The 72,089-nt window shown below is 38.3% G+C and overlaps 2 protein-coding genes and 1 pseudogene across 3 annotated transcripts; 1 reads left to right on the plus strand and 2 right to left on the minus strand.

Moving 5' to 3' along the window:
- Positions 1-2,459: 2,459 nt before the first annotated feature.
- On the minus strand, positions 2,460-12,254 carry LOC140691785 (tRNA wybutosine-synthesizing protein 2 homolog; annotated as a pseudogene).
- A 137-nt stretch (positions 12,255-12,391) lies between these two features.
- CSTF2 (cleavage stimulation factor subunit 2) lies at positions 12,392-34,181 on the plus strand. Of its 2 annotated transcripts, XM_072956690.1 has the most exons (15): positions 12,392-12,572; positions 13,670-13,748; positions 14,095-14,264; positions 15,118-15,254; positions 15,732-15,851; positions 15,945-16,082; positions 18,605-18,728; positions 22,712-22,774; positions 25,171-25,230; positions 25,856-25,997; positions 26,778-26,953; positions 27,244-27,536; positions 30,944-31,054; positions 31,767-31,892; positions 33,974-34,181. In XM_072956690.1, exons 1-14 carry the CDS (start codon positions 12,515-12,517, stop codon positions 31,887-31,889), a joined length of 1,794 nt encoding a protein of 597 aa, XP_072812791.1. In that variant the 5' UTR covers positions 12,392-12,514; the 3' UTR covers positions 31,890-31,892; positions 33,974-34,181. The 2 variants fall into 2 exon arrangements, with proteins under 2 accessions (XP_072812791.1, XP_072812792.1); XM_072956691.1 differs by lacking the exon at positions 25,171-25,230 and having other exon boundaries at positions 12,394-12,572.
- A 2,370-nt stretch (positions 34,182-36,551) lies between these two features.
- NOX1 (NADPH oxidase 1) lies at positions 36,552-57,949 on the minus strand. The gene is made up of 12 exons (XM_015244414.3): positions 57,860-57,949; positions 53,011-53,121; positions 52,698-52,782; positions 52,163-52,314; positions 51,886-52,067; positions 51,661-51,793; positions 41,634-41,726; positions 40,679-40,914; positions 40,301-40,463; positions 39,726-39,872; positions 39,401-39,525; positions 36,552-37,292 (listed from the first exon to the last, which is right to left on the minus strand). Exons 2-12 carry the CDS (start codon positions 53,068-53,070, stop codon positions 37,166-37,168), a joined length of 1,503 nt encoding a protein of 500 aa, XP_015099900.1. The 5' UTR covers positions 53,071-53,121; positions 57,860-57,949; the 3' UTR covers positions 36,552-37,165.
- Between the last annotated feature and the right edge of the window lie 14,140 nt (positions 57,950-72,089).

Consider the following 72,089-nt stretch of genomic DNA (forward strand, 5'->3'; position numbering starts at 1 on the left):
AAAAATTTTGAACCACTATGTTGTACACCTGAAACTTATATAGTATTGTAAATCAACTATACCTCAATAAAAAAAGAAATAATGTTAAGAGCCAATGCTTTTGTAACTGAGCTCTATCTAATTATTAAAAAATGAATGATTGGGGGGAAGGTATAGCTCAAGTGACAGAGTGCATGCTTAGCATGCATGAGGTCCTGGGTTCAATCCCCAGTACCTCCTGTAAAAATAAATAAACCTAACTGCCTCCCCCCAAAATATAAAATAAGTAAATAATATAATAATAAGTAAATAAAATTTTTTAAAAATCAAAAAAAATTTAATTTTAAAAATTAAAAATGAATGATTAAAATAAAAACAATAAAACAAACACCTTAACTAAAAAATGGACGTAAAATCTTAACAGACACCTCACTGAAGAAGATATACAGATGGCAGATAAATATATGAAAGAAGCTCCATACCATATGTCATCAGGAAATTGGAAATTAAACAAGGAGAGAACACTATACACCTATCAGAATGACCAAAATCCAAAACATTGACAACACTAAATGCTGACGAAGATGTTGAACAGCAGGAACTCTCTCATTTATTATTATTAGAAATATAAAATTGTATAGCCACTCTGAAAGACAGTTTGGTGGTTTCTTACAAAACTAAACATATTCTTACAATACAATCCAGCAATCACATTCCTTGGTATTTACCTATAGGAGGAGAAAACTTATGTCCACATGAAAATGTGCAGACAATTATGTATAGCAGTTTTATTTGTAACTGCCAAAACCTTGGAAGCTAATAAGATGCCCCTCAGTAGGTAAATAGATAACTCAATTGTGGTGCACCTGGACAATAGAATATTACTCAGTGCTAAAAAGAAATAAGCTATTAAGCCATGAAAAGACATTTAGGAACCTTAAATTCTTATTACTCAAAGAACACAAACTGAAAAAGCTACATACTATATGATTCCAACTATATGACATTCTGGAAAAGGCAAAACTAGAGACAGAAAGATCAGTGGTATCCAGGGGTTGCCGGGCAGGGAGTGGGGGGTGGTATTAAGCATACAGGATTTTTCGGGCAGTGGAAATATTCTGTATGATACTTCATTGATGGATACAAGTAATTATATGTTTGCCCAAACCCATAGAATGTACAGCATCAAGAGTAAACCCTAAGGCAAACTATGATCTTTGGGTGACTATGATGTGTTGATACAAATTCATCAATTGTAATAAAAGTACCACTCTGGTGGGAGATGTTGAAAATGGGTAAGGTTATGCGTGTATAGACAGGGAGCATATGGGAAATCTCTGTACCTTTCTCTCAAATTTGCTATGAACCTACAAGTGCTCTGAAAAAAATTAAGTCTTTCAAAAGACATACCAAATGGAAGGAAACATTTGCAAATCATACATCTAATAAGGTTTCAATATCTTGAATATATAAAGAGCTCTTACAATTCAACATCAAACTGACAGCCCAAATAAGAAGTGGACAAAAGACCTGAATAGACATTTTCCAAAGAAGTTATACAAATGGCCAACAAGCACATGAAGATGTTCAACAGCATTATTAGAGAAATGCAAAACAAAACCACAAGGAGATACCAATTCACACCCACTAGGCTGGCCATAATCAAAAAAACAAAGTAACAAGTGTTGGTGAGGATATGGAGAAACTGGAACCTTTTGTACATTGTGGGACTGGAAAATGGTACAGCCACTCTGGGAAGCTTGGCATTTTCTCGAAAAGCTAAACATAGAATTACCATATGACCCGGCAAGTCCACTCCTAGGTATATGCCCCTATAAGAATTGAAAATAGATATTCTAAATTAATCTAAAATGACTGACAATTGCATACCCCTGGGATTACACTAAATACAATTGAACTATTCACTTTAAATGTGTGAACTGTACATCATATGAATAATGTCCCAAAATAGCTGTTAAGCGCACTTGCACACATGTAAACACACACATTTTCTCACACATACATGTGGAATGAAGTACTGATATATGCTACTCTATGAATGAACACTGTGCTAAGCAAAGGGAGCCAGTCACAAAGGATTATATTATTCCATTTACATGAAATGTCCAGAATAGGCAATTAAAGACAAAATATACATTAGTGGCTGCCCAGGGCTTGAGGGACTAGGGGATTGGGGTAATTATAGCTAAAAGTTATATGGTTTCTTTTTGAGATGACAAAAATATTCTAAAATGACTGTGGTGATGGTTCCAGAACTCTGTGTATATACTAGAAACCACTGAATTATATATTTTAAGTGTGAATTACATCTTAATAAACCTGTTTGTTCTTTAAAAAAAATTAAAAGAGATCACTAGGAGACGAGAGAATTACAACTTGGGTTGAACTAATAAGTTAAGGGAATCAACTAGGGAAGCTTACTCACACACGGAACCCTTATGCCCCAGGATTCACCTCCTCTAGTCTATGAGAGAACAGGAGTGATGGTTCACATCGAGGACCATGTGATCCACATGGGCAGCACAGGATTTCACTGGCTGAACATGCAAGACTTGTGTCTGTGTCTTCCACAGTTTACTGTGCACTTGGTGGAGAATGGCAATGTGTGTTTCTACAGGTTGAGCCCACCTTTGCCACTCCGGTTTCGTGACTGCTGCCAGCATTTCCCTCACAGAAACCCTAGTAGCTTTATATTTCCACTCCTCATTGATAATTTACTGAGGATAATGACAGTGCTGCTTCTCCTCTATGTCCCTGCTTCCAAGTAGCTAGAGATTCTCCCCCAGGAAAGATTCCACATTTTGGCTGACATGCAAAATGCCTCCAGTGTCCTGATGTAACATCTGGCAGGCAATGAACCAACCTTCTTCAGGGCTAAGGGCCAGCCAGAGAATTGCCCTGTCAGCCATGCGCAACAGTTTCAGCTACAACAGGTGTAAAGAAAACGAAGTAAGGAACAGCAGCAATACTATCAAATGCTACCTAGCCATAGCGCAGTAAGAGGGGAAATGACTATGTAGATTCTTCCAAGTCTCTTTTCCAATTGTGTATTTTGAAAAGAAAAGGAGAAAAACAAAGAAACAAATTCTTCCCTACTTTATTCTGCAGGAAATGAGGATGACTCATTCTTCATGAGTTTCACTCCATCTTAACATTTCTCCCATCATTCTCGTCTCCAATTTCTTTTACAGCAGGCAATCTACATCTCTAAAACCGCATTAAAAATCTAAAGCCCTACAGTTGTATTTTAATCAATTTATTATCTTTCTGTACTAGTGTCAGACTTTGGCTGCTTACCAAATCCCTCCTCCACCCAATCACATGCAATTAACTTTCTACAGTGTATCACCCAAATTCTCTGAGTGAAATCATTCAATATATAAAGAATAGTACTTTGTATAGTGAGATGAAGGCAAGCAATACAGTTGGTCTTATTTTGTTTTTGGAGAAAACGGTATTTTCTGAAAGTCACCGCCTGGTGGTATATGTGGAATGTCACTCTGAATTGTCACAAGATATATTTCCCCTGCACTCACCTTCCTGTTATCCTCAAATTATATTTGGCACCAATCAGCTACTCCATTCATCTCTAGATTTTCTTTCTCAGAGCAGCTACAGAATGAGGATTCCATTCACAGGCATGGATGAAGGCAGCATCAGCAGAAACTAGGAAAGGCAATGTAAAATAGTCAATCTCTACAGAGAGATCAGACGCTGCTTGAGATTATGGGCCCCAAGTGGTCAACCATAAATAAAGGTTCCAAGCTCTGAGATTCAGAAACAGCAATCTCCTTGAGGGACCACTCAGCTGTGGACTGAGTTGGGAGTTAATTTCCTGTAATCACAGCCAAGGGACTAAAGAAGGCTGTGAAGCAACCTTAGATGTAAGAAGTCATCCCCTTCTCATTCAAATTTATAGATGACTATACTCTAGACCAATTAGAGTCTTCATCTTCCTTCTCATTATTAATAAGCAGATACTTAGTACTATATTGACTGGGGCTCTTACATACATGTTCTTTAGGGAGAAAACAACATTAATACAAATATTTAAAAGATACATAGAAACACAACCAAATGTCGAATACTTTGAGTACTCACACCAAACACATATCAAGGGTCAGTGCACTCTAGGGAATAACTGAACAGTAGTGTTCAAAAGACAGTACATAAGGAGGTATTATCATTCCTTAAATTACTCCAGGTGGAGTTTAAAAAGTTCTTTGAATGACAGTCTCATGAAGGAAAATATGAAAAAACATGTCAGGCATATGGGAGTCATGGGAGAAGGCTCACAGGTATTAAAAAATGTGGCAATCTAATACGTGGTGCTGACATTCAGGAGGAAGATTTTAGACTTCATCCACAGTGAAACAGGAAGGGCCTTTAAGAGGAGAATCACATGATCAAAAGGAAGACAATCTCTCCTTACACTTTAAAGAGGTCACCTAACAAGGGGACATTAAATTTGTTAGGAAGGTAATAAATAATTTTTATTTGTTAACAAAAAGAGATTTGGAGTTCACTGCACTTTAATATGAATATATCACATTTGAACAACATAATTTTCTCATGGCTTTGAAGAAAAACACTGATAAAGACTCAAGAGTGGACTGAACCTGAATAGGGGTCTGGGGAAGAGGTGGTTACTTCAAGCCCATGGTCCCTAGAATCGTCACCTGTATAGAGACCCCCTAGTGCTTCTCCAGTACAGGGCAATGATGTCACTCATAGCTTCTGTGTTGTGATATCAAAGGAGAACATATACTGGGTCGCATAGAAATTATTCCTAGGGAAAGAAATATAACAAGAGGGAAGCTGAATAACACAGGCACCAAATTTAAAAAGTGAGAACTCACAGCTGTTCATGACATTATAGAAGCTAGTTCAGACAAGTAAAGAACTGTAACTGATAACAATAGCTAACCTGTGAATGCTCACTATGTACCAGGCACTGTGCAAGAGCATGTGTTCTAAATCATTTAATTATCACCCCAACAACCTCATGATGTTACTATATTCATACCACAGATCAGGAAATTGAGGTTCACAGACACACAGGTAGAAAGTGACAGAGCTGGCATTTGAACCAAAGGTATCTCTTAGTTTGTGCTCTTAAATTACCTCCAAATGTCTAGTAAACTATCATTTGAGAGAGAATTGGATTATGACCATTATAGCTTTCCCTTTTTTCTTTTGCTCCTGTTAACCATCTTCTACACACACATATCCCTCCAAATGAGTTTCCATTCATTCTACCACAGCCATCTAGATCTCTCATATTCTGAAGACATTTTGATTTACTAAGAGGAACCAGGGCTCCTTGGAGAAATGGGTAATTCTCCAAGGGCTGTGGCAGGGAATATACAAAATGAGCAACCTATAGTGCCAGAAAGTAAGGAAGTGCTCAAAAAACAAAACAGTGGGGGCATGCCAAAGGAACATAGGAACCAATGTGAAAGGGCTTCCAATGAACAAAGCTGGAATAATTTGAGAAACAAAATAAATAATTCTTCCTTATAGAGGAATGCTAAATAATTTATGTAGATTCTCACCCTCCAGTAAGTGGAGCTTAATCTTCTCCAATCCTTCTTAAAAGTGGGCTGGATTTAGTGACCTCCTTCCAAAGAATGGAGCTTAGAAAGTGGGGAATATAACTTGAAGGAGGAGAAACCTGGCAAAGGTTGGCCAGCTGATCAAAACCTTGATATGATATGATATGATATGATGAGAATAGTATTTCACCTGTGTGGTCTTTCTCCCAAACACCCATTACCCCCCCAGTCTAATCATAAGTAAACATCATACAAATCCCAACTGAGGCACAGTCTACAAAATACCTGAGTAATACTCCTCAATAATTTCAAGATCATCTAAGCAAAGAAATTCTGAGAAACTGTCACAGTCAACAGGAACTTAAGGAGACACCAGAGCAATGTGATGTGGCATCCTGGACTGGATCCTAGAACAGAAAAAGACATTAAGTAAAAACTAAGGAAATAAAGTATAGACTTTAGTTAATCAGTATTGGTTCATTAATTATAGCAAATGTACCATACTAACCTAACATGCTGATAAAAGGGGTAACTGTGTGCAGGGCAGAGAGTGGGTGAATATGGGAACTCTCTGCACTATTTTTGCAACTTTTGGTAAATCTAAAATTATTCTAAAATACAAAATTTATTTTTTAAAAAATTCACAAAACCTGGAAGAAGAAATAGAATCAAAGCCTAGCTTTTATCCTCATTAACTGGGTAACCCTGTACAAGTCACTGGTATCCTTGTTTATAAAATAGATAGGGTACTAGCTTTTTAGTGACATTTGCAAGTTGGCAAACTAGGAAGCTCCAGGCCCTCCTTTCCCCATCCACATTAACATTTAAAAAACCAACTAGAGATTGGCTAAAATAACTTTACAGGAGGTCTGGAAAACAGTCTTTAACAACCAAGTGGAAGTTTAATCAAGAAAAAGCCACATAGGAAATGGTAGGAAATTCCATGGCATTTTTACTTATTTTAACCCCTCTTTCCCCTGTAGTGCAGTGAAGCACAGTCTGGGGAAAGCAGTGGCCCAGCTGTCAGTTCCCTCCCTCTAACTGGAGAGAGGAAGGCAGACCTTTTTTGCAGTGTTCTAATCTGCCTAGGACTACCTGAGGTATTAGTCTCCCAGAGTTCAGGAAGAGAAAAGCAGTATAGCTCGGATCTCGGGGTAGGAAAAGCCACGGGAAATGGTGGACACTGCTTGAGAAAGCTGCGGAGGGACTACAGTCTCACAACATCTGAGGCAAGAGATTAGAGGCAGAGGAACACAGTAGAATATCAATGGCCCCCCGAAGAAGCAGTGGTGGGAGTCTTTGGGAAATTAAGACACTTAAACCTGATGTGTATTTAAGGGAATTGAAAAAAGCACACACAGTGGCCCAGACAAGATGTATGCCTAGAAAAGGTCCAGGAAGACCTTTAAACCTTTACATGAGGCTGATCTCAAGGCTCAGAGCAAGCTGTCCTAACTCGTAAATGTCTTCCCCAGGACAGAGCCTATCTGCAAAGCATTTTTCAAATGCCCAACTTTCAATCAAAAAAACCACAAAGCATACAAAGAAACAGGAAAATATGCCACATCAAAGGAAGAAAATAAAGTGGTAGAGAATGTTTCTGAAAAAACACTAGGCAATGACTAAAACAATGATCTTGAATATGCTCAAAGAGCTGAAATAAAACACAAAGAACCAAAGGAATGAGGAAAAGAATACGTTTTTTAAATGAGGACATCAACAAAGAGATAAAAATTATAAAAAGGAACCAAAAAGAAATTCTAGGGCTGAAAATATAGTAACTCGATTGGAATATTCACTAGTGGGATTCAACAACAGTTTGAAATAGGAAGAAAGAATCAGTGAAGTTGAAGATATCATTTGAAATTCTTGGGTCTAAGAAGCAAAACAGAAAAAGAGGATAAAGAAAAGTGGGCAGAGATTCAGAGACTTATGGCGTACCATCAAGCAACAAATGCATTATCAGAGTTCCAGGAGGTTAGAAGAAAGAAAGGAGCAGAGAGGTTATCTAAAGAAATAATGGCCAAAAACTTCCCAAATTTGAGAAAAAACATGGATTATTCACAAGTCCAAGAATCTCAATGAACTCTAAGTATGATAAACCCAAAGAGGCTTACACAAGGATACATTATAATCAAACTGTCAACAACCAAAGTGAGAATCTAGAAAGGAGCAAGAAAAAAAAAGTGACTTATGTACAACGGATCCTCAAAAAGATGATCAGCAAATTTCTCAGTGGAAACCTCAGAGACCAGAAGTGAGATAATATATTTATAGGGCTGAAAGAACAAATGTCAACTGAGAATTCTGTATCTGGCAAAACCGTCCTTCAGAAATGAAGGAGAAATTCAGACATTCTCAGACAAACAATATTCAGCATCAAAAAGGAAGTTTTAGCCATGGAAATTAGCCAAGAAAATTAAATAAAAGGCATCCAAATTGGAAAGGAAGAAGTAAAAGTACCTCTGTTTGCAGATGAGATGATCTCATATGTAGGACACACTAAAAATTCCTCCCCAAACAAAAAATAACTCATTAGAATTAATTCAGCAAATTTGCAGGGTACAAAATCAACATAAAAAACCAGCTGTATTTCCATACACTAACAACAAACAATCTGTAAAGGATATTAAGAAAGTAATTCCATTTATCATAGCATCAAATAGAGTCAGTAAAGGCAACAAAAACGAAAATAAACAAGTGAGACTCCATCAAACCAAAAAGCTTCTGTACAGCAAAGGAAGTCATCAACAAAATAAAAAGGCAACCTACTACATGGGAAAAAATATCTATAAATCATATATCTGGTAAGGAGTTAATATCCAAAATACACAAAGAATTCCTAACATCTAATAGCGAAATGGCAAACAGTCCAATTAAAAAATAGGCAGAGGCTCTGAATAGCCTTTTTTCCAAAGAAGACACACACATGATCAACAGGTACATGAAAAGGTATTCAACATCACTAGTCTTCTGGAAAATGCAAATCAAAACCACAAGGAGGTATCACCTCACATCTGTCAGAATGGCTATTACCAAAAAGGCAAGAGGAGGGTATAGCTCAGTGGTAGAGTACAAGCTTAGAATGTGTGAGGTCTTGAGTTCATCCCCAGTACCTCCATTAAACAAACAAACAAACAAACCTAGTTACCTCCCCTGCCAAAAAAACAAACAAACAAAAAGACAAGAGATAATAAGTGCTGGTGAGGGTGTGGAGAAAGGGAACTCTTGTGGACTGCTGGTGGGAATATAAACTGGTATAGCCACTGTGGAAAATAGTATGGAGGTTCCTCAAAAAAATTAAAAATAGAACTACCACACAATCCAGCAACTCTACTTTTGGGTATTTATCTGCAGGAAACAAAAACACTAACTTGAAAAGATATATATACCCCAACATTCACTGCAGTGTTATTTATAATAGTCAAGACATGGAAGCAACCTAAGTGTCCATGGATGGACGAATGGATAAAGAAAATGTAGTATACAAATACACCGGAATATTATTCAGTCATTAAAAAGCAGGAAATATTGCCATTTGTGACAACATGGATAGACCTTGAGGGCACTATGCTAATGAAGTAAGTCAGAGAAATACTGTATCAGCTCTTATATATGGAGTCTAAAACAAACAAACAAACGAAAAACCACCCATAGAACAGATTGGTAGTTGCCAGAGGTGGGGTCTGGGGGCAGTGGGTGAAAAGGGTGAAGGTGGTCAAAAGACACAAACTTTCATTTATAAAATAAATAAGACCTGGGGATGTAACGTGCAGCATTGTGAATATAGTTAGTAATACTACACTGTGTACTTGAAAGTTGCTAACAGAGTAGATTTTAAAAGTTTTCATCACAAGAAAAAAAGTTGTAATTATGTGTGGTGATGGATGTTAACTAGACTTATTGTGGTGATCATTTTGCAGTACAAACAAATATTGAATCATTATGTTGAACACCTGAAACTAATATAAAGTTATACATCATGTACAATTGTGTAGTATATACACACAATGGAATATTATTCAGCCTTAAAAAGGAAGAAAATTCTGACACATGGTACAACATAAATGAATCTTCAAGGCACTATGCTAAGTGAAATAAACCAGTCATAAAAAGAAAAAGCGTTATGACTCCACTTATATGAGGTACCTTGAACAGTCAAATTCATAGAGACAGAAAGTAGAATGGTGGTTGCCAGGGGCTGGGGGGAGGGGAGAATGGGAAATTAGTGTTTGATCGGTATGGTGTTTCAGTTTGGGAAAACAGTTATCTCTGGAGATGGATAGTGACAGTGGTTGCACAATGTGAATATTCTTAATGCCACTGAACTATACACTTAAAATGGTTAAAATGGTAAATTTTATGTTCTGTATACTTTACCACAATAAAAAATAGATAGCATACTAAAACTTTCTCCCAGGTTTTGTGAGAATCAAGTGAGATCTATGCAAAAAAAACTTTGTAATCTATACGGCCCTTCACAAACATTAGCTTTTTTTAATCATCACCCTGTTTACCCCAACCTGATACCATTATCTACATGCTAAACCCAGCCATACTCACCTAGCAGCATACTGTTGGAAGTTTAAGTGCTGTCCAGTGACACCCATCTTCATTTTGCTAAGCTCTGGATTCCATATGTCCAGGCAATGGTCTCCCAGAGTTCTGGTTCTGAAACAAAACAAGCACCAAAATAGACATGTTTTAGACAAGCCTGGTGGATTCTAGAGAAAAAACTCAAAAGACTTCCTCCTCTTACTCTTTCCCCAATGCTTGGCTTGGAAGCAGTCCTCATTCAGCAACAAGAGGTCAGCAAGCCACTGCCAAGAACAAGGGAAATCTTCCTTCAGTTCAGCTGACCACCTAACTCCCTGGTCTGCTACCAAGCAACATATCTCATAAAACAGCCTTTGAGCAGGTGAACAGTCCTGAACCTCCTTTGAAGGAACAGGATTCTGGGAGAAGAATACAGGAAATATATTCAGTAAGAATGAATTGAGAACAGAAGTAGTTAGATAAAAAATGAAAATACTAAAATTGAAAGGCCAGAATAACCAGCTTTGATAGATTAGACATCAGTCTGCACAGCAGCCTCAGAGCTGAACCCTCAAATATTCTCAGACAGTATAAATATTGGTACAGAACCAGTGTGGTAACACAGTAGTGCAAAACCCAGGAATGATGTTTCTTTCTGGAAAGCAAGCCAGTTGGTACCTACATCCAGATGCTCTTTAAGTTTCCTTATCTCTTACAGACACTGCTCACTGAGGATTTCTCCTAACTTGGGTCAATGCTACAGTGCTATTTGGAATCTTTTTCATGCAATGATGTCTATCCAGAAGTTGCTGCCTTTCCAGATACTCTCTGGAGGGAATATCCTAATGAGGGATTTCATTCCATGACTCTCTGAGGAACTTTAAACATGAAGTAGCACCTACCTGGGCCTTGGAAGTTTGACCTATGGCCAGGAGAAAGAACCCAAGTCTCTGTGCCCTCACAATCTTGAATGTCTTTGCTTGCTTCACTCGTACCCTATCCAATATTCCTAGTGTCATCAATAAGACTGGATAAGAACTCAGGACTTTTTAACAAAACTTTCTGCCAATGCCCCACAAATCTTGCCTATGGTTTCCCAAATTCTTTGATTCTCTACTGTGTACCCTTTCTCTTCTGCTCAGAACCCCCAAATTACACTTATCCTATATATAGTCCCATCTGTGTAGAAATGCATTTTTCTGAGTTCTTCCCCTACCTGTTCATACTGTACCTATATTGTTCTGTTAACTGAAGTTCAATCATAATACCTACAACAGCATCAGATGTCCCACCTTCTGTCTTCATTTTGCTATAACCCGAGGCAAAAGAAATGTGTCACTCTGGGAGCGTGGCAATGAAGGGAGAAGATCCTCACGGACAACAGCACTGAAGCAGGGTCACTAGCACAAGGCCTGTAAGAGAAACCCAAATACAAAAAAGCAAAAGCTTAGCTAATATTCCTTGTACAACCCTATGCTTTTACAACCAGCAGGAGTGGCTGATGAAGTGATATAACCAACAGTCCACAAATGGCTGATGGCAGAACAAACCCTGGCTAAGTGCTTCAATCTATTCTTTGGTGGTTCGTCATCACGAGCCATTGATCCACCATCACCAGGTCCTACGCTCTAAGTTCTTTTCCAAAACTGGTTTAAAAAAAATTGAGCCATTCTAAATTCTCTCAGTTATACTGGGAGGCAGTAGATACAGCAGTTAAGCATCCAGTCTCTGGAGCCAAAACAACCTGAGTTCAAGTCCTGCCTTAGCTGCCTGTCGTGTACCACACAGGTCACTGCTGTTTTCGGTTCTGATGTTTTCTGCTACCCTGCCAGCCAACGCCCTCCGCTGCCCCGCCCCCTCACCACCGCCAAGCACATGGAGCCCAGAGCCTACAAGGGAGCTGACAGGGGCCTGTTCGGCGTTTACCTCCCCATCTCCTCAGCTATGTCGGCGCCTTGACGTTGAGCGCCCCTCTCTAGGATGCCGCGACTCTCTTTCCTCATCTCACTCCGTACGCTCACAGCTTTTGCAAAGGGATAAAACGCAAGCCGCTGGAGCGGGGCCAAGCACTTCCCTCCCCTAACGGGGCGGAAATAAAACGAAACTGCCACGCTTATTTATCCAATGACTTCCCTGTTACCATAGTAAAACCGCCGCCGCCATAGTTATTGCGGTGGACGGTTACTCGCGTTTAGCCAGAAAAAAAAAGCCTTCAAACTAGCCGAGCTCCACCTCGGAACGGAGTTACTCTCAGGCAGGAGCCCAGCCGGAACGGGGCTCACGCCCTCGCGGACGTAATACGCGCCGGCTGCTGACGGAATGACGCCGGAGAAGGGGCCTGCGTCCGTCTGGCCCAGGCGCTTCCAGCTCACGCGCCGTACGGAAGGGGGCTCTGGCGCACCGGAAGCCGCCAGAAGAGAACGATGGCGGGTTTGACTGTGAGAGACCCTGCGGTGGATCGTTCTCTACGTTCGGTGTTCGGTGAGAGGAATTCGGTGAAGCCAAGCATCGGGGAGGGACAGAAAAAAGACAGGGAGCAGCGGGGAATGCCCCCCTACACTTCACGAATCGCCGCGGGAGCCGGTGATGGGTCGGGCTTGCAGCTCGACCTGCCTATCCTGCGGGGCGGCCAGCCTGGTGGACTTGTGGGCAAAGTGATGCTCCGCTTCGTCCGAGGTCTCGCCCCCTTTCCACGACGTGACTGAGGAAGTTAAACTAGTGTTCAGCTTCTATGCGTTTCTCCTTTCATGAGCTTCAATTATTATCTAGAAGCGAGGACTCATGGCAAATGTCCCATAGTATTTCTCACCCCCTGTCCCAGAATATAGGTTAGGTGATGAGGGTATAGAGCCTTGTGTCCAATTCCCTGCCCTCTCATAGAGACTTTCATCCTCTGCTTTTTACCCGTTACGTTTTATTTCGTCGTTAGTGGTAGCGGCTACCTGGCGTCTTAAGGTGGATTGTAAATGAATGAATGAATGAGCGATTAAGACGACGTCAAAGAAATTTTAAAGAGGATTGAATCGATTCTGAGTAATCTTTTCAGCCGAAATAAGTTTTTTTTTTTAAGTATGTGTGGTGATTTTAAAGCACCTTCTAGAAGGGACATGACAAAACAATTAAGAATAATTTTTAAACATCCTCCACTACATTCATGGTCATTCTCTTTGAGTGTGTGTATATGTGGAAATACGGACGTATGAGGTGGTTTTTAAAATTATAATATTGACATTTTTAGTAATTGATAAGACTTGCAGACCTTCGGGTGAATACCAGTGCCTAAATATTTATTTTCAACATAATTAAGGACAATCTAACACATGTCAGATCCATCTGAGAACTAATACTTAGAAGTGCCTACACCTTTTTTGTTTAATCTCAGCGGTTTATTTCTCTTGTAATTAACGTCAGCAGACACGATTGAAATCTTGTCTAACAGAGTACCGTGGAACCAGGACTGGATGAACACTGTATTAGAACCAGTCATTACATTTTCAGTGATATATGTAGATACTTTCTCACTAAAGATCTAGATTACAAACTCAGAATTTTGGTTTGTTATCTATTTTCTTATTTAGTGGGGAACATCCCATATGAGGCTACTGAAGAGCAATTAAAGGACATCTTTTCTGAGGTTGGACCTGTTGTTAGTTTCAGGTGAGATTCCCTTTTATTACTTGGTGGAAGTTCCTTGAAAAATCACCATAAATCTGGCCCTTAGTTATAAAAGGTTTTTGCTGGTGACTTCTCACACACATTCTTTTTTCTTTCTTTGTTTATACCAGCTTTATTGAGATGTATTTCACATACCGTGCAATTCACATTAATTTTTACTAAAAGATAAATACTTTTTCATTTAAAAAGATGTGTAAAAAATATTCCAGTGAGACGGAAAGATAAGGTTATTTGTCTTAACAGTGTAACAAATTTAGAATGTGGCAATGTCGGCGGCAACCCTGTGTGTATGTAACATTTGTGCCTGATACTTAGTTTTGCTCTCTAGGTTGGTATATGATAGGGAGACAGGAAAGCCAAAGGGTTATGGCTTCTGTGAATACCAAGACCAGGAGACAGCACTTAGTGCCATGCGAAACCTAAATGGACGTGAATTCAGTGGGAGAGCACTTCGAGTGGACAATGCTGCCAGTGAAAAGAACAAAGAAGAGCTGAAGAGTGAGTATAAACCCAAGCTGTATGCAACATGAATTAGTTAAGATGTAACAATGAAGATTTCCACTTCTGAGACCTTTAGCATCTGCTAAAATGCTTATTAGCCATACAGCTTCTTTCTTTGACCCACGTGAGGTACCTACACTAGGAAAGTGTTTATCTTAGAAAAATAAGGTAAAGTTGACTTAAGTCCACCTGTTGCCAAGGAGCTGATTGCCAGTTGAAGATGAATTACAGGCTCACCAAGCCATTAGCAGTGCTAACTATGTCTGTCATTAGTGTTTGCCGTTCCTGTGATTATGTTGCCAGATGTATAACTGGTGGGAATACCAAGGCATTCTCGTGGCTTTTTTCATAAGGTAATAAATAGATCCAGGAATTCCATTTTGAAATTAGAAAAATTTTTTAAATAAAACCTTTTGCTTCTTGGGGGAAGGGTATAGTTCAAGTGGTAGAGCACATGCTTAGCAAACAGAGGTCCTGAGTTCAATCCCCAGTACCTCCTCTAAAAAGTAAAATAAACAAGCCTAATTACTTCCGGCCACCAAAAACATGGTTTAAAAAAAGTCTTTTGCTTCTGAAATGACTTATGAAAGGAAATAGATATGCCTAGTCCGTAATTTAGGTTAACATCATTCACCTGTGTGATCCTGGGTCAAGCTTTCCTCTAAGAGCAGAAAATACACTCTAATCTTCCTCCACAGAAATAAGAGACTCGCAAATCACTTATTTCTCAGCTCCAGAAAATTTAAAGTTATCAACAGGCCCTTATAGCAAACCTGGGAGAGTAGATACTTGAAATGATTTAGCTCTTTATTTTGCCTCCTTAACATTTTGGTACTTTCTTCCCCATTAGGCCTTGGCACTGGTGCCCCTGTCATCGAGTCACCTTATGGAGAGACCATCAGTCCTGAGGATGCCCCTGAGTCCATTAGCAAAGCAGTTGCCAGTCTTCCACCAGAGCAGATGTTTGAGTTGATGAAACAAATGAAGGTGGGAGGAGGCATTAGGTTATGGATAAATGAAATCACATCAGATTTTCAGAGTTCGTTGATCAGTTAATGGAAATGATTCCCTGAGCTCAGATAGAATATGTGCCTCTTGACCAACATTTCTGGCACCTTGAGTATCCATATATGCACAGTGTATTTTACATTTCGTGCAAAGAGCTTTCCATTTTCTATACACAAACACACCTATACAATCTGGCTGGGGTTTTATGGCCCATAGATACCAAATGTAGATGTTAAAATGTGGCTTTTTTCCTAAATTATGATGGTATTATGGTATTTGAAATGCCTCTTCCTTCTCTTGCCTACCGTGACTAAGATTTTATTGCTACATGAAAACTGAGAATAGCTTTAAAAGCCTCTTGAATAATACGTTTCTCAGATGGGAATGGCTCTAAATCACTATCAATTTCTAAATAATAAGTACTGAACCTAATGATGAACCTTTTTGTCTTCTCAGCTCTGTGTCCAGAATAGTCCCCAGGAAGCACGGAACATGTTGCTTCAGAACCCTCAACTGGCTTATGCTTTGCTACAAGCACAAGTAGTGATGAGAATTGTGGATCCAGAAATTGCCTTGGTGAGTGCTTCTGGTTCTTGTATGGAAATGCTGGGGTATACCTTGAGTAGGGTAGAAACAGACAACGTATAGATTCGTCTTTTCACTTTTTAGAAAATTCTACATCGCCAGACAAATATCCCAACGCTGATTGCAGGCAACCCTCAGACAGTCCACAGCACCGGACCTGGCTCGGGATCCAATGTGTCAATGAACCAGCAGAATCCTCAGGCCCCTCAGGCCCAGTCTTTGGTAGGACTTTATTATGCCTTAATATTTTTTTAATGTGTCTTAGAATGTTATTGTCATTTTAGGAGGATATATTGAAAGAAGGATGGTCAGAAGCCAGAGATGATAATTTCAATTTCCAGGCATAAAAGCAGTTAACAAGTTTGCAAAGTACATGACATCTGAATGAATACAGGTTCAATGCCACGTTTGTAAAACAAAGATCCTTCCTTTATGCCCTTTTTTATAAGCTGATTTTATGTGTATGTGCATGCATGGCACTGTGGTTGACACTTTTGTTATTCCATATATATTATCTCATTTAATACTTATAGCAGTTTTATGAGGTTGGCACTCTTTATTCCATTCTTACCGATGAAAAAAGTAAAGCTCATTTTCCAAGTATGACACAAAACCCTGAAGACATGAAAAATTGGTATATATGAAAACTGAAAATTTTCTGTATAGAGAAAAAGAAAGAAATACCAAAGACATGACAAATTGGGGAAAAGTATTTGCCACACACATGATGGACAAATGGGCAATAGACTGATGATTTAAGAGCCCTTTAGTTATGTTCAAGAATGTTTATTGCCACGTTGTAGTGGTGAAAAATTGGCAACATCCTAAATGTACAACAGTGGAAAATGGAGAAAATGTGGTATATTTATCCAATGAAATACAGCAATTAAATAAACTACATGTGTCACTGTGAATGACTTTCAAAAATATAATTCCATATAGTGGTTAAGATGAACTAGGATACATGGTATCAACACAGATAACTCAAAAACATAATGCCATACAGAAGTGAAAATAGATGAATGTGAAAGTATTCCAAAATACAGGATATATGTGTTGTACATACCTCCAAAAACATGTTGAATGAGTTGCAAAGTGTATGTTCAGTATGTAATGATTTACATACAAATTCAAAACGTCTCTTAGAGTTCTTAAGTGATTGTCTAAGAAGGGGATACAGGATGCAATTGGGAAAGACCATACAGAAGATTTCAATTGTATATATAATTTATTTTCTAAGCTGTGTGCTTATTTTATTCTCTATCCAATTTATATATCTGGAATTTTTCATAAAAAACAAAGACCTCCTATAAATTAGTAAGCAAATTACCAAAAACCCAGTAGAAAACTATGCAATGGACATAAACAGTTCATAGAAGTAGAAATACAAATATATATTAAATATATGAAAAATGTTCAACCTCAAAATAAGATAAATGTGGACAAGTACAATAAGCTACTATTTTCACCTGTTAGATTGGCAGAGGTAGACAACTTGAATAGCTCATACAAAGGTTTAATTTAAGGTAGGGGTCAGCAAACATCTTCCAAATGGCCAGACAGTATTTTTTGGCTTTGCAGGCCATAGGATCTGTCTAAACTACTCAATTCTGCCATTGGAATGTGAAGTGAGCCACAGACAATACATAAACAATTGTGCATCATTGTGTGTCAATTAAACTTTTATTTATGAAGCCATTCAATGAGCCAGATTTTGCCCATGGGTCATAGTTTGCCAACCCCTGCACTGATTCAGTGAATAATTTTTCAGAAATAGGAAGGAAATAAATTAAGGCCCAGAGAGATCAACTGCTCCAAAAATAACAATCATAAGTGGCAGATCCAGGATCTGAACCTGGTTCTGTCTGACCTTGTAGCCTGTTTTTCTCTTAATCACCTCCCTATGCATTTCCTCTTTTCTGTTTTAGAGATTTGTTTGTGTTCTCGGAGAATATATGTGATTATATATGTGTGTGTGTGTGTATAATTTAGCTTTTATTATTTATTGAGGTCTTTCTGTTCCAAGGTACTGCTCAGTTTTCTTGGGAATACACAGATGAAAATATAACATTCCCTTTCCCTCCAGGAGTTTTAATGTAGCATTAATTTTTTTTTTTACATTCCCTCAACCCAGAATTATATTTGAGGACCTGGATGAGAAAAGATTGGTCAAATGAAATAACTTTGATCTTAAAAATGTAGGCTGCCAGCAGTTCCTTTATTTAAAAAGTCCTAATCTCTCCTTGGGATCAGCACTTTTTTTTAAACATTTTTTATTGATTTATAATCAGTTTACAATGTTGTGTCAAATTCCAGTGTAGAGCACAATTTTTCAGTTATACATAAACATATATATATTCATTATCACATTTTTTTCTCTGTGAGCTACCATAAGATCTTGTATATATTTCCCTGTGCTATACAGTATAATCTTGTTTTTTTTAACTCTTAATTGCCAGGCCCTGGTCTTGAGGCTGTATATGGCCTCACTACACAAGTAAGCCTTGTCAGTCTCTGCTTTTAGAATATGGTCCATCTTAACCATGTTCTATATAACCAGGCTCATCGTGTGTATTGCAACTTCTGTTCAAAGTATGTTTAAATCTAATGCTGCAGAAGACATGCTGTAGGAAAAAGATATTTGGTAGAATATTTGGGAGTGTCAATTTGAAGAGTTCTTTAAGATCATAGACTTTGTGTACTGAGTCTCCACAGAGGCATACTCTGCTTTTTGTCTTGGTCAGAGTGGAATACATGTCAATGGCGCACCTCCTCTGATGCAAGCATCTCTGCAGGCTGGAGTTGCAGCACCAGGGCAGATACCAGCCACTGTAACAGGACCTGGCCCTGGTTCCTTAGCTCCTGGAGGTACGTTTTATTTAGAGTCTTCATCATTTTGGTATTTTGCTAAAGTTTTGTTACAGCAAATGGCATGGTGTAGCCAAATTATTATGTGGCAATGAGATCTTGATATTAAATTAATATGTAACTAGGAAGTATATATCCTAGTTGGAGGAAATAGTTGATTTTTTTTTATGTACAAATCCTATATATCTGATTATGAGAGCAGGGGAAAGGACAGTAGATTGGAAAAGTACAGTAAAATTCCAAATTACTGAGGGGAAAAATAGAATAAATGGAAACTAGACCAAGCCAGTGAATACAGAGAAAAGGAAATGACATTGTGGGGTAATAATAAACACAGTTAGGGTGGAAGGAATAGAATTTCGTATAGTCATTATTCTGCTAAATGTGAATGGCCTGAATTTTCCCATTGGAACCCAGAGACTGTCAGTTTAGGTTAAAAAGCACATGGGAGGGGGGAAAACAGAAACAAAATACCTGATCACATTTGTTGCTATATTTAACAAACATAAAATTGGATTTCATGAAATATCATTAGACCAAACAATAAAAGGAAAAAAATAATTTTAAAAACTATATATATTCAGTAAAAGTATATATATAGGTATTAATAGAGTATTTCTATTACACTTGTAGCTTTTTGTCATTCAACAGTCGTAACTAAAGAAGTTATAAGTGAGATAGTTATTCCCCATGTGAAACACCTTTATGAATGCATGATGTATATTAGTATTTAAAGTTTTTTTATGCAGCAAACGTGTTTCTTGTTAATTTATCTAATCTGGGTTAGATTGACTACAACACAACTCATGGGGAGTCATATGAGTTTAAAATGTTCTGTTTTATAGAGGAACCAGTCTAAAGGGCTAAATTGACAGGGAATAAAATTCAGCAAACTACGATTTTCACTTATCCTATAGAATTAGTTAAATTACCTTTCAATGAAAGAAAAAAGATTTTGGTTTTATACATTTTTGTGTGTTACAGGTGCCTAGCCTACCTTAAAATAGCACAAGTTGTAATATGGTCCTATTACACATGACAAGTGTGCAACCCATGACATATGCAGCTCATTACATAAGTCGAAAAACACCCAAAGTAGCCTATACCCTGTTCAGTGAGACAAGTGCACTTCATGCAATTGGATGTCATAGCAATGTCAAGTTGCTATAAGAGTTTCTAAGCATCCGCTGTCCATTTTTGTACTTAACATTGTCATAAACTGTTAACACAGAGTGTGTGGATCACTGTTGTCTGTGGACCACACTTTGAGTAGCACTGTGGTAGTAGACAAAAAATAAGGATGTTGAGAAATAAAATAATAGAATCAATAAGCTTGATTTAATATATAGAGGGAGGCTTGTATCTTTTGACTAAAGAACATACTCCCCCCATTTAAAAAAACTTGACCATGTTTTTAGCCATAAAATAAAAACAAATTTTAAAATGTAATGATTTTAGAGGCTGTATTCTCCGATTATGTCAGTAAAGTTAGAAATAAGTAATTAAAAGGTGACAAAAACCTTTACTTAAAAAATTAAGGAGAATTTGACACAACACTGTAAAATGATTATGAATCAATAAAAAATGTAAAAAAAAATTAAGGAACATGTGTAATCCTTGAATTAAAGAAGAAGTAAAAAGAAATTTATAAATTTTGTAAAAGACAACAAAAAGTAGTACACTTCATACAAAAAAAGTGCAGGAAATAGTGAAAGCAGTACTTAAAGGAAAATGAATATCCTTAGGTGCCTGTATTATTAAAGAATAAAGGAACTTACTAGTTCTAAAGTATTAGAAAAATAATTTTTTAAAAAATAAGGTATCAAGAAGAGGGAATTAATAAATACAAAAGTTGAAAGTAAGTGTAGAAGGAACTTAAGTGAATTTTCAAGTGATTTTTTTGTGAGTTTTTAGCATTTATAGTTCTGAAGTTATTAAAACTTCACAGATTTTTGAGCTACCCTGTACAAAGTTCTTTGTCAGTTGATGAGAGGTGGGGGCAATCTAGTAGAAAAGTAGACAAAGAAAATGAGTAGGCGCTTCATAGAAGAGCACATCATAGAAGAGCAAATTCAAATGGCAACAAAAACATTCATTTATAATCAGGGGATTGCATATTAAATAATGAGGTTTCACTTTATTTAAACCCATCAGCCTAGCAAAAGTTTTAGAGATGACACTTGGTATTGGTGGGGAGTGGTATATATTGCTGGTAGAAATGTGAAGTTTTTCAGCCTTTTAAGAAAGTAGCCTCACATTAAAATTAAAAATTCATATACACTTTGACCTACCAATTTCACTTCTGGAAAGCTAGCCCATACAAATAAAAGTGCCATTATGTGATAGAGTATAATATGAGCAATTATGCCCAGAATGCCTTCTGAGTGGTCTGAATAAATCATAGAATATTATGGATAGAAGAGAGCTTTGAAATCATTTGGACCTCACAGTTTAGTGTGAATTAGAATCACCTGAAGGGCTTATTAAGCCGCAGATTGATGGTCTCCACCCCTAGGCTTCCTAATTCAGGAGGTCTAGGGTAGAGCCCTGAGAATTTGCAGTTTTGACAAGTTTCTGGTGATGCTGATGCTGCTGGTCTGGGGACCACGTTCTAAGAAAACACTGGTTTAGACAAACTTACTCACTTTATAGATGAGGAAGCCTACGGATATGTTAATTTTATCAGACCAGTTCAGAATTACAAGTACTTAGTGGCATTAGTAGGCTAACACAGATTCAGGATCTTAATCCTTGCCTGGGATGTTAAATGGGATAAGAGAATGTGACATGTACTTGGGGTATTTTAGGTGAGTATTAATGAACTACAAACAGTTCAGCTTGTCTTTTGTCCCCACTCGCAGCATATATTGTTCCTTTGAAGAAAAGAGAATTAATTACTATGTAGGAAGGACCAGACAAGGACTTGTGACACATGATTAGTCTTTGTGTAGCAATCATACACCACTGGTTAGAGTAGACCTGTCACTCTCAACCCTGTTAGACCAGGTGGTCCCTTTTTGTAACAGGTATTTTGCAGTGACCATTTACTACCCTAAAATGAAATGCACAGATAACATAGCATATTTAACACAGATTCAAAAAAAAACTCAATATAGTACCCTAACTATAATACTAAAGGAGAACTAAAAGGAAATCACAGTAAAAGAATACTTTTAATATGCAAGTATTTGAGCACACCTACACTGGAAAACAAAAAATAGCAGTCAGATATCTGTACCTATACCATAAAAGTAAAAGACAGATTCACGTATGTTGTTTTGGCAACTCAGATACCACAAGGACTGTTAGCATTGATGATGTGATTTTCTAAAATGGTGAAAATAAAAACTCTTGGTAAAGTTCTTAACAAAACAAAACTCAGTACCATACTTTACTTAGTATTGGCATTTTGGGAAAATTCAGTGTATGTGTGTATATATATATACACAGATATATATCTATCTATGTGTGTATATATATTTATGTATACACACATATCAGCAAAACGTTTGAAGGTTTTGCAAGACAGTAATTCCTGATTTTTCAGGACTATCTCATACGTTGCAGGAAAACTAGTATCTTTTTTGGCTTCTCATAAAATGCCAGCCATGCCCCCATGGTCTTTGTCACAACTAAAACAGTGTACCCACACATTTATAAAATCCCCTGGGAACAGTACTGCCTCCTGAGGGAGGAGTTACGTGGGAAATTGCCATTGTTCTGTATTACAGAACTCCCTGCCAAGGTTTTGGTAACCAATGAGATTAAGAATTCTTATTGAACTCACTTCTGTCACCAAAGCCTAAAATGTACTACCAAACTCCATCTCCTGTATAACTGCATTGTTTAGTGGTAGTTCTGATCTTCCTTTGTAGGTTTTTGCTTGTTGGGCAGAAAGAGGAAATTTGTTAACTCAGCCACTGTCCATATTTTTTCCCCACTGTCCTAGTTTATGTCTTCCTTTCCTGCCCTTCATCTTCTAGGAGGAATGCAGGCCCAGGTTGGAATGCCAGGAAGTGGACCAGTGTCCATGGAGCGGGGACAAGGTAAATAAATACTAATGTCTGATTAATGTGGACTAGACTTGTGAAGGTTCTATATCTGCATTGTCTGATATGGCGGCTACTAACCCCACGTGGCTATTTAAATATTAAATTAATTGAATTAAGTTAAAATAAGGTAAAACCTAAAATGCATTTCCTCATTCACACTAGGCACAGTCTAAGTGCTCAGTAGCCACATGTGGCTAGTGGATATCATACTGGATATTGCAGATATAGAACATTTCCATCATTGCAGAAAATTCTGTCAGCCAGCACCGTCTCGATTTCTATCTAGTGATTCAGAGCGCGGCTCTACAAGAATTGATGACAAAGCAAATGGATCCTTTGTTTCTATTTAATTTATACCACCTTTTCTGATAGTTTAATGCTTCTGCTGACACGTTCTCTCTGCCTCTACGGAGATCTGAGTAAGGAATTTTACTAATGAGCATGTAATATGTGGCTGGGTAAGTGGAAGACTAAATTTAAACCCCAGAGAAAACTGGGAGGGGATCAGAAGTCTGTGAAGCCTGCTTGATAAGGGCATGTTGTACTGTGGCGGTAGCACTGGACACCACAGCGGCAGCCACTCCAAAATCTCTGCATTATTTCTCTATGTTACTGGAGTTTGAAGAAAAAATGCAGTGATTCGGTTGAAAACAACATCAGGAAGAAAAAGAGTGAGAAAAGGAACTAATAGTTAAAACTGAGTGCATCCTAGAGGCCATGCACTTTAATTTTCATAAACAGCCTCATGAGTTAGGTGGCAGCACCTCAGTTTTCAGGTGAAGAGCTGGAAGCTCAGAGTTTTGAGTTACTTCCTCAAGGGGACATGGTAAGTAAACGCTGGTGTCTGAGTAACATGGGCTGGGCTTGGTGCACTCATCATCTCTTCCTAATAAGCTAATAAGCGGCAGAACTAAGATTCTCAAGTCTCTGGCTCCAAAATCTATCCTTTTTCTGTCAATCTACAACTGCTTCTATTAACTTCCAAAAATGCTCTTTAATGTCTTCTTATTCACTGCGTCCTTGCGATGAGAATGAACTGCTTTGGACAAGCATAGGGAAGCTTAAGTTCCTTCTTATTAACATATGGTCTATAAGCAAAACCCATTTTTTTTAAAAGCACAATACTAAAAATATAGGCCTGTGCACTGTACTCCTTGTCTGTGGTTTGTACACTGGGATTCGTTGCTGAAGCGACAAAACTAATCATCTTGGCAGGCAGTTGACAGTGGAACAAGCTCTTGTCCGAACACCTCATCTGAGCAGCCCATGCTTTTGTGCTGTTGTGCCTCGCCACTGTCAGATCATGTGTGTACCCCAAACTATTTTTGCAACAGTGAGAAGGAATTAGGGTTCAGTCCTACCGTTACCTCTCCCCCAGCCATCAAATCAATCAAACTTCAGCTGTTGAATACACACTTCCGCAAGACATCTTCCTTCCTGCTATGGTTATCTTCACCTTTCCAGTCAGAAGTTAACAAAGGGAAATGACTTGAATTTTGAAGGTATATCAAGGATGTCTTCATGAAAAGACAAAATGAAATGGGTTTCCTTTTATAGTTATCCTTTAGCATCCAGCTGAAGAAGCGAGAATCTTCCCATTTGTACCCAGTCGGTCTTGCTTTTCCTGCAATCCATGCTGCTTTCGCACATTTGTAATGGTGAAAAGAGACAATGAGATGTTTAAGAAGATACTTCTTCTTGCCTTCCACCACCTTTTTTTAAGTGTTGGTGCCCTCGTCATCTTATTAGTCTTGGTTTGCTGTTGCCATGATGTTACTTATTGAAGACTTGCAGTGGCAGATTATTTCTTGAGGAGTGATATTCTCTTTCCTTGTGTAAACTTCATTTACTGCATTCCTCCGTTTGATACTTTTTGATAACAGAAACTCTTGTGCATTAAAAATACAGCAAAAATAGTTACCCTACTTTGTTATGGGCGTTTCCAGAATGAATCTTGCCTTCCAGGTTCAGTACAATCGCTTTCATTTTTTGCTTATGAAAATATGCTTGTGTTCTTTGCCTAACTAGAGATTCAGAACCATCCTTTCTATGTTTTTATTTCTTTTTTTAATAGAGTCACAAGGAGATTTAAGGGGAATTGTGGTAGCAGAGGTGAAAATTGAAAGTGGCTGGTTATTACTGTCCAAATAAAATCAGTGGCCCATAGGTTTTATGTTAGGAAGTCGTCTCATCAAAGCAAAACAGTTTCAGATCCCAAAGAAGCTAACATGGTTTCAGAAGGTTTTGTAGCCCAGGGCAAGCTAACGAACTGTTGGCTTTTTAACTTGTATGTGTAAATCTCCAGTGTCTGTCTGTGTATGCTTCTGCGTGTGTGTGCAAGCTATTTTACGTGTCTGCTCTTTCTTCTTTTGAACTTACTGCTCACCTAGGAACCCTACAGCACTCGCCCGTGGGACCCGCCGGGCCTGCATCAATTGAGCGAGTTCAAGGTACCCATTGGATCTGCGGGTTTCCTTTTGCTTGCGGTATTCAGGGTGGGACGTTGAGAGGACAGGGCTACTTGGCAGTCACCCTCACACTCAGAACCCAAAAGGGTAGTGTTTTGGGTTTTTGTTTTTTAATTTGTTCCTACTGGGGCCACAAGCCTAAGCTTGACCTCTTCACACAGGGCAGAGAGCATGGATGATACGGGCATCTGCCTCCCTACTGGTGTCAGGAGGCTTGGATGGAATAGCAGTCTGTAAGGAGACAGCAGGTTCTTGCAGAGCCATGGCAGTGTTCACATATGCCGAGACCCTACGTCTCTTTTGAGACTCCAGTCCTTGAACTAAGGTTGATGATAAGGAAAACCAGGAGCATAAGTTGAGGTTGTAGTGCTAGTCCTTGGCAGGTTGCTCCCCAGTTTGCTCTTTATATAATTCCATCCATACCTCTAACAAGGCACAGATTCTGCCTCCACCCTGCTTCCTTTCTTGAGCTGCAAGAGGAGTCTGCTGTGGTGAGGTCTCACCCACTCTAAGGTGTCTGAATGATATCGTCCACGGAATATAGAGTCATTTCTTGTGTCCTCATGTGTCCTTCACAGCAGTAACTCCCCGTTTGTTTCCCTGTCAGTGCCGATGCAAGACCCCAGAGCAGCTATGCAGCGTGGCCCCTTGCCTGCCAATGTCCCAACTCCTCGAGGTCTGTTAGGAGACGCTCCAAATGACCCACGCGGAGGCACTTTACTTTCTGTAACTGGAGAGGTAGAGCCTAGGTAAGCACTAACACAGAAGGAACAGTTTGGAGGAATCAGAGTTTTCCCTTGCTTTGAGAACAAAGTCTCTTCGTACCAGTTGGACCTGTTTGCCTGCTTCAGAAGATAAATGTTCCTGGCTGCTGTCCAAGACTAAGCACTTCCTGGGCAGAACCATGTAGCTGAGCATGTCATTTGGAACTAACCATTGCTACTCCATCTTCAGAAATTGGAACACATATCTGAACAGGAAAAACATACATTTCTTATTGGTAGTAGGAACACTGATGACAGTGATAATCATAATAATTGATATTAATAGGGATTATGCCTCTGATTCTGCTCTGAGTGCTTCACTGAGATCATCTCATTAAATCCACACAACACCCCTGGCAGATTGATACTAATATCGGTCCCATGTTACAGATGAAGAAACCAAGGCATAGAGAAGTTAAGCAAACATGCCTAAGATCAATCAGCTGTGAAGTGACAGAGCCTAGATTTGAATCCATACGGTAACCCATGTTCTTCAGCACCATACCGCGTATTCATTACATATAATGGATATCCACTACTTCCTCCTTAATTTGAGTGCCCCGACCAAATATGAAATTCTGGAATACATGGATTTACATCTCCATAGCTTTTCTTCGACCTGTTTGGTGTTATTCTCTTAGCATCTTTAGACTGATGTCTGCATCAGTTCTTTGTCTGATTTTTACTTACTGATCTTCTGGTTGACACTTTTTTCTTGTTGTTTTGTTCTGTTTTGAAATATAACATTTTTTTCTCCATCTCTAGAGGTTACCTGGGACCACCTCATCAGGGTCCGCCCATGCACCATGTCCCTGGCCATGACAGCCGTGGCCCACCCCCACATGAGATGAGGGGAGGGCCATTAGCTGAGCCCAGACCTCTAATGGCAGAGCCAAGAGGACCCATGCTAGATCAGAGGGGTCCACCCTTGGATGGCAGAGGTGAGGGGAAACCACGTCACAAGGCTGACTGGCAGTTGTGGGCTCACGATGAACCCGCTCTCTTAGGCTCTAATCTGGGATACAGAATGCTGGGGCAGTAGGGTTGGCAAGCATTTTTTAGGTTTATCTGCAAACCTGAGAAATTGAGGAGGGAAAGCAGTCTCATGTAGTTGGGGGGAGATGTGACTGGAGGAATAGATTTCTATCTTTCTTTGGTCATTGGTTCTTCTTGCAGTAAAGGTGAGTAACTACACAGTGGTTTCCTTGCCACTTTTTTTTTTTTTAAATAGGCGGAAGAGATCCCCGAGGCATGGATGCACGAGGGATGGAGGCCCGAGCCATGGAGGCAAGAGGATTAGATGCTAGAGGATTGGAGGCCCGTGCAATGGAAGCCCGTGCGATGGAGGCCCGTGCAATGGAGGCCCGCGCGATGGAGGCCCGTGCAATGGAAGTCAGAGGGATGGAGGCCAGGAGTATGGATACAAGGGGCCCAGTCCCAGGCCCTAGAGGCCCCATACCTAGTGGAATCCAGGGTCCCAATCCAATTAACATGGGTGCAGTTGGCCCCCAGGGATCCAGACAGGTATGTGTAACACTCACTTCTGGCTTCTATGTGAAATCTTGATCTATTCAGGAATTGATTATTGAGGCTGATTATTACTGCTTTCTGATTTGGGCTGTTTCTCAGCTTGTTAGGGAAGATTAGGATCTCTCTTTAGTTTATCTGTCCCTCCGGGTGGTGATTTTCTGATCACCAGGATTATAGTCCAAAAGAGTAACCTTGTCCCACAGTTTCAAATCCCATTCAGAGCAGAGTCCCTGATTTTAGGGAATAGAAAGCACATCGTAGAATCTAGGCATGGATAATTTTAAAAACCTCCCCCAGTGATTCTAATTTGTAACCCTAAGAACCACTACATTGGAGCATATGAAGAACTATCAGTGGTCATTTAGATAATATTAGGTTTGCAGAAATCTATTTTAATTTACTTTCATCCCAAAGCCTAAGTGAACAGTGGCGTATGAAAGGCACTTTACTAATGCGCACACTAAAACCTGTGCATCTGAATTCTCATCTCTTCTTTCTCTTTATTTGGCTCTCTCCAGCTTTGTGTATATGGTGGCCTATGATTGTCTTGTCACTTCCATCATTTTTACCGTCCAGTTGGTTGTGGGAAGGTGGTACGTGTGTCTCTTCCCTGTGAGGTTTTTTTGTTGTTGCTGCTGCTAGCACCTTTGTTTCCCTCTAGCCCCTCCACCTTCCTCTTTCCTCTGTGTGACTTCCTCCTTCCTCTGTGCACTTCTCTCTTCTCTCTCCCACATGCTTCTGTGCCTTACTCCCCTTTGTGTGTGTGTGTATGAGAGAGAATTGTATTGTCAGAGCTGGAATGGAATGGGTCAGTTATCCAGTTCTCTTATTTTATAGGTTTGGAAACTGAAACCCAAGAATTCAGGTGACTTGTCCAAATTCACACAGCTAAAAAGTGGCAGAGCAAAGAATAGAACCCACTGTTTTTTCCACTGTCCTAATCTGTCCTGTTCTCTGCACGTTGTGTATGTGTATATGTGTATCTGTCCCCCTTCTTTAATATGAAATATGAATATGGTTTTTGGTATGCATAGAATAACACTTTTCTATTTTTTGTTCAAGTTTTACTTTTTAAAAAATGTGTTCATGGGCTTGATTTTTATTGTGCCCTCTGGTCAGTAGCCTCATAATTAAAATATTCAACAAATATTTATTGAGCACCTACTATGTACCAGACAGAGCTGTAGGTACTGGTGATATAGCAGTGTGAAGAAAACCAAGTCTCTGCCCCCTTGGGGCTTGTATTCTAGTTGGGGAGATAAATAACCGCATGATGTGCTTATGCAATTCTATCAATAATTCTTTGGAGAAAGATGTTGAAAATAATGGTTGGAAGACCATTTCTGGTTAACATCTTGCTCCTTTATCTCTGCTAGTACTTGAACTCATTACTCCTTAGTATTAGGATTATTATAGTTTTTATTAGCAGATTCTATAAGACCAATTAGATCTCAGGTAGAGAAAACAACTTTTATCTTCAAACCTTTTCAAAATTGTTTAATATGTTCAGTTATAAATAAATATATAAAATACATTCACTCATGTATAAAAGATAGGAAGAACTCCACTATCTCCCCTCTACCTGTCTCCCCATGACCCCATCTCCTGTAGATAATCTCTTTTATTAGATTTTTTTAATGTATCTTTCTAGCAAATAATATATATATACTTATTTTTGCAAATATGAATATACATATATTCTTATTTTTCCTTCCTTTAACTGTTCTGCACCTTGTTTTTTTACTTAACAGTATATCCTTAATTCATAGTTTTAAATTAGATTTTAAATTTAACTCCAGTCCACCTCATTGGAAACTTGTTGGTAAAAGGCGTATTACTGGGGTGACTGTGGAGCTTATTGTCCAAACAGGGACACGTTTGAGAGTGAAGAGTGCTGCTAGTAATTACTGTGGGGCAAAAGCATAAACTGGGACTGTCTTGGGCAAACCTGGATGTGTGGTCACCTGTGTTACTACTTGTCTGCCCAGAACAGGCTCTTTTGGAAACTTTAAATGGCCGTTATTAAATGGTTAGATCACATTACAGTACCTCGAATTAGTATTGACTGAAGCTTCAAAAAGTTTATTCTCATAGCTGTTTCAGGTCTGTAACAGATCATTAAGGTTTAGACGGGTCTCCAGATTAAGTATTGATGAAGAGCAGAAAGTGATGATATTCCAGCAATTGTACAAAGCTGTACTAATGCTTCATGTTGCTAGTGTCTTTGGGAAGTGAGTTAATGCATGTAAATGATTGTTCCAGATAACAGAACTATTCTGTTTTAAGCTACTTTAATAAAGAATAATATATAAAATGTACTGTGCTTCCTTCTCTTCTTAAACAGGATACCAAAAAATGATTTTAATCATTTCTGATTACTCGAGGTCATGATTAAATGTACCCATGATTGTTTATGCTGTCATAGAAAGCATAGTTGTCTTCTGTTTTGGTTTCTGGTCTCCTTTGCTGTCAGGCTGTCACCTTGCTCTTCACGCTGCTGTCATGCTATCTGCTCCTAATGGTTTATCCACATTTCTTTTATGCTTTGCTGCTTTTCATCTGCTGGGGAAGCAGGTAACATGTTTGTTAACAATTTGTGTTTAATAGTAGTACCACCTAAGCTCTGGGTGAATGCTTTGAGTGTGAACACAGCTGCAGCATAGGGACCTTTTAACAATTAGTCTAGGTGCTCTGAGGCCCGTGCCTTGGATTCTGGTTATCTCTCAAAAGCTTGAACCTATCAAACAACATATTAAGTACCAATAAGCATGATGCCACTGTACTTTGTTAACTCAGGTCAGTCATGTTTCTTGGTCTGAGGTTAGCAGAAAGCTCCTGCTGCATATTCTGTGTGGAAAGTTATAAAAAGCAAATGTTGGGCTAATAGCAATCTTTTCCCCAGAGGCCTTCCCTTCTGCTTTCATCTCTGCCTTACTTGTGGGTTAAGGCCCTTTGGGACGAACCACCTATCTCTGATTGAACTAGAGGTAGGGGGTGTCCCTATGAATGTAGCTTCCCCAGAGGAGCAGCATACATTATTCTAGACTCTCAGCTTTCGTTTCTGTTTCCACTGAGTGCTAGTTTCCGGGATGCTCTCAGTTTTCCCTGTGCTTATGTGGCTGAATTCTGCTGGATTTGATGGTATCCGGTTGTGCTGTGTGATATGTGTTGATGATGCTGGAGCTGTTGTAAGCAAAAGTGTCTAACTTGCTAGTTGATCTCTGGCTGAACCCTGCCTTCTGCTGTTGCTGACAGTAGGAAATGATCTTCAGAGTCATTTATTTGCTCTCTTTACTCCTATCCATAATTAGATCATATTTTTTCACATTGTTATTACTGGATTCTGGTTATCTAAATGAGAAGTACTGAAAATCTCTCCTCATCTCTCTCTCTGCACATAGGTCCCAGTCATGCAGGGAGCAGGCATGCAAGGAGCAAGCATTCAGGGTGGAGGCCAGCCTGGTGGCTTCAGTCCTGGCCAGAACCAGGTCACTCCACAGGACCATGAGAAGGTAAGCAATGCTGTCCAGCTGCCTCCATATGCACAAATCTTTTGGCGTCCTCTTTTCGGTTACCATGCGGAGGTCCTGGGTCTTCAGTCCCTTTGGAAGTAATGTTTACACTTAGAACTCTTTATGATCTTGTTACCTGAAAACCTATGGGCCTGCTTCTAAAATTCTTAAATGGATGTATTTGAACGGCAGCTTATCTTACATTTCAGACATCTGCCAATAGATTTTTGTGTGCGCAGTCCTGATTGACTTGGAAATTCAAATCCCTTTCTTCCTGCCGCTTCTACCTTATCCCTAAAAATGATAGCAGGTCCCTGTGAGTATATCTTTGTTTCTATATTTGACCATTGTGGGGAGCTCATCATATCTGATGGAAAGGCCAAAACTTGTGAAAAGGAGACACTTTCAAAACAGAATTAAAAACTGTAGACTGCCCAGGACTCACAGATACCATCTTAGTCAGCAAGAATTTGGGGTTCATGAAGGTGTCTGTTTTGAGTCTTCTAATCTGAGGTAATGTTGTACTTTTACTTTTCATTGTGCCTTTTCTTACCAGCTGGTTTTGGTTTTTTCTTTCTTTTGTTTTATTCTGTTTTGTTTGGCCTACTGTGTTCTGTGAGTGAACTCTCCTTCCTTTTTGGACAGAAGCTGGTGGTGGTGTTTTTTAGCTGCCGTCATTAAAACTCACTACCTTTTTTTTTCCTCTGCACAGGCTGCTTTGATTATGCAAGTTCTTCAACTAACTGCAGACCAGATCGCCATGCTGCCTCCTGAGCAGAGGCAGAGTATCCTGATCTTAAAGGAACAAATTCAGAAATCTACTGGAGCGCCTTAAAAGGTGAGCAGACTTAACTCTGCCTGAGTCAGACAGGCTCCTTGTGCACTTGGTATATGCTTTCAGGCTTAACCAACAAGACTCTCTGAGGCCTGCCCTCTTGGCTAGACCCTTCACCCTTCAGTAGTTCAGCCCCTATCACAGCAGGGGAAGGCAATAGGCATTTGTTCAGTTGTTGAATTGATTGTAATCCAATGTAACCTTTCCTGGTGGCAAAAGTGACACATGGTCAATCTAATGATATTAATAAAATACAGAAATCTAGAAAGTTTAGGGTAAAAGCTCTGCTTCCTCAACCTCATTCCCCAGACATAACCCCTAAATATAGTTTGGTATGTATCCTTCCTAGAATCAGTTGTTATTTTCTTCCAAACTATCCCATCAAAGTGGAATATACAAACAAGTTCAATAGAATGTATAAACATTTGAGTTTCCAGTATTTATTTTACTTTGAGTATTTTGAGGTTAAACTGCTACAGCACACAATTTAAGGCAGTGAATGTCCACCATCCCCATCAGTCCCTGTACATTTTAGAGGTTGCTCTACACTGCTGCCCTTATTTTTCTTGCTCATCAGTTGGATAAAAAGGAACATAATCGTGTGAGACCTAACTAGATTACGTGTATTGGTGTTTCTTTTTAAAATTTTTCCCCAACATCTTATATTTTATAAACAATTCTGTTTTCTAAAAACAGTTTAAAAATCTTCATTGTACCAATATCAGCTGCAATATCACATTTTGAATTTCTACTTTTTCTCCATCTTTCTTACAGTTCCCATTTATGTATCATCATGTAACAGTGAACTCATTTACACTAACCTAGCCGTCTTTACTAAATATATTGTACTTGAATCCTTATTTGTAACATTAAAACATCCAAACTGGAAATATGCATTGTATCTGTATCTCAACTTTAAATGACTGAACTTCAATGGGAAGCAGTCATAGATGGACGGGGATAGACTTTCAGTATGACCAGTACTTTAACTTTTTAGTCCAGATACCCAAGGCATTCTATTTTCTTCAGTAAAAGTATAGACTATCTGTTATATTCATAGGAATATAGATTTTTTGAAAACTCTTCCTCTCTTTTACTTTTTCTGATTTATTTATGCCAGAGAAGGCATTCCCTACAATATGGGGAAATTGTGTTTTGGGATAGTACAGGTAGAAATGTTTCTGAAAGTTCTTTCTTTGTGTCATTGTATATTCTTGCTTATAAGATACCTCATTTCAAAACCTTGCACATAAACCAGAAAGCGAGGTTTTTTGTTTGTTTTACCTTTTATTTTGAAATATTAAAAATTCACGGCAAGTTGGAAAAATAGTACAAAGAGCCTTGTGTACCCTTCCCCTAGCTTCCCCTAATGATAACATCTTGGGAAGTTAGTAGACATAATACCTTTTTGGTTTGTAGTGAAAAATGAAGAAATTGACATTAGTATATTATTGTTAAGTAGACTACAGACCTTATTTACCTTTCACCATTATTTTAAAACCTGCATTGATATGTGTGTGTGGTGGGTATGTAGTTCTATGCAGTTTTATGCAGGCAAGGTTTTAATGTGCATTTGCTGGTATTTGTGCATACTGTAGCCAGAAGGTTGGCTCTCCCTCCATCCTATACATTGCTGGCTGTGATCCATCTCTGCTATCACTGACAAACTTATACAGCATCGCCGTTAGATCGCTGGTTCTCAACCAGAGGCAGTTTTGCCCCCTACAGGACATTTGGAAATGTCTGGAGACATTTTTGGTTATCACAGTTTTGGGGGGTATGGTGTGCTACTGGCATTCAGTGGCTAGAAACCAGAGATACTGCTAAATGTCCTATAATGCACACGACATCCCCTGATAACAAAGAGTTGTCTGGCCCCAAATGTCAGTAGTGCTGAGGTTGAGAAACTGCTGTAAGAGCTGATTACTTTGAGGAGGCAGGAGGCAGACACCTTAGAAATCTGTCCCTGGTGTTGTCCTCCTATGCACAGCCTCCCTTCCCTACCTTTAACTTTTTTCCCTGCTGTTTGGGGAAGAGAACTTTGTCTCCACTTCTAATGGCTTTCTCCCAACTTTTCCTTACAGGTTTTCAAAAATACCTGGCAACAAATCTGGAAAGTAATTCCATAACTTGGTTGAAACGTTGCAAAAAGATGACTTCTGCATCCTAACCCTTGAATGACTCAAATTGGTGCCAGGTGGAGGACTCCCATCACCTCTCAAAACAAAATCAGTTCATTCTGTTGTCTTAGTTTGTATATTTTCTGTGACTTGAAATAAACTTTGAACACAATTTTAGTATACTGCAAATTGATATACACAACCTTTTTGCTTTTAAAAAGCGGAGCACCAAGGGTGAAACCTTAGATGCGTTTTCTACCCTTACCGCAGTATTGTACTTTAATGTTATGTTGCCACAGCTCTGTTTTTTCCTTCTAAGTTAGCCATTTATTCTTCTTGATGATATTTGAGAATTTCTCAGAAGCGGTGTTTTCTGGGACTTAGTTTTTGCTTAGTTTGCTACCAACAGGAATAATACGATTTGCCCTTTGAGAACTTGCTAGAACTTCTGAGTCTACTGGGAAAAAATAGCATGTGCTTATTGCTGTAAAATGGTCAGTAGACCAACAAAGCAAAGAGCCTACCTAGCAGAGCAGTATATTTAGTTTAGAAAAATGCAAATATCAAAACGCATTTCTTTTTGTCAGTACCAGGTCTATTCACATACATAGTTCAGAGTTAAGACAAAGATGACATATGAGCACTGGTTTGAGTGTGTCAACAACACTAGAGACCGTTGACATTTACCTGTCTCTTCTAAAACACTTCAGCCTGGGTAGTCAACCATAAAAGTTAAGAAAGCCACTAATTTTTCACATGTTCAAGATGAAATAAAAACAGAAATCAAACAAACAAAATACATTTCATCCTCCCTTCTGGATAATTACTAATCTACAGCCCTACCATATAACCAAATTTATTCCAGGAAATTAAAACATGGAAACTCTAAAATTTTACATTTTTCTCCTTTAAGAGGACCAAATATAGAGCACAAGCAGTCAGACTGCCCATTAGGCCTGCCCCTGCCTGCTTCCTTCCAGATGGGTGTGAACATCATTAGTGCCACTAGCTCTAACCTATGGCTCTTCTGGCCCGGTCTTCTTTCTCTCATAGTGGCATTAAGGAGAAACATGATTTCTCTCCCATCAGGCCAACCTCAAGAGGTGAAGAGGTGCCTTAATAATTAGTAAAGTTCCACTGGAACTACTCTTGAGCCTATTTATATTCTCAGAGTCCTAGCCCCGGCGTTAGGATTATGGTCAAGTGAATTAAAAGCCTGCCATAGGCTTAGAGAATGTAATAGCATATTGCTTACATGCCAAGCAAAAGAATGCAAAGATAATCAACTTTATGAGAGGCATTAAAACTGAGGGATTTTTCTACTCTGATACATGAACATTTAATACAACAAAAATTTGCTGAGCAAAATACTTGATATTACAATTTAGGAAGAAAAACTTACTCAAAACAGCTGAGGAGCTTTCTGGGTATCCTGCTCATCCCCAGTTCGGGCTTGGGTGTTGATTATGTGTAGGATTTATTATCATTACCTTTTCTGCCTAGTCCATGAGCATTCTAGGCCTTGATGTATTGGTTTTAGCAGTAGTCATATCTTGAAGTGTCACTGTATTTAGACATTAAGACCAAGAGTGAAGCCTTTCTCATTAGGACCTTATAAGTTTCAAGGAACACTAAGATTCCAAATCAAAGTCACTGAAGATCAAATTTTCATTTGGTCAGCAGTTGTTTACTAGGAACTGTATCATCAGGGTTCCATTGTGCATTTCCTAAAGCCTTATTTAATTTAGATAGCTGAAACCCAGGAAATTGGCAACAGCAGAGGTACTCCAATCTATTCCGATGGAAATATCCATTAGGTATTTTTTTACTGATGTCCACTTAATAAATGAAATACAATTAGCTACCATGAGTTCAATACTTACCTTTATTTTGTTCAGACTAGTGACTGAAAAAATTGGTTTTATTAATCCTTCAAGTCATGTACGTTTCTGGATAATTTAAAAACAACTATTTATTCATTTTTGTTCACTTAATGGTAGAGAAATAGGTGCTATAAGGTTAATTCAGTAGACTCATTCTTATAAGTCTAATGAATTGAACTGTCTTGGGGCACAATGAAGTGTGGATTTTTCCCCTCTTTTAAGGGCCCTGGTCTTTCCTTCTACTGATTCACTGTGACTACTAACATCCCGGAGCCAGGTAGATGGGAGAAAATAAAAAGCATTTTGCTAGAAGAAAGAAAAGGCATTTTGCTTATGTCATTAGGTGAATGATTCCTTAATGAATAGGTAGATAGGAGCAAAAAACATGTCAAAATTTTAAATTTTCTTTTTTCAAGACTAAACATTAATAAACCGCTTAATAAAAATGGCAGTAAAGAGCCCTTGTTGACTAAATAATCATCCTAAGGTGGGACTTCAAGTTTTCACAATTATTTCCAACAGAACAATGCAAGCTAATGACAACATAGCTTACTCTCCATTATAATGAAATTTCAATTAAGATTAGCATACTTTCAAGATTTTCTTTCCCAAATGGACAGCCTTGATAAAGTAACAAAAGATTCATTCATTAAGCAAAGAAGAAAATCCTTCATTTTTTGACAAGCAAGAATAGGTAAAGCATAAATTGCTGTTCACACTGGATAAGACTTATGTTTATAACAGTGGTGAGAATGTACATGGTGTTATATAGGGATTGAGTTCTTGGTAATTTTATGTTTGTTGTTTTCCTATTTATGCTTATTATTGTGTTGTCATTAATTCGTTAATAAATTTTTATTTTAAAAAAATCACCCTACTTAGAAATCTTCTTTGAGGGTGGGAGGTAGGGGAGAATGTGACCCAGAGCCCGGGAAATAATAACACTTGGAATCAACAAAATCACTTGGCGTTAAGTTGTATAACTGTCAAGCACCTCTGCTACCTTGCTGCAATCAAGGCATTCCAAAAGGATTTGCAATTGTCTTCCCAAGAAAGGATCCATGGGCTTTGCAATTATTGGGACTTCTGGAGTTTTTAAGTCCATGAAGCTCAGTGATGATGAAGTTGAATCCAATCAATAAAGAATGCCAGGGAGTCAAGGCTTGAAAAACACGTATTGTCTTTAAGTGGCTGCCCAGACCTGACCAGACCAAGTAAACTGTTAAAGATACAAAGGAGAGACAATGCAGATCACCATCCTTATTCCCATAATTCAGAAATTTTCTTTGTTGAAGTGGAATTGAACCTTCCTTGGATCCAGACTGGAGTATCGTTGACAGCATTTGCTCAGGCTCTTTGCCAAGGTCTGAGGTCCACATAGGAAGACTCCCACCGCCGACCTGCAGGAATAGAAAGGTAGGCCTAGAATGCCGTGGGAATGGAGAAGCTGCCTCTGCGCGGCAGGCCGCTCCTACTCTCAACAACCTTGCGTTAAAAACTCAGCTATTGGGAGTGGGGTGAAATAGCTCAGTGTTAGAGCATGTGCTTAGCATGCATGAGGTCCTGGGTTCAATCCCCAGTATCTCCAATTTTAAAAAATAATTAATAAACCTAATTACCCCCCAAAACAAAATACTAATAAAAATAAATTTTAAAAATAAGTAAATAAAGGTTTTAAATTCAGTTGTTGACTCCCTCTCACGTTTGTTACAGTAGCTTTCTCACCTTTTCCACTTGCAAGCCCCAAATGTGCTCCCAGCCCTTAACACTCTCAGCACTCAGCCTTTCTTATTCTCTTGGTCTTGAGCACAGACGCTCAGGAGATGTAGTGCCACGTAGTGATTCAGTGCTAGGTTCTGGAGCCAGGCTGTCTAGATTTAAATCCCAGTTCTGATGTTTGTCCCAGCTGTGTGACTTTAGGCAAGTTTCTTAACCTCTCTGTGTCTCTATGTCTCCCCTCTGTAAAATGGGGATAAAAATAGTACCCACCTCCTAGGGTTGTTTTGAGGTTTAAACAAAAAACATATGTAAAGCTATTAGAAAGATGCCTAGCACATAGCAAGTGCATATGTGTCAGCTGCTATTAAAGCCATCCAGTGTGCACTTATCCCCACAACAAATTTTCTCACACTGAAGACGTGGTGGTTCTTCTTGCCAAGGATAATCTTTCTGACTAGATTCTGGGTCGCCCTCTCCTTCCTTCCCTCATACCTTCCTCTCCCCTCATTTTACTTGACACATAATTCACATATTTACCCTTTTAAAGTGTACAGGTAGTGCTTTTCAGTATAACCACAAAGTTGTACAACCATCACCACTATCTAATCCAAGAACATTTTCATCTTCCCAAAAAGAAACCCCAAACACATTAGCAGTCACTGCCCCCTCTCCCCATTTAGTTCCTTAATACTTAAGCATTCCTTAGTACTCTGTCCTCTGCCACTCTCTCTCCTAATAATCTCATCCCTTCTCACAACTTCAACTATGGTCAGCTTGACACAATAATTAACATAATCTCTTTTGCTTATATGCTGCTTTACAGTTTACAGAGCATTTTTCATATATGGCATAATATTCATGACAATCCTGCAAGTGAGTAGAGCCAGCACTTACTAATAATACAACCCCCGTTTTACAGATGAGGAATCTAAAGATCAGAGGGTTTTCGAGCTCAAGGTCCCAGACCCGGAAAGTGTCAGAACTAGCAGCAGAAACCAGGATCATCCAAATCTGAGTCAGTACGTGTTCTCCCCACTGCCTTCATGAAGCCTTTCCTGACCACCCCATGTGGGCATGGACATTCTTTTCCTTCATGTCCATGTGCGTGTTTCATGGAGTGCATCATTTTGCTTTGAGCTGATTGTATGCATCACTTATTAAAATCTGTATTCCTTGAAGGCAAGAATCATATCCTATTTCTCTTTCAACCTCCAAAAGTTTTAGAAAGTGTATGCTGAGCCTACAGAAGGCAACCAGTAATGTTGGTGGAATTGAACCGATCTTACCTGCCAACCTGTTCCAGGAATTTATGTAACACCATCGGCTTAATCTCCTTGCCATTGGAGTGGCTGATTTTGTGGTACCAGACTTTTATGTATGCTCTAGTATGTCTCAAAACCCCTCAGAAAACCAAGGTCAGGTCATTGGTTAATCAGTTAATACACTCCAAACCCTTTTTAGTTTAAGTTCGGGTCATTAAGGCCCAAGATAATGCATCTGAATTGTTTCATTCTCTATTTTAGTTGGTAAAACCACCAGAACTGAGTTTCTTTGCCTTACTGTTTGAATGCGGACTTTAAGGAGCAGCAAACGTCTTCTCATCAGTTACGAGATCATGGCCCTTACTGGGTGAAACCTTAGATGAAATTTCCTCATTTTTAAGCAAGAATCTAAGATTCATGCAAATAGTTTCAGCCTCAGAGGTCTTTCGCCAAGAATGTTCAATGTACTGTAATACCTTTCCTAAATCTTAATTTTGGAAGCTCAACCAACTAGAGAACACACTTACTTGGGGTGGGCAGCAGCTATTGCAGAAAACTCATTGTCCCACATAGGTCTCCCAAAGAAGGTTTTCTGTTTCAGACCTGTCAGGATGTCAGTGGCCCTGTCAAAGTTTAATGTTGCATGACCAGCCTGGAGTCAGAGAAATAAGAAGTTAGAAAAAGCAGGTCCTGATAGCTGTCTCTTCCTTCAGCCACTTTTAAATTTGGGTGTGAAGGTGAGAGCAGGTGGGAAATCTTAAGAAATAATTACTTCTAATCAGCATAAACTACCTTTCTTCTAGCATTCATCTTGCATCTATAACATGGAAATTAGTATGTTATTGAACTCACAATGTTGCTGTCCCATCCAGTGAGGAAGAGACGGTAGTTTAGAAAACCCACTTTGCCTAATTCCTCCATCTCCTGTTCCAGGGAAGCCAATAGGTCATTGAACCAGGCGAAGGCACCCGTCTCCCTGCAGATCCAGTAGAAATAGATCTGGAAGCAGCAAAAGAGAACGTAACCTTATTAAGTGTCCTTTACGATGTGCACTAGGATGACACGCTTATGTACATATACACTGTATTTATTGATCAAGTCTAAGAGTGACATGAAAAATCACATCTACAGAGCAGCAGAACCTAGGTGGCATCCATATCCATTTCCAGAGTCTGACAACTACCCACATGGAAAGAGAACTCCAACATTCTCTTTGGTTCAAGGTGACTTTAAACTCCAAATTGAAAATGAAGACCCAGTTCTTATGGTAAGTCTGTAGAGTGGATGCCTTGGCAGAGAGAAGTGATCATTTACTGTCATAACTCCTGGGAGAGGTTACTCTATTATCAACTGTAAAGTGCTTAGCCCAAGAAAGCAATGGACCTATCAGGCCCAGACCAGATAAAAAGTGGTATTCAAGAGTGTACCGTTTGTGTTTTGAGGTTGTGATCTGCATGCCGGAATTTGTACCAGATGGATTTCAAGATGGAAGCGAAGGGGGTAACCCCAATTCCTGCTCCAACCAACACAGCCACTTCATAATGGAAAACATCCTCACTGGCAGTGCCAAAGGGACCGTCCACCTCAATCCTGGTGGAAGGCAAAAGACAATGGGCAAGTGAAGTCTCATTTCCATCCCCAACCTCAAACATCCTCCCAGAAACGTAGTTGTTCCACAGCTGATTGCTGCCTGCTTGTTTTAATCATACTCTATTGTACCAGACTTAAGGTTCAATGAGGAATTGCTTTCTCTTTTCTGACTGTCTGCATTCTGGTCTGGGTCTCTGCTGCTCTCAGGGACCTACCTGGGAACCGGTGAATCCTGTTGTTCAAAAGCCCTAATGAGATTTTCTGTCCAGTCCCCTGCTGCTCGGATATGAATGGAGAAGAAGTCTTCCTCCGGAGCAGATGTCAGGGTAAAAGGATGCCATTCCAGGTAAGAGATTGAGGGGCAATTAACAAAAATATACTGGCCCACTTCCATGCTGAAGCCACACTTATTCATCTGCAATTCCACAACTTTGGATGGGTGCATGACAACCTATGAATGAAGCAGAGGGCAAAGGAGGCAAATTCAAATGGTGACAGGGGCAGGCAGATAAAGTAAATGAGTAAAGCTGGAGGGCTAATGATGGCAGTGAATTGTAAGCTTAAGTCCTTTCTAAAGGGGGCAGCAGTTACTAAGCCCAGACAATGGTTACACTGTGGAACTGAGACAGCATTATCAGGTTGCCTGATTCTTGAAGAGAAGCCAGAAATGCCATCTTTAGAAATGGAAGTATAGTTGATTTACAATATTGTGTTAGTTCCAGGCGTACAGCACAGTGATTCATCTTTTTTTCAGATTATATTCCAGTATAGGTTATTCCAAGATATTGAATATCATTCTCTATGCTGTAACTGGGTAGGAAGGAAAAGCAACAAGAAATGCCATGTTTTTTTAAATGTGAAAGCCTCCATCCAGATTTCTAAATGTTAGCAACCAATTCGGCTTTCTAAACAATCAGTGTGTGAGGCGAACAAAATCTTTCTGTGGGCTACAGCTGGCGCAGGCTGCCTGTTTGCAGCTTCGGACATAGACCCACGCTGATGACTTCTGCCAAACCTCTCTTTCCAGTTCTATCCAACACTGGAGGAACTAAGTATATTGCCCTCAAGTTCTTTTTTATTCCCTTCAAGATGACAACGTGACAACTTATTTCTATAATCAGGAAGAACCAGAACTCCTTGCATAGCAAGAAGGAAATGCATATTCTTTACCTTGGTAATCACAACCTTCTGCTGGGAGCGATAAAATCGAAGGATCCTTTCAAAGAGATAAAGAATGCTTGGTGCAAGGATCCACTTCCAAGACTGCACACAGAGACAATAAAAAATGAGGTTACACATTAAGCTCTTCTTTAGGATTTATTTGTGTAGCAGTTCATTCCTTCATTCAATAAATATTTATTGAGTTCTCTGATGTGTATCATTATTAAGCCACTAATTTCACCAATATTTGAAGACACAAACAGAAACAAATAATCTACAAAGGTTTTGTTTGCTAAACTGTTACTCATAAAGCAGATCATTTCCTGAAATGTTACCGGTCTCACCAGGACACAAGAGAAAAGCAAAGGAATAAAATACATGGTAATAATATATATTATATACATTCTTAAAATTTTTTTAAAAGTTTAATTTTAAGAATCTGAGACCATCTTTCAGGACAACTTGTCCAATCTGAAAAATCAACAGAGAAGGTAGATGTGAAATAGAAGCAGATGACTGAAAACCAAACGAACAAAAAAAAGAAAGTATGTAGCTGACACACTATTAGTAACAATATATTAAACTCGGTATTTATCCGTCACCTCTTTTCTCAAGTGCTCAAAACATCTAACATAGTAATATACTTTATCTTGTCTATATTTAAAAAAAAAACAGCCTTTCCATCCCTGAGATCTTCTCAAAGGTAGCAGGTTGCTTCCATATGCGCAAGAGCTACTAACAATGTATTTCCTAGTAATGCTAAGTCATGTTCTTTTTTACACAATTGCTTAAGCATGATACATCGGAACTGTGCAGAATGAGGTTTCTTATGCCATTTCAGGCAAATAACTTCCTTGGGTATCTCTGGGGAAGAAAGGGGCATAGACTGGATAGTGAACCTGAGAGTGGACATAATACAGTTTGATGCTACTTCTTATTGGGAAAGAAAATCCCCAGCTGAATTCAGAAGATATGAAAAAAATATATTTATGAAGTGGCTAATAACAACGTGGGAAAAAAATGTTAGCTTCGAAAGTAATCAGAGAAATGAATACTAAAACAAAATAGCATCTTGGCCTCTCAAATTGGAAAACAGCTTTCAACAATAATGCCCACCGTTAACTGGGGTGCAGGGAAATAAGCATATTCACATGTGCACCTGGGGGAAGTACAAATAAGTAGCATCTTCCCAGAGAGCAATTTGGCAACACATTTCAATGGCCTTGAACATTCCTTCTCTTTGACCCAGGAATTTTACTTCTAGGAGATGGAGTATAAAGCAATAATTAAGTTGTGTGTGCACAAAGTATGTGCGTATACTAATGGCCCATTATTTACTAAGAAAAAGAAGACAAATTGGCATATCATACAGATTTTTTTGACCAGTACCAAACTATCTTTTCTTAATATATTTTTTTTGTATTGGGATATAATTGACATATAACATTTTAGTTTCATGTGCACAACATAATGATTTAATATTTGTATATATTGCAAAATGATCACCACAATAAGTCCAGTTAACCCTTCTCACCATGAATGGTCACAAAAATTTTTTTTTCTTGTGATGAGCAGTTTTAAGATCTACTCTCTTAGCAACTTTCAAATAAGCAGCACAGTGTTATTGTAGTCATCAGGCTGTACATGACATCCTTGGGACTTATTTATTTTATAACTGGACATTTACACCTTTTGACTACCTTCACCCATTTGCCTTATCTCCCCTACAACCCCTGTCTCTGGGAACCATCAATCTGTCCTCTGTATCTGTGAACTCATTTTTTTTAAGTAGATTCCACATATAAGTGAGATCATACATCATTTGTCTTTTTCTGTCTGACTTATGTCACTTAGCATAATACCCTCAAGGCCATTAAAAATGACCACGTAGGAAAAAGTGGCAAAAATGGGATACCATTAGGCTTTTTTAAAACAAATGTTTCAGAAGAATATTTGACAATAGACTGAAGCATCCATGATATAGATTAAGGGGAAACAGTTATTACATCTAGGTGGTAAAACTGTGAAATTTTAACTTTCTTCTAAATATTTTTCTGTGTTTTCCAAACTTTCTACAATAAACATATTCTTTTTATCATTTTTAAATGGGGAGAATGCAAACAGATTATTTTTGTGTGTGTTTATGGAAGAAGGAAACCAATGCATTCACACAGATGGCAAAACTGGTGTTCTCTCCCTTGGGGTATTACATGACCAATCAAAGCAACCCCTGAGTTCTAAGTGTACCTCCAAATAGGCCAAACGTACCTTATCTCAGGTAATAGAGGGGAAAGAGATAGAAGTTAATGTGTAAGGTAAGACAGGGGATTTATTGCCTTAACTAGTAAGGGGCTAGTCAAGCTTTACAACTTCTTGTATTTAAGGACTGCCTGTCTACTGGTCAAATAATACAGAAGGTGTCTGGTCGTAGCCTGCAAGTTCCTCCGACTTTAGAAATGAAATGTGCTGTTAACATGCACCAGGTATTTCCTTTTAAAATTATTTTAAAAAATAGGTAATACATGTACATGTCACAAAATTCAAAAGTACAACAGGGTACATAATAAAAAGGAAATCTCCCTTCCATTCCCATCCGTCAGCTCCCCAAGGAAATCAATGCTATTATTTTGTGAATCCTTTTTGGAGAATATGAATTTAAGTATAATATTGGATTAAGTACAAATGGTAGCAGACTATACACACTGCCCCGCCTTTTTTTTCATGTAACATCTTAGAGACTGGTCCATATTAATAGGTGTAGAGCTACCTTTTTCTTTTCAGTGGCTACAGAGTATGCCATTGTAGGAAAGTTCTGTGATTTAACTAGTCCCCCATTAATGGGCACTTATTTCCAATCTTTTGTTCTATAAAGCAATGCTACAATGAACAACCTAATATGTGTAATTTAATACAAAGACAAAAATATTTTAGAGTAAACTCCTGGAAGTAGAATTTTAAAGTTTGATAATATTGCCAAATCACCTTTACAAGCAGTTGTACAGATTTACATTCTCACCAGCAATGCATGAGAGCATTACCAACATAGCACGTGAGCAAACCTTTTGATCTTTGCTGATCCGTTAGGTTTATTGCTGTGGTCATTCTGCTCGTATCGCCTACATCTTTTTAAAAATCAGGTTGTTAAGCTTTTTCTTATTGATTTGTACAAGTTATTTATATATTAGGAAATTAGTTCATGGTCTGTGAGTTGTAAAAACTTTTCCACTTACTAATTTGTCACCTGTCTTTATTTATAATGGGCTTTTTTTGCCATTAAAATTATATATAATGTATGTGTGGAGAGAAAGAGAAAGGGAGAGAGAAAAATAAATAAATTTGAATGAATATATATTATCTTTCCTATTCTGGCTTCAAGCTTTTAAAAAATATCATATAGAGAATATTTTTACTAACACTCCAGTATTAGAAAAAATGCCCATGTGGTCTTAGGGTGCTTTTATAATTTCTTTCTTTTTTTTCAACATTTAAGCCTTTAATCCGTGCATCTTTGATCCATATTTTACTGTAAAGTGTGGAATAAAAAGACAGCTTTTTTCCTAGATGTCTATCTTATTATTCTAAAAAAAATTACTAAATAATCTTTTTCCCCAACTGATTTGAAATGTCAACTTTAGAGGATTTTTAAACAAGCAGTTTTACCTTTCTATATGAAGACTGAGCTACTGCTCTTAATTCTGCATATGATTTAAAGACTAATCATGCTCAGAGCACTTTGAGGCACCTCAAGTCAACCATTCCCTTCTATTTATTCCTCAATCTAACATATTTTATGAACAAACAAAGGTAAGGCATAATATCCATGATAATTACCTTGAGGCACACCTTGAATTCCCTGGAACCCAGTTTCTTGATCATCCACTCTCAGACAGTACTTTCCAAGCATGTTCTTACAACATCAAAGAAATCCAACTTTAAGAATGCTTTAAAAAATAAATTGAGGGGGTTTCTAGTGTGGGCTCTGTCAATGACATATGGCAAAATAGGGCACTAAGCTTCCCAAGCCTCAGGTTCCCCAGCCAGGAGTTGAGGAGAGGACCCTCCTTCAGAGGGTTCTTGTTGACATTTTATGAAATCACAAGGCAGCAGGCTGTGGCCAAGATCGTGGAGTAGGAAGACCCTGGTCTCACCTCCTACCACAGGCAAACCAAAACTACAACTATCTACAGAGCAACTATCTATGAGAATGACCTGAAGACTAGCACAAAAGATTTTCCACAACTAAAAATATAGAGAAAACCACAATGAGATGGGAAGGAAAGGTGGAGTCGTGGTATAGTTAAGTCCCATCCTCCTAGCTGGCTGACCCATCTCCCCGGCTGGGTGACCTATCCCCCTGGCTGGGTGACCCACAAATGGGAGAATAATTACAACTGCAGAGGTTCTCCTCAAGGAGCAAGGGATCTGAGCCCCATATCAGGCTCCCCAGTCTGGGGTCCTGCACCTGGAAGACAAGCTCCTAGACTGTCTGATTTTGAAGGCCAGTGGGGCTTACTTCTGGGAGGCCCAGAGTGCTGTGGGAAATAGAGACTCCACTCTTAAAGGTACACATAAAATCTCACACACTGTGGGACCCAAGGCAGAAGTAGTAATTTCAAAGGGGTCAGACCTACCAGCTGATCTTACAGTCTCCTGGAGAGGCAAGAGGCTACTGGAGCTCAACCTCTAGGATATAGATCCTGAAGGCAGCCATTTTGGGGAGCTCATGCTACCACGAGGACACTGATGCTGGCAAGTGCCATTTTGGAGTCATTCTTCAAGACTATTAGTGCTGGGAGCTTACCCACTCACCAGCGGGCTAACTCTGGGATCCCCCTGCCAGACTGCACAGACAGTCACACTGGGACCTGGTCCACTCAAGAGTAGGCTGGCACCACTCCCAGGACCTGCAGACTGTGAAGGCAGTCATGCAGGGATCCAGTTACCCAGGAGGTCGGCAGCTACCACAAGAGGCAAGTCCTGGCAGCCAACTCAACCAGAAGCCAGCCATGCTTACCAGTGTGCCCACAGTAGTCAGTCTCATCACAACAGAAGAGCCTATGCAGCTTGCATGGCAGGAGGGTGCCATACAGCATATACCTCTGGTGACCAGAAGGGAGTGTGCTACTGGGCCCCATAGTATGTCTCCTATATAAGATCACTTCTCCAAGATCAGGAAGTGTAACTGACCTACCTTATACATAGAAATAAACACAGATAATTAGGCAAAATGAGGAGACAGAGGAATATGTTCCAGATGAACAAACAAGACAACACCCCAGAAGAATTAAGCAAAACGGAGATAAGTAATCTATCTGATAAAGAGTTCAAGGTAATGATCATAAAGATGCTCAACAAACTCAGGAGAAGAAAAAATGAACACAGTGAGACGTTTTAACAAAAGAAGAGCCAAACAGAGCTGAAATTAAATAAATAAAATAAAAAATACACTAGAAGTAATCAACAGTATATTAGATGATACAGAGGAACAGATCAGTGAACTGCAAGACAGAGTAATGGAAATCACTGAAGCTGAACAGAAAAAATAATTTTAAAAAATGAGGAGAGCTTGAGACCTCTGGGGCCACATCAAGCATGCTAACATTCACATTATAGGGATCCCAGAAGAGAAAGAGAAAAGGGCAGAGAACTTACTTGAAGAAATAATAGCTGAAAACTTCCCTAACCTAGGGAAGGAAGCCGATATCCAGGTCCAGGAGGCACAGAGAATCCCAAATAAGATGAACTCAAAGAGGTCCACACCAAGACACATTACAATTAATATGGCAAAAATTAAAGATAAAGAGAGACTCTTAAAAGCAGCAAGGGAAAAGGAACTAGTTATATACCAGAGAACTCCCATAAGACTAGCAACTAACTTTTCAGCAGAAACTTTGCAGGCCAGAAGGGAGTGGCACTGTATATTTAAAGTGATGAAAGGAAAAAAATCTACAATCAACAATACTCTAGCATTTGTCATTTGTGGATTTTTGAATGACGGCCATTCTGACTGGTGTGAGGTGATACCTCATTGTAGTTTTGATTTGCATTTCTCTGATAATTAGTGATATTGAACATTTTTTCATGTGCTTTTTGATCATTTGTATGTCTTCCTTGGAGAATTGCTTCTTTAGGTCTTCTGCCCATTTTTGGATTGAGTTGTTTATTTTTTTCTTACTGAGTCATATGAGCTGCTTATATATTCTGGAGATCAAGCCTTTGTCGGTTTCACTTGCAAAAATTTTCTCCCATTCCGTAGGTTTTCTTCTTGTTTTACTTCTGGTTTCCTTTGCTGTACAGAAGCTTGTAAGTTTCATTAGGTCCCATTTGAATGAATAAAAACAGACAGCTTTTGATAAAATTCAACATCTATTTATGATAAAAACTCTCAACAAAGTGGGTATGGACGGAACATACCTCAACAAAATAAACACCATATATGACAAATATACAGCCAACATCACACTCACTGGTGAAAAGCTGAAAGCATCTTCTCTAAGATCAGGAACAAGCTGAGGATGCCCACATGTGGCACTTTTATTCAAAATAGTATTGGAAGTGTTAGTTAGCCACAGCCATCAGACAAGAAAAATAAATAAAAAGAATCCAGATTGGAAAGAAAGAGGTAAAATTGTCACTGTTTATAGATGATGTAATAATATATATAGAAAATCGTAAAGACACCAGCAAAAAACTATTAGAACTAATAAATGAATTGAGTGATGTTGCAGGATACAAAATTAATATACAGAAATCTGTTGTGTTTCTATACAATAATAACAAACTATCAGAGAGGAAAATGAAGAAAACAATCCTATTTACAATGGCATCAAAAAGAATAAAACACCTAGGAATAAATCTAAACAAGGAGGTAAAAAACTGTACTTGTAATACTATAAGACATCAATGAAAGAAATTAAAGAGGACACAAATACATGGATGATATACCATGCTTATGGACTGGAAGAATTATTATTGTTAAAATGATCGTACTACCCAAGGAAATCTACAGATTCAATGCATTCTCTATCAAAATACTAAAGGCATTTTTCACAGAACTAGAAAAAATAATTCTAAAATATGTATGGAAACACAAAAGACCAGGGATAACCAAAACAATCTTTGAGAAAGAACAAAGCTAGAGGTATCACACTCCCATATTTCAATGTATACTATAAAGCTACAGTAACCAAAACAGTATGGTACAGGCACAAAAACAGACAAACATATCAATGGAACAGAACAGAGAGCCCAAAAATAAACCTACACTTACATGGTCAGTTAATCTATGACAAAGAAGGCAAAAATATACAATGGGAGAATGATAGCCTCTTCAGTAAATGGCGCTGGGAAAACTGGACAGCTATATGCAAAAGAATCAAACTGGATTACTTTCTTACATCATATACAAAAATAATCTCAAAATGAATTAAAGAATCCAGTGTAAGATCTGAAACCATAAAACTCCTGGAAGAAAACAGGCAGTATGCTCTTTGACATTAGTCTTAGCAATATTTTTTAGATATGTCTCCTCAGGCAAGGGAAATAAAAGCAAAAATAGACAAATGGGACTACATCAAATAAAAGCTTTTGCACAATGAAGGAAACTATCAACAAAACGAAAAGACAGCCTACTGAAAGGGAGAAGATATTTGCAAATGATATATCCAATAAAGGGTTAATATCCAAAATATACAAAGAGCTCATACAACTCAACATCAAAAAAACAAACAATCTGATTAAAAAGTGGGCAAAGGACCTGAATAGACATTTTCTTAAAAAGAGACATACAGATGGCCAACAGACACATGAAAATATGCATAATGTCACCAAATCATCAGGGAAAAGCAAATCAAAACGACAACGAGATACCACCTCACACTTGTCAGAATGGCTATTCTCAAAAAGACAACAAATAAGTGCTGGCAAGAATGTAGAGAAAAGGGAATCCTCGTGCACTGTTGGTAGGAGTGTAAATTGGTACAGCCACTATGTAAAACATTATGGTAGTTTCTCAAAAAATTAAAAATAAAACTACCATAGGAGCTAGCAATTCCACTTTTGGTTACAGTTGACCCTTGAACCACATGGGTTTGAACTGCATATGTCCACTTATATGCAGGTTTTATATGTATTTAATACTACATTACTAAAAGATCTGTGGTTGGCTGAGTTCACAGATGCTAAACCACAGATACAGAAGGCCAAATGTAAAGTTATATACAGATTTTCAATTGCCTGGGGATTATCACATGTAACCCCTCAGCTGTTCAAGGGTCAACTTCATTTTTCCAAAGTAAATTAAAATACTAATTTGAAAAGATATATGTACCCCTATATTTATTGCATCATTATTTACAATAACCAAGATATGGAAGCAATCTAAGTGTTCATTGACAGATGAATGGATGAGGAAGATGCAATTATGTATTTTTTAAAACATTTCTTATTGATTTATAATCATTTTACAATGTTGTGTCAAATTCCAGTGTAGAGCACAATTTTTCAGTTATACATGAACATATATATATTCATTGTCACAATTTTTTCTCTGTGAGTTACCATAAGATCTTGTATATATTTCCCTGTGCTATACAGTATAATCTTGTTTATGAAATTATGTATTTTATATATAATATATATACATACATATATAACATATATACATATATGTACATATATATAATGGACTGTTACTGAGCCATAAGAAAGAATGAAATCTTGCCGTTTGCAACAACATGGATGGACTCTGAGGGTATTACGCAAAGTGAAATAAGTCAGAGAAAGACAAATACCATATGATTTAACTTATATGTGAAATCTAAAAAAACAAAACAAGTGAATAAACATAACAAAACAGAGTCATAGATACAGAGAAGAGACTGGTGACGGAGAGAGGAGCTGGGTGAGGGGGATGAGTGAAATATGTGAGGAAGATTAAAAGGTACAAACTTTCAGTTATAAAATCAGTCACAGGGATATAATGTGCAGCATGGCAAATACAGTCAATAATGTTTTAATAACTCTGTATGGTGACAGATGGTAACTTATGGTGATCATTTTGTAATGTATAAAAATATCAAATCACTATGCTGTACACTTGAAACTAATATAATATTGTAAGTCAATTATACTTAAAAAAAGAAAAGAAGTTGAACTCAGAAACAGAAAGTAGGAAGGAGGTAGGGGTTGGGGGAAACGGAGAGATGCTGGTCAAAAGGTACAAGCCTTCAGTCATAAAATTAATAATGTACAGCATAGTGACTATAGTTAATAATAATGTGTTGCATACTTGAAATTTGCTGAGAGAGTAGCTCTTAAGCATTCTTACCACGCACACACGCACGCACACACACACAAAATGGTCACTATGTGAGGTGATGAATGTGTTTATTAACCTTATAGTGGTAATTGTTTCACAAAGTATACATATATCATTCATCACATTGTACACTTCAAATATACATGATTGGATTTGTCAGTATGCTTCAATAAAGCTTGAAAAAAATAATGCTTTTCCCTCCAAAATTGACTGGGCTTTCACAGCTGAGCTTTGGGACATTCCAGTGGTCAAAAGCACAACCTTTGGAATCCGAAAGGCCTGAGCTCAAATTCCAGCTCCACTAGTTACTTGCTGTGAGAGCTTGACAGTTTACTTAATCTCTCTGAATCCTAATCCTTTTGTTTTAATATGGAGGCAAAAAGTGTCCACCTCATAGGTTATTGCTATGTATAAATGAGAATCTGTATTACACAGCAAACCTGGCACATGGTAAACACTATTAATAATGTAGGCTATCATTATTATCTTTAGAGAGGGTCTCACAACATGCAATAACCATTCGTCCTTCCTTTTCAGGATCTCCTGCAAATGATAATTCTTTAGCCTGTTGCCAGTTACTTGATGGTAGAAACTTTGTGGATATATCCTCTATAAGACCCAGAACCAGGCTGAGCTAATAATGGTTATAATAAGAGTAAGAATAACAACAATAGCAATACAGCTCCTAACAAGAGTCTATCCTTGTCCTGGTCTTACCTCAGCAGGGAGCCCTTCAAATTGAGGACGCTTGCAGTGGAATTTGGGATCATCCCACTTCTCGAAAACCTCTGCACACTTGTGAGGATGACTCTCACCCATGCTCTCTTCTGTTTGACCTCGGACAATTCCACTGAGACAGGCAAAAAGGACAGTATGTGGCAAAGAATTATGCAACGTTAGGGGCTGGGGCATGAAACGGTGGGGGAGGGTTGAGGACCTTACCCAATGCCATGAATCGCTAAGCCAATGAAGTAGATGACAAAAAGATGGTGTGTATACCAAAAGACCTCAAAATAACTTCTCCGGATAAATTCCATAGCTGAAGTCACCATGAGAATCAGAGCTATTGTGATGATCACTCCAGTGAGACCAGCAATGCTGGTGAATGTCACATACTCCACTGTCTATTGAAGGGAGAAATTTAAGCCTGACACAACGTCCACAAAGGACACCATGCTCATGACCAGGTCCCAGGTGCTTTGCCATTGAGTCAACTCACCATGTTTGGGGACTGGATGGGATTTAGCCAAGAATCCTCCTTTTTCTCTTGATGAGATCGGTTGGAGAGAATGGAAGCAAGGGATCCATCTGTGGCCCGTCGGCCTCTGCTATATCGTTCAAAGTTAAACAGGTGTGCGATGATGTGAATAGCTAAACGGAAAGATGGAAAGGAATGTGAGAGGTGTCTCTGGAACATCATGGCAGGCATGCCCCATTACAAAAGGAGGATCTAGTCCACAGAACATGCCCAATAATGATTGCAGAGAGAATCAAGATCTTTTTCATACTCTCTCTGTTCCCAAAGGAATAGAATATACCTGGCAAATACTAACAAGTGTTCGATTCTGCTTTTTTTTTTAATGGAGATACTGGGGCTTGAACACAGGACCTCATGCATGCTAAGCATGTGCTCTACCACTGAACTATTTCCCTCCCTCCTCAATTATGTTTTAAATGTTGATATGAACGGATGAATGAAACTACATTCTGAATGCTCGGGGAGCCCGCAGTTTGCCTCAGTTTGCCTCAGTCACCTGTGTGTAGGCAGATCATATACGCCACCAGCTTGTGGAAGGTGAGGTTGTGATCCAGTTGCTTTCTCAGGGTGCTCCTACAAAACTACAAATATAAAATGATCAAGGTCAGGTGTCTCTCGGCAACTTAATGAAATGTACTAACCCAAAGCCAACATGTCTTACATAGAGCGTGCCAATACCCATCCCCTTGGATACCAAAGGAGACCTCTGGCTTCCATTCTTAGGGGTTTGGTGCTGAGCTGTCCTACTGAGGAATTCAGAGTCTCTTGTCTTTAATCTGAAAGTTGACCTACAAGTTGTTGGGACTCACTGAGCAGGTGCCCCTCAAGAAGGACAGCAGATTTCGACACACGGGAAGCAGGATCAGCATGCTGTTAAAATTCAGGCAGCGAGCAGAGGCTCTGGCCCAGGCCAACGCTGACTAGAACAGAGAGAAGAGACCGTCAGCTGCTTTATCTTCTCATCCAGCAGGTGAGTTCAGACCCAGTCTGACACCTGAACAATCAGTCCCAGCTCTCTGTTTACAAACGACAGAAAATTTGCTGAACTTAATATTGAATTGAAAAATTCTCATGACAGTGGTTTGGAAATGTCTGACTATGCATTTATCAATATGAAAGAGAATAAGATTTAATGATTTCATGTTAACAAATAAATTCTATGAAAGCAATACTTTGCAATGAGTATTGTGCTGAATACACTCAATGATGGTTTTAGTTTGTCATTTGTAAAACAATCTTGAAGATCATATATATCTTACTTGCATTTTAAAGAAAGTTTATATTTCGAAGTATAATTACAGACTGTGACTATTTTTCTCTTTTCTATATCTTCTAATGTTGTCTTTATAAGCATATAATAATCATGTCATAAAAACAATAAAAAAGTAGCTACCTATATTTAAGATCTCTTTAATAACTGAATAAAGCAATCAAAGCTAATGAACCCCTCAGAACAAAAATTTTAAACTTAGGAAGAGATTTGAAAAGGGAAAATGTCTAAGAACAGAATTTCAAACTGATTTCCTTGGCTGGCCAGGCAGCATACATCAAGATCAATCTGATCTAGGAGTAGAAGCTGCTAGAAAAGGAGACAAAGATTCAGTGCTTCAAAGAAGTACGTAGCAAAACAGAAACAGACTCACAGACTTAGAGAACAAACTTATGGTTACCAGGGGGTCAAGCAGGTAGGAAGGGATAAATTGGGAGTTTGAAAATTGCACCTCTTGGGGAGTGATGGAAATGTTAGCTATCTTGATTGTGGTGGCGGTTTCACTGGTGTATATAACTGTCAAAATTCATCAAACTGTACATCTAAAGTATGCATAGTTTCTTGTATAGGAATCATACTACAATAAAGGTGTTTTAAAAAAAGAAGTATGTAGCCCAGTAACAGGCTTGATTAGGTATAGGCTGGACAGAGTACGTTCAACTCCATGGTAGCTAATTCTGACTTCTCTCCTCCATTGTACAACTGGTCTCCACTTCAGCTCCATGTACTTGGGACTGCAGACAATGGAGTGCGACAATTTCACGGCAGCAGGGGTGCCAGGCAATTTTTGTTGCATTTCAGCTGACTGGCCAGCCTCACATGCATGCCTTTCACGACTTGATAAAATGAAGAATATAAGTTAGGCTTAACCATTTTTCAGCCTTTTTCTAACAACCTTTTCAGCACAAAAAAACTATTTTTTCACCCAACCTAAACCCTAAGGCAATGTGACATCGGTTTGATAAGGCAGGACAAGATCTGCCTAGCATCCATCATGGCTGATGATGGCGGGCGGTACAGTGAACAGAGCTACCCTACTGTTTTCCATTTCTGATTCTTCCACATGACCTGTGTTTTCTCCCTCTGCTGAGTCACACTCCGGCTGTTTTTGGTAGAGACAGCCTGTTCTATGCCTGAGTCAATTTTCTCTGCTTATCTCTGAGGTCCTGCATTTCCACATTGGTTCCCACAGCTTGCTTATTTGAGTCACAGAGGTTCTGTAAAGCTAAAATTGAGAAGTGAATTGAAAATATAGGCCTAGAACTTGACAGCTCCCTATTCTTGTGGAGACTATCTGGAAGGGACAAATTCTTTATAGAGCAAATCTTGTTTCCCTGTTGCAGCATATTGAAATATCTCAATTTATGTTCACTTTTCAACACCAACACAAACTGCTGTTGTAATTCAATTGCAGCTGTCATTAATACCTCATTGACTATGGATTTAAACTCCTTCCTCTGCTACTTACTTGCTCTGCTATATAGTGAATCAATTAACTCTGTGTTTTCCTAGATGAAGCACAAATATAAGAAATTCCCTACGGAATGATTAAATAAATTAGGGTGCTGTTATGGTCTTAAAAGGATGAGAGCTATATGCAGTGGTATAGGGGTGGTAAATGGTTAACAACCAGCTTTCGGTGGAGGGGGTTTCTTGATTTCCAGCATTTGCCAGTTTACATGATCTAAGTATTCCCACCACGGCAGATTTCAAGGTGCCAACTTGATGTTATTGAACACCCCTGAATGCAGGGTTGGGAAGTGATGCACACAACTGGCTTTTTGCAAGCTAGTATGAGCTGGTTCCAGCATATCAATTGTTATATACATACATGGAAAGACATCTGAGATGCGTTAAGTAAGTGTAGGAAGAAATTTCCAGCCAATATCTCCTATGTGATCTTTTGGTTAAAATAAAAAACTGTGTCCTATTGAATGTGTTTATCTAAACTCATAGAAGGGTACACCCCAAAGAGCAAATTTTACTGTATACAAGAAATAAAAGAGGAAGTATAAATAGTACCCACCTCAAAAACAAAAACAAAACCTCTATGTCTGATGCATTTGTGGGCATAAGTCAGTGTGTCTCTATAGACACACACGCCAAACTACTAACGGTGGTTATCTCCGGGGAACTGGGATGGGAGGGCAATTTTCACATTTTACCCTTATACTTCAATATCATTTGATCTCTTAGAAAGCAGCATTATTTATCATTAATTTTTTTTATAGAGAGGATTTTAAAAAACAAAATGTCCACAGGATATCAGCATGATTCATTTTTCTGCTGCTGACTTTTTGGTCATAAGGCAATTCAGCTCTTAATAACTAGTCACATTTATTGCATCATTCCCTTAATAAAAAGCTATTTTTAAAACAAATTAACACTTCCTTTGGAGTTAAAAGTTTCCAAAGAAGGATTAAGGATCAACATTTAAAATGGAAAACAGCAGGGTGAAATAAGTCATGAACAGAACGTTCAAATTAGTTGTGATCTCAACATAGATCCTTTGATTATGGAGAGAAAGGAAGTGTTTTGAAAAAGGACAAGCTGTCTTTAAACATGTACATTGGGTGGGACGTTGTGGAAAGGTAACAAAAAAAGGCACCGTCAAGATGAAAGTGATTTCTCCAAATCCCTTACCTTTTACTGAATAACTGATTAGCATTAACAGTCAAATTTGTTTTACTAATCAGGCAGTGGCCAGATTGATGAGACCAGGAGAGAACCATTCTCACCTCCAGGCTTCTCCCTGTTCACCTCCATATCAACGTGCTCTACCTACCCCCAACCCTTCCTCTTCTATCCTTCATCTGCTACTTCTCCAGCCTTCTCCATCCTGTTACTTTGACCGTATCCCCCCTTTTTTGTAAACTTTGAATTCTGCAATGCCATCCACTCCACAGACTACCCGCCCCAGGAAGTACCCCACTTGTTTGATAAGTATTTTTCTGTGAGATCAGTCCACAGCGATGGTTTTCAAGCTATTTATTTGCTTTCAACCAAACTCATTCTTAAAATTATAAGCAGGAGTCCATAAGACAGATAAAGGCTGCTTTGGTTAAAGTGTGGACTGGGGCAGGACTACTGTCCAGTTAGCCTTCCCCTCACACCCTCCCTGTAGGGGCACTTGAGTTTCTGTGGAAACCAGTTTGCAGATTGCTTAATATTTTCTTTACTGTGTGTTTTCATTATTAGGTCCAGGGAGTATGCCCTGGATAAGGCTGTCACATTTAGTGAAAAAAAATACAGGATGCCCAGCTAAATTTGAACTTCAGATTTTAAAAATTGAATAATCGTTTCTATTGAAGTATAGTTGATTTACAATGTTGTGTTAGTTTCTGGTGTACAGCACAGTGATTCAGTTTTATATATATATACATATATATATATGTTCTTTTTCATATTCTTTTTCATTATAGGTTATTATAAGACATTGAATATAGTTCCCTGCGTTATACATTAGAACCTCGTTGTTTATTTATTTTATATATATTAGTTTGTATCTGCTAATCCCAAACTCCTAATTTATCCCTCCCTCCCTCCCTCTCTCTTTCCCCTTTGGCAATCATAAGCTTGTTTTCTATATCTGTGAGTCTGTTTCTATTTTATAAATAAGTTCATTTGTCTCATTTTTTTTAAGATTCCACATATAAGTGATATCATTTGATATTTGTCTTTGTCTGTCCGACTTACTTTATTTAGTATGATTATCTCTAGGTCCATCTATGTGGTTGCAAATGGCATCATTTCATTCTTTTTTATGGCCGAGTAGTATTCCATTGTGTGTGTGTGTGTGTGTGTGTGTGTGTGTGTGTGTGTGTGTGTGTATACACCACATCTTTACTCATTCATCTGTCTATGGACATTTAGCTTGCTTCCATGTCTTGGCTATTGTAAATAGTGCTGCTATGAACACTTGGGTGCATTTATCTTTTCGAATTAGAGTTCCCTCCAGATATATGCCCAGGAGTGGGATTGCTGGATCATATGGTAATTCTAATTTTAGTTTTTTGAGGAATCTCCATACTGTTTTCCATAGTGGCTGCACCAAATTACATTCCCCTCAACAGTGTAGGAGGATTCCCTTTTCTCCACACCCTCTCCAGCATTTATTGTTTGTGGATTTTTGAATGATGGCCATTCTGACAGGTGTGAGCTGATACCTCATTGCAGTTTTGATTTGCACTTCTCTGATAATTAGCAATACTCAGCATCAAAAATGAATAATTTTTAAATATACCACTGTCTCATGCAATATTTGAAATGAGTTATACCAAAAGAAGAAAGCTAACTCTAGAGGAAACCAGGACACTGGGTCTCAAAGGATCCAGGGTCAGAGGTAAGAAAAGAACGGAGATTTCCCACATCACAACTGTGACACTCACCCCCAGGATTTGTCTTGTGTAGTAGTACTTGTCGGCCTTCTCAAATGACAGGAAGGCATACACAAACAGGAAAACATTCAGCCCCAACCAAGCAGCCTAGAATAAGAAATTAAGCAAGGAATAAGTGACATTTGGGTATGGGAGAAAGTAGATAAGGGGTAGGAAATAGTGTCACCATCTTGTCTATTTTGTGTTGATCTGCTTTCATTTCAAACGAGTACAATCCTTCTAGTATCTAACTTACTTTCAGAGTGAGTTAGGAGTTCAAGACATGCATTAGAAGCTAATAACCAAGGTCAGTAAGTCAAGACCCAGAGGTCAACTCTAGCTCACCACCTGTTTTGTACAGCCTACAAGCTAAGAGTTGTTTTTACATTTTGTTGCTTTCACATTTTTAAATGGTTGGAAAAAATTGGAAGAAGAATGTATTTCACAACATGTGAAAATTATATGAAATTCAAATTTCAGGACTTATAAAGTGGTTTTGGAACTTAGCCACGTCTACTTATTTCTGTACGGTTTATAACTGCTTTTTGTGATTCAATGGAAGCGTTGAGTAGTTGTGACAGAGACCATACGTCCTGCAAAGCCTAAAATGTGTACTACCTAGCCCTTTACGGAAAGCATTTGCCGGCTTCTGGACTAGAGCATTCAAACTGTTGCACGTAAAAGATGGCAATAAGTGAATAAATGGATTTCTAAAGAAACAAAGAATAAATTTAACACCTACAACAATACCCATCTGAAAGGACTAAACCATTCCAGATGGGCCTGCCTCTTTAATTATATCCTGACACACATTTTTCTATTTTTAGATTGTGAGTCTTTTTTCAAATGAACCTATCCTTGCTTTGGACTCATTTGAGCTCTTAAGACTGCTTTTGCCTATCCCAAGATCTGTCTCTGCATTGCCAAAGGGGGAAATTTGGAACCTACCGCCCATTGCCTTGGAGAATAGCCAACTGGGCTCTAGCCTAAGCTTGGAGGTGCTAGTCTGTAATTGAGCAGGACTCGAGGGCACTGGGATGCCACTAATAATGTATTCTTGACCCCAGGATGGTCCACAGGTAGAGGGTCTTTAGCCTAGGACATGGCCCATTCAGATTCCCTAGGTCTGGACCACTCACACACCTCTGGCAGCATAACATAGTGATTTAAAGTATGATACTGGAGGCAACCTGCTTGGGCTCAGATTCTAGTTGTATCACTTTCTGGCTCTATCATCTTAGGTAGACACATGATTTAACTTTCCTGAGCCTCAGTTTTTTCACCTATAAAATGAGGATAGTAACAATATCTACCTCACAGCAATACTGTGAAGCTTTCATGAAATAATGCATGTAAAATGATTCATACAATGCTTGGTACATAGTAGGAGCTCAATAAATGCTGGCTACAGGGATGTGTCATTCCCAGACTGGCTTTACCAATCAATTTCTTCCTGCATCCTTTGCTCATATACCCTTTCCAGAGCTGTGTGTCTTCCAGAGATCCTTTGACCCTATTGGTAAAAGAGAGGTGAAAGCCACATATACCTCAAGAGTTCAGAAGACAAAGGAGAGAAGCCTACTTAGAGGAGCAGAAATATTTCAGGATCTGAGAGGGACACAGAGGCAAAGAGTCCTGTGTCAGCCCATTATCAATTGTAAGCAAGGTGAATGATGAAATACAGTGACATCTGAGAGTAAGGAATTCCATTTCCCACTATAATTTCCTCCACTATGAATGGGAAAGAGAATGGAATAGAAGACCTGGCAGGAAGGAGGAGTAAAAATATTTTTAAGTAATTTATTTCTCCTTAAAAAATAGTTCAAAAGAGTATATGTCGGGGGGGGAGGGTATAGCTCAGTGGTAGAGTGTGTGCTTAGCATACATGAGGTCCTGGATTCAACCCCAGTACCACCATCAATCAATCAATAAATGAATCTAATTATCTCCCCCTTAGAAAAAAGAAAGAAAGAAATAAAAAGGACTAAATGTCAGAGACAATAAGAAGCCTGAGCCTGCTGGCAGGATTGGTGGGAGGTGGAAATTCAAAACTTGATGGTTAAATGTGAGTCACCACCAAGGGTGATGAATTCTCCTAGCAAAAACTAAAAGAGGGATAAAAAAAGACAAAAGTTTATAGCTAGAAAAACACATATTTATATCTAATCTAGTTTTCATGGATCTTCACACACATACACACACAGGTGACCTGGAGTCTAGAGAGGATAAAGAATTTGTCAAGGTCCCTCAGTTAAGAGCAGAACTGAAACTAGAGTTCAGTTAGAGAGTGTGTTAGGAGAAGGGGATTGTGCATGTGTGGTGTGGTGAAGGATTTCTGGCCTGAACACTGGGGAGCTGGATAAAGATGGACATTGCATAATAATAAAAGATATGATCTACCAAGAAGACATAGTAATCCTAAATCTGTACACCAAAGAACGGAGCTTCAAAATGTGGAGCAAAAACAGATAGAATTGAAAAGAAAAATAGACCAATCTGCAATATAGTTGAGGACTTTAACAACCCCTTTCTCAATAGAACTACTAGATAGAAAATCAATGTCATTATAGAAGAAACACACCACTGTGGTAGGCAGAATAATAGTTTTTCAATTCATTGTGGGATATCTGGGTCTTATTTCCCCATGTAAAATCAGGAAATTCGTTTATATGTGAACTATACAAAGCTGTAGCCACTACCCACACATATGGCTACTAAGCACACAAAATGTGGCTAGTTTTAACTGAGATGTGCTGTAAGTATAAAATACAGATTGGATTTCAAAGACTCAGTAAAAATAAAAGAACATAAATTATCTCATAAATATTTTCAGTATTGACTACATGTTGAAAGGATAACATTTTCGATATATTGGGTTAAACAAAATATATTACTGGACATTAATTTCACCTATTTCTTTCTACTCTTTTCAATGCAGGTATTAGACAATTAAAAAAATTTTTTTCACCAGACTAAATAATATCAACTCATGGGCAATCTTGTTCAATCTATTAGCCCCCTACTGCCCTCATCATTTCTTAGGAGCAAATCCCAGACTTCAAATGACTTCATCTATAAACATTTCAATGTGTATTTCTAAAAGATACAGACTCTTTAAAAAACATAGTCACAAAACTATTGTTACATCTTAAAAAAATGAAAAATTTCTTAATATCAAAGATTCAGTGTTCAAATATCTTTGATTTTCTCACAAAGTTTGTTTTTTACCGTATTTGAATCAGGATCCAAATAATGTTTATACACTGCAATTGCTTGCTATGTCCAAATAATGTTGATTCTCTAGAATCTTGTAAATGTGACCAGTTTCTTCTAATCATTATAAATTCATGGATTTAAATAAAGTTCATGGTTTAAAAGAATTTTTATTGAAGTACAGTCAATTACAATGTGTACAATGTGTCAGTTTCTGGTGTATAGCACAATGTCCCAGTCACGCATATACATACATATATTTGTTGACAACTTTTAAATTACGTATGTGACGCATGTTATAGTTCTAGTCGACAGCAGTGGGCCATAATCTCTAAGATGCCAGCGCTGGCCTTAATCTCTAAGATCACTTCTGTCTCGAATGTTTAATTATTTTATGGTTTCTTTTTTTTATTGAAGTATAGTCACTTTACAAAGTTGTGTCAATTTCTGGAGATTTTATGGTTTCTTAATGTGAGCAATATAGGAAGGATGGAGAGAAATGAATGTTCCATGGCAACAGTTATAAGTGAAATTGAAGAGAAAAACAGAAGACAAAGAACAAAAACATTGAAATTCCAAATACTTGTGGTTTATAATATTTGTCTCTTTACCAATTTCTGGAGTTGGATATTTTTCCTTTTGTAAATTATTGAAACATACACAGAAAAGTAGAATATATATATATATATATATATATATATATATATATATATATATATATATATACACATATATAAATTCTAGAGTTGAACTTTTCAACTTATAACTGGCCTTGATGAGCCCAATATTGGCATGGAATCTTTCCCCTTGAAGTAACTTTACAAATATTAACAAACATAATGTCTCCTTACTCTGTTAAGAGTAATTAATAGAAAGTAGAACATCACTTACCAGAAACAAAACTGAAAACCAATGGTTAATCACCCAGTTTCCCATTGTCAAGAGTAGTTTGGAGCCTCTATAGGCAGCAAGGAAGACTTATCAACCTGGATTCTGGAGAGGTTCTTCAAGGTTAGCACGTCTGTCCAGCTGGGGATCTGTGAATCCTTGAGATGTGAAAGGTACACACCTATCCACAAAGCTCCCAGGAATGAATAAGCGCATTCTGCCTTCCTTCTCTGGACGGAACTGTTATCAGCTTCAGTAGACCAGCCCTACCTATGAGAACCACAGGGGTTTTCCCTGGTGGGGTTTTATCCCTTCAGGAAATAGCAGTCTTCCTGGGTGAGAATATTCTTTGTCATCAACTTATCAACATGACTTAATTGATAATACATTTGCTAAGATTTCTCACAAGAAAGATTTTAGGCTAAGACTATAAACAGATGATCTCAGGAAAAGCAAGACAGGAAGCAAGCATGTTAAAGAAGCTGCTTTCCAGGTGGGCTTTCTGAAAAGCTGCCGCATCTGCCTGCGGCAATTTGGACCTCAGCCTGGCTAGTTTAGAAACTTCAGTTTACCAATTCTTCTGGATGATGATCTGGCTCTGGGGAGCACAAGTAAAAAGAATGGCCAAACAGAGTTAAGAGAAAATTTATCAGGTATAAATGTACACCTTGTTTCAAAAAAAAAAAAACAGAGGCAAAATACTCAAAACAAGGGAGGTAATTGTCTTCTAGTATGAAGGATCAGCTAAAGTTGTATGTTCAATTCTGGGCACTGATATTTTTGCTTTCCTAAATTGGTGAAATATACACAGAAGAATGTATAAAACATATACATGTAATTTTAAAAATAATTTTAAGGAATGAATATCCATGGACTCAGTACCCAGCTCTAAAAAATTGAATATTTACTTCCATTGTCTTAAAGTCCTCTGTGTGTCCCTCCATGGACACATCTCCCTTCTTCCCCAGTTCCTCCTCCATCAGATGTAACTACTATCCTGAAGTTTGGAGTAATCATTGCCTTGCTTTTCTTTATAGTTTTACTAACTAAATGCATTCCTAAACAACATATTGTTTAGTTTTTCCTGTTATTGAACTTTAAAATAAATGGAACCTAGATGTTAGTATGTATGTAATACTCTGTGATTTGCTTCTTTCACTCAACATTGCATTTCTGAGATTCATACATGTTGGCACCTGTAGTTTCAGTTTAATTATACTACTATTTTCAGTTTATTCATTCTACTATTTTGGATATGATAATGGAACAATGTTGATGGAATACGCTACTGTTTCTGTAGGGTATATACCCTGGAGTAGAATTCCTGGGTCCTGGGATTTGCACATGTTCAACTTGACTGCTTAATGCCAAACCCTTTTCCAAAGTGCTCACATAAATGTGTACTTCAAGGAGCCATGGATGAGCATTCTACTTTCTCCACATGCTTACCAACATTTGGTATTTTCCAGACTTTTTATTTCTATGATTTTACTAAGTGTGAGATATTATTTTATTGTGACTTTATTTTTCATTGCCCTCATTACTAATGAAGTCGAACATCTTTTAATTCAAATTATTGGCCATTTGAGTTTTCTTCTTTGAGAAGTACCTACTCTAGTTTTTGGCATTTCTCCCTCCCTCTCTCTCTCTCTCTCTCTCCCCTCCTCCCTCCCTTCAGTTTCCCAAGTCTTTATTGTGTGGTTACAGAGGATGTGAAGATTGGTTTCAGGAGTTTAGACATGCTGGGAAAGACAACACATTCCCTGAGCTCATCAGCGTTTTTGTAGGTTTCTCAGTGCTTGGCTCTGCATCCTTTTCTGGCCACCTTACACCAAAAGACTAAGTTTTGGGAATCAAAAAACTCAACCTCGTTTCAGCCCCTCTTGGAAAGGTGATAGTTTGAGCTTGTTTTCTTTTTTTTTCTTCTCTTTCTTTTTCTTGATATTTCCTCTTTTGTCACGTCTCATTGTGTTTCCTTCTTTATATTTTTAGTTGTAGATCTTTTCTGTTAGTCTTTTGGTTTTTCTCATCAATAGCTTCTCTGTAAATAATTTTAATATCAATGTGCCCGTGGGAGGAGGTGAGCTCAAGGTCTTCCTATTCCACCATCTGGGCCACTTCTATTGGTTTCTTTTTCTATGGCTTGTAGATTCTTAGAGTTCTCTTTATAATCTGATATTAATCCTTGATTATGTTTATGGCTTGTCCTTTCACTCTCCTAATGGTGTTTTCTGATAAATAGAAGTTCTTAATTTTAATGTACTCTGACTTGCCACCTTTTCCTTTATGATTTATACATTTTGTGCCTCCTTTTAGAAATCGTTCACTACCCAGAAATCATTAAAACATTACCTTATATTTTCTTCTAAAAGTTTTACATTTTTGTCTTTCACATTTATGCTTTGAATCCATCGGGGGTTGATTTATTTTAATGTATAGTATGAGGGATTGCACTCACTAGAACTTCTGATACAATGTTGAACGAAAGTAGTAATAATGATCCCCGTTGTCTAATTCCCAGTCTCAAAGGGGATTCTTTCAACATTTCACCCTTAAGTATCATGTTTGGTGTAGCTTTTTGTAGATACCTGGATACATATTCTTATTTTACTCTACTCTAGGTACAAAAGTGAATATTTATTTAAAATAAGAAATCATAGCACATTTTTAACAGCTTGATTGAGGTATAATTTACATACCATAAAATTTCCCCATTGTAAAGGTACAGCTCAATGCCTAGCACATTTTATATTTTAAAAAGCTGAAAACTCTCTTCAATATCACAAAACTCATAAAAATAACATAACACTTTCTTTAGCTGCCTAACACATCTGCAACTTAATGTCATAATACAATGTGAATTAGCACACTGAGTGGTAGTAGTATTCCTGGAAGCCATTCCTCCACTAAGACAGCTAGTGACCAGTTAACTATACATGAAAAGTGGCAGTGAGCCACATAAAGTAAATTCTTCTCAATCCAGATTAAATATATCACTCACACAACTTCCCCTTAGCTCTATTTCAGATTTTGCATGGCCACTCCAGCACTGCTCGACATGAGGACAAATGTGACAGAGGAGAGAGGAGAAGGAGGAGTGGAAAGACAGTCATCTTAACCATTTGCAATGAAGATATCTTACTTTTGCAAATTTTACAAAAACACTTGACCACACCTTAAAAAAATAACTAAAACCTGTCCATGGGAGGGTGACCAGAATGATGTAACGATTTGAAATCATCTTATATGAGGAGGCTTTAAAAAATTTAGAGTTTGGCCTGAAAGAGAGGCTTATCAGGGATGTGAGCTTATCTATGTGTGTTTTTTTTTTTGGAGGTTTAGTTTGTTTTGTATTTGGACCCAAGGAGTTAATCTAGGACTGGAGGCTCTTAAGTAACACGTTTTTGTTAACGATGCAGATATTCATTAATAAAGCAGAATTTTCTAACACAGGTATTCAAAGAAGTAAAGAGGTAGTAAATTTCCTGTTACTTGAGATGCTCAAGGAAAAATTTTCAAAAATTTCAGCACCAGATGGATGGTTAATTAAATGTCTTTGAAGTATCTTCTAATCTTGAGATCCTGTGATTCGTAGAGAAAGACTTATAATTCAAATGGCAATTTATGTATTACCTAAGGGATTATATATAGGCCATTCTGAATGGAGCCTTGTGTCTGTGGGTAGAGACTCTCATTCCCAGTGTACTAGGAAGTCAATTGATAAGTTGGTGAGCACAGAATCTGAGTAAAGATAGTCAGATGATCTTCATGGAATATTATTATTAAGCTCCAGCACCAGGATCAGGTGGACCCTTTTAAAATAAGATTATACTAGCTAATCCAACTATAATACTCATGCTCTTAGTCTGAGGTCCCTCTTTCTCGGGCAATGCTGGACACACTAAAAAATTCTTAGCATCAAACTCCCTTTCCTGTAAATTCTGCCAAGAATTGCTTTCCTTCTTTGAGCTCTACACATTATAGTGCTTCTCCGCCCTCCTTATTTCACCAGATTGTCCTAATGTTTGCATTTCCCAGGTTTATAGATTGACATTATTGAAAAGTGAGGTTGGCTACTTCCTGGAGACCTCTAGGGAGTACCCAAATGTCATCAGTAACTTACCCACAGTTAAACTATAACAGGTTTCAGTCTTTTTGAAAGATTTCCTGTAAACGGTTGATTCCACCCATGGTAGGTGGATTTTTTGTAAACTACAAACGCAGAGCCCCTCCCTAACTTGCTTGCTCTATCTTCTTCCTGATTACTTGTCTATGTCATTGTTTGTCCCAGACTTAACCTTTACAATTATAACTCTTGTACACCCTTTCCAGGTATTAATGGGTAACAATCAGCACTGAATTATTTAGCAGTTTAAACATGTACTTAGGATACCCAGAAAAATGCTTTTAAGAATTCTTTTAAGAATTTGTGGGTATTTCAAAAGAAAAAATTAAGTAGTCATGATGGGGAAAATTGGTACTTTGTTGTATTTATTTTACTGTTTATAATTGTTTTTAATTTGTATCCATAGTGGATGGTGTTGGAAGAACATCCTTCTCCTTTTAGAGCTTAGAGCCTAAAGATATTAATTTGGCCTTGATCACAGTGTCCAAAAATAAAACATCCCGTAATGATAAAAGGAACTGATGCATGTGGAATCATTTGAAATCAATTCTTTTCACTATGTTGGATCAGAACCAGACATCACAAAGTAGCCTCTCCTAAAAACAGCATGGTGTGATGAAACTGGATTTAACTCCCAGTTGCCCGCTCACTACCAATGCTGCCTTGGAAAAGTCTACCTTTTCCAGGACTCAGTTTCTTCATTTATCACTTAGTACTCTGGTTCCTAATGGAGTAAATGTCCAAGCAGTAGCCGATACTGATAGGCAGAAGGCAGGTGGTGATAGGAAGAGACAGTGGGGCAATATGGTATAATGGTTAGGAACATAGACTCCAGAGTCAGTCTACCTGGTGTTGGAGTCTGCCTTGTTTTACTTATCCATAAAATGGGTTGCTGTGATAATTGAATGAATTAAAATATGTAAAGCATTTAGAACAATGTACTCTATAGCTGCTTACCACTCTGATGATGATAATGATCCCTAAGAAAATATAAGTAGAAGGCCTGAACCCTATGGTACTTCCCTTTACCATTGAAAAAGGGAGCAGAAATTATAGTTTAGAGGTCATCATTATATAAATTTTATAAGATTATGGAACCTTTGCCACTCTCTTATGTCTATTAGTCTTATCCTGTTTCTCCAGAGTACTTAGCAGATAAACCTTAAAACTAAATGAGCCTGTGTGCTTGGCTTCAACATCAGCAAACAAGTGGGAAAGGTGGAGAGACTGTGTCTCATTCTGCAGCTAGGCTTAGGAAGACAACTACCAAAAGGAGAGAAAACAGGCTGTGTTCCTGTGGCTGCAAGAAAGAAGGAATATGGGGAGCAGACCTTGCGGAAAGGGACCTAGGAACTTAATGATGGCAATGTTCTCGTGTTTCTCTGCCCTCCCTACTTCCTTCACAGGGCTATGGTGAGCACCAAGCAAGCTTTATAACAGTGCTTTTAAAAAAAATTGGGAGGGGGCTATTTAATTAGGTTATTTATTTTGTTTTTAATGGAGGAACTGGGTATTGAACTCAGGAGCTCATGCATGCTAGGCATGTGCTCTACCACTTAGCTACACCCACCTCCTGTAACAGTGCCTTTTAAGCTAAGTATTATGAAGACAGCACTTGAAAGCAATGAATACTTTCATTCTACAACTGTTACATTGGAAAGCTGAACTCAGAAGTGTATGTTGTTTGCAGAGAAGCTGAAGCATGTTAAAAATATTAAGAGTGCATTTGGCAAAAATGGATTTGAATAGGACAGCACCAAACCGGAAGTGGTTAGGAGCACTCCACCAACAGGAGCTAGGGGAATAAATTATATAGAAAAGGTATGGAAGCAAAGAAAGGAAATTATTTGGCCATAGCTTAAAGCCTAGCTGTCTATTTGTGATTGGTTATCCTTAAGTTTCTATTTCTTAACCTTGAAGCATTTACAGGTGTAGGTTTGGGTTTGTTTACATAGGTCACCAAAGCATTAGAGCCACCTTAGTCTAATGGCCTCCTTGTTTAATTAATTTAACAGTGTGTAAACCTTGTTCAACTCATTGAATTCAGTTCAATGTTTCAATACTGTTGAAAAAACATTCAAATCTTGCCCTTTCTTGAAGATGATTAACCAAGTTCTGCCTCTTCCAGGAAGCCTTCTCTGAATTCCTCAACAATCACATCACACCATCCTCTAATTTTCATAGCAGGAGTTCCTCTTACCTTCTTACCTTTTCTGTGGCCTATAAAGCCATCTATTGTGATTTATACTTTTCTACGTAATTCCTGCCTCACCCAGATGACTCTTAAGGTGGATCACAAAATCCTCTCTGCAATAGTAAGTGTTCAATAAACCATTGTCAAGTGATGGCACAGTGGGCAGTATAATAGCCACCCAAGGATGTCAGCATTCTAATCCCTGGAACCTGTGAATATGTCACCTTACGTGGCAAAGGGAAATTAAGTGTGTAGACGGAATTATGGTTGCTAATCAGCTGAATAATAGGGATATTATTCTGGATCACACAGATGGAATGATATAAACATAAGGAACCTTAAATGTGGAAGAGTGAAGCAGAAGAAGAGGTCAGAGTGATGTGATATGAAAAGAACACAGCTCTCTGTTGCTCGCTTTGAAGATGGAGGAAGAAGGCCAGGAGGCAAGGCACGTAGGCAGTCTCTAGAAGCTGGAAAAGGGCAAGGACCTTGATTTTAGCTTACTGAGACCCACTGCAGATTTCTCACATCTAAAAACTCTGAGATAATAAATTTGTATTGTTTTTTGCTACCAAGTTTGCAGTACTATGTTACAGTAACAATAGGAAACTAACACAGATGGCAAGAAATGACCTTCCTGTGACTGTACCCACTTGCTCTGAGCTTCCTGCTCTGCCTGCGAAGGAAAAGCCTTAAGTTTTCATAGCTTAAGGTTGACAGTCTAAAGTCCCTACCATTAACATAACATGTGCTGTGGGGTAAATGAGTTAGGACTATTTTGGTTGCAAGTAAAGCAGGATATAAATGATTGGTCTTTTTAATAAGTAAATGCAACGGCTTTAAAAATCACATTTTCCTTTGTTGTATTAGAAACATTCAGTTCATTCTAGGTGTAAGGATGGAAATTTCTGCTCTCTCTTCCAGAGAGTACAAGATGAGATTAACTAAATGTTGAAGACTGAGTCTTTCTTGCTATCAAGAAAAGGTTTTCAATTGTTAAGGATTTGGACTCTGGTTTGAAGTTCTTCACTGTGGGTCATCAAGATCAACAAAAATAGAACTGGGCTTTGAGGGGAAAGGAAGTATCTTGAAACCCAGGAAGGATATGGAGTGGGAGAGACAAGGAAGAGAATTGCTGGATGGGTTAGGGAAGGTGGCCCAAATGCACCGGGGCTCAACCCTAGAATGCTGTCCCCACACCTGTAGCTGGTCAAGTGCACGGAGAGAAGAGCCACACTGAAGGGCAATACCTGCACCCAGGGCCTGGGCCCATTGTTCCTCCAGTCTGCATGTGGGCAAGAACACGACTCTGTTCTGCCCAGTGCTTTACAATCTGATCATCCATCCTATGGGATGGAGTAATACCTGAACTTCAATAAGATCTTTGTGTGTGTAGTAAAACACACATAAAATTCACTATTTTAATCACTTTAAAGTGCACAACTCAGTGGCATTTAGTACATTCACAATGCTGTACAACCATCACCAGTATCTAGCCCCAGAAAAATTTTGTCACCATGAAAAGAAGTCGTGTGCCCATTAAGCAATCAGCCCCCATTCCTGCCTTCCCTTAGTCCCTAGCAATTGCTTTCTGCTCTCTAGTATCTTCTTTTTGTCTCTATGGAGTTGCCTTACTCTGCACATTTCATATAAATGGAACCTTACGATGTGCGACTTTTACTTAGCATAAGGTTTCAGAGTTCATCTGTGCTATAGCATATATCAGGACTGTATTTCTTTTCCTTGATGAATAATACTCCATTGTATGAATATACCATATTTTATTTACCCATTCATCCTTTGATGGACATTCAGGTTACTTTCACCTTCTCACTATTATGAATAGTACTGCAGTGAACTTTAATGCACAAATTTTGGTTTGAACATCTGTTTTCAATTCTTGTCGGTATGTCCCTAGGAGTGAAACTGCTGGGTCACATGGTAACCAGCAGTTAACTTATTGAGGAACCGCCAAACAGTTTTCTACAGTGGCTGCGTCATTTTGCTTATGATAAAATTTTGCTAGGGAATGTAATGTACAGCATGGTGATTATAGTTAATAATACTGTATCACATATTTGAAAGTTCCTAAGAGAATAGATATTTAAAGTCCTTACCACAAGAAAAAAAATTCTAACTATGTATGATGACTGATGTTAACTAGATTTACTGTGGTGATCATTTCATAACATGTATAAATATCAAATCATTATGTTGTACACCTGAAACTAATATAATGTTATTTGTCAATTGTACCTCAATAAAAATAAAGGTTTTGCTGTGTCTTCAACCCACCTATCCCATGCAGATATATCCCCACAATATCCACAAACATCCCTTGTTCTGGGAGCTACTCCTCCACAAGTATCTCATGTTCCTACATATCTTGCTGGGTATGCCAAGAATGCAAGCCTTGAGAGATGAGTTAATATTTCCCTGCAAAGAGTGGGCTTGCTTCTGCTTGCTATAGGTCAATAAATCCCACAAGCTAAGTGTTCCTTGGCCATAAAGCAAACTCATTCCATTTATAGCACTGCCTGGCCCTCCCTTACCCTGCTTATGTCTCCCCTGTGGGACTTGAGAGGCATGGGGAATCCACACAAACCAACGTGAAGCTCGTACTGCTTGCTGTGTCATGGGTAATAAAATCCTTTGTCTCTGACTCAGGAGTCTCATGTCTTCACCAGCATCCATGACACAAGCAGTCTCACTTATTAACTTGTAAGTAAGGTAAAATCCTTGACATTTCAGTTCTCGACACCTATAAGCCCTTGACATTTATTGGGGTAGTGGGGATAAGCTTCCACATCTGTTCTAGGAGGAAATGTGAACTGATCAAGCTTAAACCCCAGGGCTGGGACATAGCATTTTGGTATTTTTAAATGTCTTTCCATGAACTATGATTATTTTACCATAGAAGACTTGTATATTTTTCTGTGTATTTATTCCTAATAGCTCATATTTATTATTGCCTGACATTTTGAATTTTAAATTTCATTTTTAATCTGTTTGCCATCTCTATGGGATTCAATTGATAGATGTATTTTTACCCAAGAACCTAGCTCAATTCTTTTTAATTCTAATAACTGGACTTTCTTTTGGACTTTACAGTTTAAAAATTAATGAAGTTCACTTGACACATTGTAACTGACTATACTTCAATTAAACACAATAATAATTAAGTAAATAAAAATGAATGAAATGCAGGCATCTTGTAAGAAAAATCATTATTACTTAACGCATGTTAGACAATATTTTTTAAAATATAAGGTCTATGGAGGAAAATATAAAGAAAGAAGTCCTGAGTGATGAAAAGTTTGGGATCAACCAAACTATGCTATCCAATCTTGATGACTTGCATGCATCACAAAAATTGAATTTTACATTTGGTATTTATTGGATATCTGTTCAATACAAGTAGTGAGGAAGTCAAAGACACAGTCCCTTCCTTCAAGGAGCTCATAGTGTAGCAGGACAGATGGAAGAAGTGTCTTTAATGTTCTATTTATGCAGAAGCCACTGACTTTGTAGTCCACCATTCATTTATCCCTCCAGGCTACAGTGTTTTTGCCTTTATTATTGCTTATTTTTTCACCCCTGTGATTCAAAGAACAGAAACCAACTCAATGTACTGCAAGGAAAAGAGGCCCTATTTTCAGGTGCATCTTCACTGTTCTTTTTATGGATTACTTTCCCTCTCATCTCTATATCTTTTCTGTTCCCTCACCAGTATTTCTGAGAACAGACTTTGATTGGCCCAGCCTTTCTTATGCTATAGGCCAGATGTGGTTGCTGGCCATTCTACTTGATGGTGTTGACTG

Source organism: Vicugna pacos, chromosome X (genome assembly GCF_048564905.1).
Source record: "Vicugna pacos chromosome X, VicPac4, whole genome shotgun sequence".
In the NCBI taxonomy this organism is placed as follows: domain Eukaryota; kingdom Metazoa; phylum Chordata; class Mammalia; order Artiodactyla; family Camelidae; genus Vicugna; species Vicugna pacos.

Excerpts from the sequence above, each read along its gene's own strand:
- CSTF2 (XM_072956690.1), top strand. The coding sequence starts at position 12,515 with ATGGCGGGTTTGACTGTGAGAGACCCTGCGGTGGATCGTTCTCTACGT. Across the intron at positions 15,255-15,731 it reads AGTTGATGAAACAAATGAAG|CTCTGTGTCCAGAATAGTCC; the intron begins GTGGGAGGAGGC and ends TTGTCTTCTCAG. Across the intron at positions 16,083-18,604 it reads CCCCTCAGGCCCAGTCTTTG|AGTGGAATACATGTCAATGG; the intron begins GTAGGACTTTAT and ends TGTCTTGGTCAG.
- NOX1 (XM_015244414.3), bottom strand. The coding sequence starts at position 53,070 with ATGCTGATCCTGCTTCCCGTGTGTCGAAATCTGCTGTCCTTCTTGAGG. Across the intron at positions 52,783-53,010 it reads TCTTGAGGGGCACCTGCTCA|TTTTGTAGGAGCACCCTGAG; the intron begins GTGAGTCCCAAC and ends TTATATTTGTAG. Across the intron at positions 51,794-51,885 it reads TTAGCGATTCATGGCATTGG|TGGAATTGTCCGAGGTCAAA; the intron begins GTAAGGTCCTCA and ends TGCCTGTCTCAG.